This window comes from Sebastes fasciatus, chromosome 14 (genome assembly GCF_043250625.1).
Source record: "Sebastes fasciatus isolate fSebFas1 chromosome 14, fSebFas1.pri, whole genome shotgun sequence".
Lineage (NCBI taxonomy): Eukaryota > Metazoa > Chordata > Actinopteri > Perciformes > Sebastidae > Sebastes > Sebastes fasciatus.
This window is the reverse complement of record NC_133808.1, coordinates 4,200,120-4,272,208: the sequence shown is the minus strand read 5'-3', so window position 1 is coordinate 4,272,208 and position 72,089 is coordinate 4,200,120. Positions and strand designations below refer to the sequence as shown.

Genomic DNA, 72,089 nt, shown 5'->3' with positions numbered 1-72,089 from the left:
GGAATCTTTTTAATATGATGTGGAATTTCCTCAATTCTTTAAATTTCATAGAAAGGACATGGACTTTTATCACCTTCACCCACTCCTTACATCTTGTAAATTCCATATATTTATTTGGAATTACGTAAAAATAAAACGTTATAGCTAATAAAAGGCGAACCCCATCTATTCAAAATCTGTTTCCCTTGACATTTTCTGAAAGAGTCTTCTAATCTCTCTTCAAAGAAAACTGTAGATATCGCTCCTCACTCACTCATCCACTGAAAAGCTAAATAAATATTTGACTTGATCAATGATCAATGCTGCCCTTCACAATGCTGCAACTGTCTTGTATGTGTCTGGGGCTAACAGAGCATTGTGGACTGAGTCTCTGAGGTTGAACTGCCATTGTGCATCTGCGTCTTTAAAGTTGGCTGATCGATGACAGGAGCCAGACTGTAAATAACAACTGACCTGGAGTCAAGAAAGATTTTACGCACATTCTTATGTTAGTGCTTTGTGCTAAAATTGCTAAATATTCCATCCACTTAAAAAAAATCCATGCACTCCTACAATATTTTACAACTAGTTGTATCCAGAGAAAGAGAAGACTGGAACTATTACTGGAGGTTTTACTGGTGCCTAGCTGGTTCACCTCAGCGACCTGAGGCAGAGTATAGAACCAGCGCATCTGTTTCTCAGCTGAATCCTCCTCAGTGCTGGAATCTTCCTTTCCCATGGAGATTAGTTGCTTCTGTGGCTCCCTGATTTATGTTTGGTACAAAATGTGAAACCAGCTCAATAATCAAAAGATATGAGGGAGAGTGGGAGGAAGAGAGCAGGAGATAGAGACAGAGAAAGAGATTTCATGGTCAGTGTGGCAAACACACACACACACACACACACACACACACACACACATTGCATACTGACCCCTCTTACTGTAAATATAATACCTTGTCCCTTAAATTTTTATTACATTGTAAATATATTTGTATAGTTGTATAGCTGTTATTTGAGCACTGCCACTTTGCATTTCACTGCGCATCCTGTATAAAACTCTTCAATCTTCAATCTTCAATCTTCAATCTAAAAATGTATTCAGTTTCAGGGTCCTGGTACTGTTCATGCTGGCTCACTGTCACACTGTCATGGCTCACTGGGACACTTGAATAGAACAGAGCCATTGTTAATGTTATTAGTAACACCTGTGCTTTCCTTACTATGACAAGTCAAAATGTCTGGAGGGAAAAGTGCCTCTCAACAGCAGAATAAAGCAGGACTAACGCAGTGACCAACACATCCTCATACCTGCAGGTCGTTTACCGATGACTCCCAAAACCCTATATGACCGAGAGTACCAGCGACAGACGCACACTGTGAAACGGTCGCAGTTTTAAACACGTGGTTAAAGCTATGAATTGAAACAAAACTACTCGGTTAGGTTTAGGAAAAGATCATGGTTTGGGTTAAAATAAGGATGTTTGTTACGTAACTTAGGTTACTGCATAAGTTAAAATAAGTCAAAGTTGACTTGGTTTCACATTTGTGTTTGTTTGACCCTTCCATCCATCCCAACCCCGACCCTTTGTTTCCTTTACAGACATCCGAAAAAGTATTCCAATGCAATAATAAATATATATTTTATATAATAAAAACATTATATATAAAAAAAAATTATATATATATATTTATATGTAATGTTTTTATTATCATTATTATTAATAATAATAATATCGCTCTTCATAACACGGCGTTGTTCAATACTCGATTTTGATTGGTCAATAACGGCATTCTGCGGTCTGTTATTTCTTTATAGCAGACCGCTATGTATAGCAAACCGTTGCTATGTATAGCAGACCGTTGCTATGGGCGCAGTTCTGATGTCGGACTCTGGCGGACCATTTTTGTGTAAAATTTTTGATTTCTTCAGTAAGTAGCCGTGTAATAAGCAGGATAATGTACAGCTGGCGGGTCATTGTTGTGAAAGGAACCCCTTCAGGGCGATGCCACACCCCGGCTCGCTGTACATTATCCCTTACGTATACTACGTCACCTGACTAACTGGGTAGAAGTCACTAGTATATAATCCAACTTTTTATCCAGTACCAATATGTAACTGTGGACCATGGAATTACACTGTGGGTGTGTTTGATTGGGGTTACTTAGCTAAGCTTGCCATGGGGTGCATTAAAACAGTGTTATTTTTTTTATCTATGCTTTAAATACTCACGAAATATGCATCAGTCCGCACCAATGGGCTCGGGGCTGAGTGCCAAAGACAGAGCGGGGAAGTCAGAAAGCACTGGTTTTGGTCTTTTTATGGGATTTATTAACAATAATAAAAAGTAGATTAATGCCATCCTTTAACTTGAAGTGCTCCTGGGGGGCAGGTAATGAAATGTGTGTGAATAAAGACTAGATGTGACGTTTACACAATGACTTCATCACCTCCATATCAACTGTTTCTAACCGCTATACTTAACTCGTGCTGTCTGGCAAAATCAACCTCGTGATTTGTAAATATCCATTTTGAGCACGACAGAAACTGAACACATAGCAGCACTTGTTGGTGTGAAAAGTGTGTTTAAGCTAAAGCTGTCCATTATAGTTTTAGTGAGCGAAACAGCCCCAATAAAAGTCCACTACTGTTACTGGTTTATGGCTGAGCCTGGGGAGCTCTGCAGGCTGTAAAGTCACTACTGTTCACACACACACACACACACACACACACACACACACACACACACACGCACACACCCCTGTCTCCCCTGCTGTGTGTGTGTGTGTGCGTGTGTGTGTGTGTGTGTCACACCTGGTTTTGTTAGATCCACCTGGTTGCTCTCCTCCCCTTCACCTGTCGTTCACCCGGCCAGCTACAAAGTAAGAATACTTTCTTCAACCTATTGACATCACCATTGTATACACACACACACACACACACACACAGAGCCACACATTGACTTCCCACTCATACAGCTGCCCGGCCGGCTCTGACAGGGTTCAGTAAACTGGTGTAGTGTTTTTCTTATTCATGGACTGACTGAGGCAGAGCTGCAAACACTAACTGAGGCTGAACTGTTTGGACAGATGTGCTTCCCAGTTCTTCTTCCACTGGACACACGGAGCCTGAGCTACCAGCTGCCCCCCGCTCTGACCTCCCACCTTGACCCCGTGACCCCTCATGACAGCATGGTTTGCCTTTTCAGAGCAACATTTGAGTAATGTAACAAATGAAAAGTGCTATCTGTCTGTTTTTAAGCTCAGCGAAAGTGTCGCTTACATTCTGGTATCTACATCTTGTCAAGTGGGATTGTATCTTATCAGTGGATTTGGACAGGTTTCATTCTTATGAGTCCTTCATGAACCTTCAACACTTAAAACAAATCAAATACAATGATTTCCAATTCCTAGGATAATATTTGTATTTTATAAGCAACTAAACAACTAAATAGAATAGTGTTACATTTTGGGGAAAACACTTATTTGCTTTCGTGCTGAGAGTTAGAGAGGCTAATGCGAAACTACAGCCAGCAGCCGGTTAGCTTAAACAGCTAGCCTGGATCTGTCCAAAGGTAACAAAATCTGCCTACCAGCACCTCGAATGCTCACTGATTAACATGGTGTACCATGGTCCTTTAATCTGTACAGGTAACAAAGTCACTGCTCCCGGCCAAGAAATAATCTGACACATAATCCCTCGTAAAAGCACCACTTCTTTTTACTCTTACTTACGCTTTAGAGGCAGATTTTGTTACTGCCAGGCTAGCTGTTTCCACGTTTCCAGTCTTTAAGCTAAGCTAAACTAAACAGCTACTATCTGTAGCCACTAAAGAATGGTTTCAACCTCATCTATCTCTCAAGAAGAAAGCAGATAAGCGCATTTCCCAAAATGTTGAACTATTCCTTTAATGTTGAAACTTGAAAATACCACTGAATGGATAGCATTGAAACATTTTACTTGAAAACTATCAATCTGAATTCATGTGGTCTAAATTCCCCTCTCTGACAGTTTGCTATCTCAAAAACCTGTTTTTCTGTGGTAGAGCAGAACATAATGTGACGGGACAGAGCTGCTGTGATTAATTCCATTCACAATCTTTGGTAGCCTTGATGTCCAAGTTGGAATTGCATTTGGTGCATTTTTTGGACTTAAATGTTTTAATCAAGACAAGAACAGATGAAGTTGCTCAGTTTTTGAAAATGTCTTCCATGATTTTATCAGTTTGTGACAACCCAGTTATTATTATTGTTTCAAAGATGAATAGACTGATATTCACTACAATAAAGCTATTATAACCTTTTCACTATTGTCAGTTTGGCTCAACACATCCCCCGTACTGCTAAATTGCCTCTGTTCCCTCCTATTACCAGTTACCCATTATTCCCAGTTTCCTATACCGTCCCCAGTATCCTCTTCCTTCCCTGCAGGGATCAGGTGGGAATGATGTCTCTCCCTGCTCCCAGCTCCTTCCCACTGGGTCTGAGTAATGGGAACAGGCAACGAATGGCTGCTTTCTCATGGTTACACCATGTTTTAGGTCACCTGCTCCCACAGACACACACACAGGGATAGCAGAAGGAACGTCACTGAGAGAGAGAGAGGCTGAGAAAGTAGAGAGAACAGTGGAAACATCTTCCTGGGCTGTACCGCTGCCTTTTGTGAGTCAGGGTCACAGAATGTGAGTTTAATTTACAAACCTAAAAACACATGCACCTCCACAAAGACTTCCGGATTTACGTCAAAACACATACTGATGACAACTTAGTTCTAACAATCCACCAAATACCATTGGAATATTTTATGAGATATTCTGCCAAGTTACAAACACAGTTGGGACAACTTCATTGGCTATGGAGTCCGATCAGTCTCAATATTAATGAATGCACACAGAAGGATTTACAATGTATTTTGTGATATCTCAAAAAAAATCTTTTTCAATCACATAAAAATAGTTATCATTGTGTATATATTGTGTATATATATACCGATCAGCCATAACATTATGACCACCTGCCTAATATTGAGTAGGTGAGGTGAAACTGAAGGTATGCTTCGGTATCTGGCACCAAGCCGTCAGTAGCAGATCCTTTAAGTCCTGTAAATTGCGAGGTGGGGCCTCCGTGGATCGGACTTGTTTGTCCAGCACATCCTACAGATGCTCGCAAATCTGGAGAATTCGGAGGCCGAGTCAATACCTCCAACTCGTTGCCATCCACATGATGTAAAAGAAAATGTGATTCATCAGACCGGGCCACCTTCTTCCATTGCTCTGTGGTCCAGTTCTGATGCTCACGTGCCCATTGTAGGCGCTTTTGGCGGTGGCCACGGGTCAGCACGGGTCAGCCTGACCGGTCTGCGGCTACGCAGCCCCATACGCAACAAACCACGATGCACTGTGTCTTCTGACACCTTTCTATCGGAACCAGCATTAACTTTTTCAGCAGTTTGAGCTCCAGCAGCTCTTCTATTGGATCTGACAACACGGGCCAGCCTTCGCTCCCCACGTGCATCAATGAGCCTCGGGTCTGACCCTGTCACCGGTTCACCGGTTTTCCTTCCTTGGACCACTTTTGGTAGGTCCTGACCACTGCTGCATGAACTTCACTGCATTTGTGTGTGGGTTTTTTGAGACTCCCGTGAAGTCCACCGATCCACAAATGTATTTTTTTCAACAGGGAAATATCTGTGTCTGCCAATCAGATCAATGCTGCAAAAAGACATGACGGGAGCAGAGGCTAGTGTGTAAATGACTTCAGCACTCTTGTCAATTTGACAAAAAAAAAATCTCCAACTCCAGTAGATCTCTTTTAAGTTTGTGTGACCGTGCACAATGTTGAATTTCACCCAACCTTGTAACCTCCACAAATTCAGTTATTTCCGCGTTAAAACAGCCTTCTCCAGCCGGATGCTGAGTGATCTAATCCTTACATTATAGCCTACAGTGAGGCATTGTGGCAGCTCCACACTTTATACCCTTACCTTCGACTTACTTCTCTAGTTTTGAGAGAGAGTAGCTCATGTTCACAAATATTGATTTAACTTTCCTAGGCCATGGAAACAACATATTGGAATACATCATTTATTTGGTGTTCTCCTTTAATCTTCTCACAACTAACCTAATATTTATCTTTGGAGAGGCCCGACCCCCAGGTTGGGAACCACTGTATACTAAACTAGCTAACTGCAACTGCTACAACAAACTGATGCATCTGTATTAACAATCTAATAATGTCAAAGTAATATATCAGTCACAGGGGACATTTTACTGTCCAACCACTACTTTGATCCTTTTGACCCTACTTCAGTAGGATAGGACTTTAACTTAAAGTAATGGAGTATCTTTTGTGATATTGGTACTTTTACTTAAGATCTGAGTACTTCAGTAAGAAAGAGACATTAGCAAGAAAAGCTGTTGCAGTTTAAAGTCTTTGGCTCTGGTGAAGTTACCGCTTTATACAAATACAGTGAAATGATTCAAATGATTTCATTGGCATCGTCTATGCAGACAGAGAAACAACAGCATTCTGACTGGAATGTGCACAGGCAGACAGGAACGGTATGAAACCAAAAACAAAAAAATACATAAATGTTTCCCTTTTGGGTTGGCTTTTTCTCCAAGGGGTATTTCATTTTACAGAGCAGATATGTGTGCTGTTGAAAACACAGTCATAAGTCAATAAAGCCTCGGTTATGCTTTCCGCACCGACATGAGCTGACGAGAACACTTTTAGATCTTTCATACTGCAAGCGGCCAAACTGTAGGGGGCAGTGTATCGAAAACTGACGTGTACAACGTGGTCTCAGCATGGTCTCCGCCCATTCGTGTCTGCGTAGTTAGAAAATGTTGGATGTGCACTGGCGGGGAAAAACCCTCCGTGAAGGGATGTGTCTGATGGTGTAAAGCAACCGAGCACATCATACCATTTCTCTCATTCTTTACAGACAACACGGTCTAAAAGATAAAATGACAGAAAGTGTGATTTGCATGAGATTCATATTATCAGAGGACTTCAGTCGTCTCTTTACTCTTTCACTAAAGGCATTACATAATGTTCTTTTAGACCTGCTCAAACATGTGGAATTCAGGGCTTGACTCTCATAACATTAGCACTTCACCGTGTACGCAACTAAACTCATTCACCCTCACACTTTCCCTTCTCTCCACTATTAAAGTTGTCAATCAGTGGCCAACATCTGAGGGTGAGAGAGTTGACGCACTTTCAGTTCTCACAGGTCCATGTAGAGACACACACTTCCCTTTCAGGACCACTCCGGCTCTTTTTTACGATGGGACGTCCTGCTTCCAAAGAGGCCATCCATCTCACTATCTCAACCTCGGCACACAGCGCCACACACAGACCCTCAAGTGGCTGTTGGAACTAGAGGACAGCTTTGTTTGTACTGCACTGAGACTAAAAACACTCGCTGAAGAAGGTTTTTTCTTTTTTTTCTCTTTCTCGCTTTGTTAGGCTGGGGGGTGAAAGTTCATCCACAAAAGAAAGGGGGGGTCAGATGCATCGATTTGGCCTTGTGACATAGGACTGGGGAGAGGGGGGGGCTAGAAAGAGGGAGGGAGGGTCGGCCTTTGGTGGAGAATGACCTCTAGTCACTGTTGCAGTTTCGTTCTGGGACTGACTGACTCTGGCGGTGTTTACCCGAGCAGTGGGGGGACACGGGGGTATCAGCTTACCCCGGTGCTCAACTGGGAGCTAACCAGGCTTCCTATTCAGCCAGCACTGTCAGTCAATATCTTCCCTATTCATAAAAAGGTCAGCGGGCAGATCACAGGGCAAGGGAGGCTGGCTGGTACTGTCAACTGAGGTTGTTGCTGGGGTTTGTTTATGTGGTAGCCTCATTGTCCCGGGATAACGTGTATAGAAGTGGTAAAGTCCTTTTTAATCATTTAAGAGAGTGAGTAGCTTAAAGGATCCTTCTGGTTTGGAAATAAGAACCAAGGTGTGATGGACAAGGAATGAGGACATACGATCAGCGAAATAGTCTGAACTGTAACACCACCTTTGTGGTTTGTTTGCCTGTGTAATTGGATTTACAAAAGACAGCTAAAAGATAGACTCTCTGAGCGCAGTTATGTAATGAAAAGACAAAATCAGACTATGCAATGCAAAGACCGAAATCCTCCAGAGAGAGACTATTTGGATGTAAGAGTTTATCCATGCCTGAATGAAGAAATAGTTTTTAGTGTGAACTTTTTATTTCAGTTGTCTTCTCTGTTTGCTTTCTATGGTATGTTTTTTATTTTTATTTGATTCAATAACCACGTTTACTTTGTTTTGTGTTTTTGTTTTATTGTGTTTTGGAGTTGAAATCTCAGGGAAGTAATCTGAATGGCATGCACTCACGATCTCTCTATTGGGCTGCGGTCGGAAAGTCAAAACATTACGTCCTAATGTCTTTTCATAACCACTTTTCCTTGACCACGATGGAAAACGTCATGAGGTCAAGGAAAGATGAGTTCAGAAGGACTCAGGAAAAGACAACCGCGGTGTTCAGAGAGTCCGACCGCACTTTCACTATAGGCGCCGTAATTATGAAATATAAAATACAATGTTCTGAAGATGGACTACAAAAGGTGCTACTCCCCCCGTGCGTTCTTAAATAGGTCTTTCAATGACAGGCTGTTTCACCCGCGGTGTGTGAAAGACAGATACCACAGGTCCTCCTGCTGCTGGAACACTCTATCAACATAAATTATAATAAAGGATCATCTGACCTAACGTAGACAACTGGTGAAAAACATCACTTCATTACCAAGGTTGGAATTGAAATAAACAAAGGAATATATGATAAATATTGAGTTAATTATTCGAGTTATGGAGAAGGTGTAGGACCATGTACTTCTTCCAAATTCTTTTTGGACATGTAATATTTATTGATGTTGATTATTTGTTCATTGATTGTTTACTGTTCATGTTATTGTTTTTTTACAGAGGTATTTGTTACATGTTCAAAATAAATAATTAATTAAAAATAAAGTGAAACGAAATGGTTGTCACTGTCCACTCATATTTAACATGAATCCCAATTAGTGTATGAAAATATGAAAATAATATGCAAGATAAGCATCCATCCATCCATCTGCAACCGCTTATCCCGTTAGGGGTCGCGGGGGGGCTGGAGCCGATCCCAGCCGACATTGGGCGAAGGCAGGGTACACCCTGGACAGGTCGCCAGTCCATCGCAGGGCTGACATATAGAGACAGACAACCATTCACGCTCACATTCACACCTACGGGCAATTTTAGAGTCCACAATTAACCTAACCTGCATGTCTTTGGACTGTGGGAGGAAACCGGAGTACCCGGAGAAAACCCACGCTAACACGGGGAGAACATGCAAACTCCACACAGAAGGGTCCCAAGCCGGATTCGAACCTGCAACCCTCTAGCTGTGAGGCGCCAGTGCTAACCACTGCACCACCGAGCAGCGCAAGATAAGCATATCGTTTGTTGTTATGAACGGCCGAATGGTGCGTCGCTTTAAATGCTGCGGCCGCAAGGAATTGTGGGATGTTATTCTCTCGTTTCCTTTGATAAAGGATGGTCCAGTGTATCCTATGCTAAAGGAGATAACAAAGGAAGCATTGAAGCTCCTTTCCTCAGCATTTAGAGAATTCAAACAGCTCTTATCATGGCTGCTACTGAGGTACTTCTGGGTCATTTCACTCCGTTAGGAACCTTCCTAAGCAAAAAGGACTATTCGACCGCAGCCCAGGTGTTGTGTCTTCATATGAAACCCTGATGAGGACAGGCTAAGGTTGAAACCGGTCGTTTGTGGGGGATTTTAATTGTCATGAACCAGCCATATAACGACAAAACGCTTTTTATCAAAACTCCTCACATTCCTCCTCTATGAGTGCCTGAAGTGTGAAGGAGTCAGAGAGTAGAGCATGCGCCGATAAGTAAAGTCTGTCTGCGTTTGTGTGTGCATATCAATGTGTTTGCGTCCTGTGTGTGAGCGATTGTTATTTCACAGACGGCGACGGACACACAGCTGGCTGCGCTCTGATGTGGAACACATGCGTTTTGCATTTAATCTGATTGCAGTGTGTGTGTTAGTGTGACTATGACTCAAAGGAGAGACTTAGACCGGGACATAAAGGGTGACCCCGGCAGTGTGAAACACAACTTGACAGGACAACTGGGAGGGTATATTACCACAAAATCACAATGTGTGTGTGTGTGTGTGTGTGTGTGTGTGTGTGTGTGTGTAGGTGTGTGTGCGTGCGAGACTCCTAATACTGAGCTTCTGGTCACCGCAGGGCGTCGTTCTCAGTACAGCGGCCTTATCTGAGCAGCAGTCTCATACAAACAACACATCTGATTATTGAGCAGTTCATAACAGGACTTCAGAGCTGCTTCAAGCAGAGTGGGAAAGTACGAGCACAGGACTTCTCATCAGCAAGAGTCACCCCCCACACACACACGCGCACACACACCGGCAGACATAATAAATGATGAGAATAAGATGGTGAGTGTGTTTGGTGAATTATCTGGTAAAGGCTGCCCTCCAGTGGACAAAATTAGCATGTTTTTCTTAAGGTACCATTTCTCCTTTTTGAATTGCCAACCAGACATGCTTTACATTAACGTTATTCACTTTTCTTATTCTGGATAATGAACATCAATTGGCATATTTATGGTGTAAAATGTAGAATTTTTTTTGTTAATTTTAACTACAGTTGAGCTAGAGTGAAAAGGAAGTGAAATGTCATGTAACTCTGTTTGCCTTGGGACCCTTTAAAGTGAAGAAAAGTTCACTTGTGACCACTTGTCAAAGGTTACTTTATTTATTCCTTTGTAAATTTCTTTTTTTTTTACATTTTTTAAAAATATAATCAGAAACATAGAAAAACATGACAATATCGAAACTAAGACTGGTTTCCAGATCTTCAGCACAGCCCTGTCACATTCCCATATAACAAAGCTGCACTGTGAATTATGTTTCAAGGGAAATGTATTTTACATCCGTATATTACATTTGTTTTTGACATATCACAAATACGTTTCTAATGACAATCTTCGTAGACTAAACACAGGACTTTCAGGAAGCTGCTGTTCATGTGAAACCAAAAGTCAACATTCACTTATTTTAATATACTGTATGTCTGTAGCTTAATAACGTAACAACCGTAGTCGCTTTAAACTAAACCATGATGTTTTTTACTAAATCTAACCAAGTAGTTTTGTTGCCTAAACATAAATGTGTAATTTTGTTGCCTTTTGTTTTGTTCCGATTTCATAGTCATTTAAAGCCAGATGTGTTTTTATTAAGCCCACAGTAGTTTAGTTGCATTTTTGGTTTCAATTCACAACATTAACCACATATTTATAACTGTTTAAAACTGAGACTGTAATCCGTTTCCCTCTAAACGTAATTGAGAGTGCAGTTTAGTTGTATAAACATAATTTTGGAGGAGACATAGTTGCACAGAATAAAGTGTCATGTCAAATGAAAGATAAAGTATTTTATTTTATGAGCTGTAACTACTTCAAGCAAAGAGTGTCATTGTTTGCAGGCCTGACGAGGAGTAAGTATTCCAGTATTTCAGATACAGATACAGATAGCTTTATTTATCCCCGAAGGGCAATTCAGTTTCTACAGTCCACCGAGACTTATACACATTCATACTGCACAGTCATCAATGGCAGAGGGAACACATTAGGTGGCATATCGGGAGGTGCAAGATCAATAAAAGTACAAGAATAAAATATTTGAAATAAAAACAATAAATATAAGAATAAAAACAAGACGAGATAAAAGAATAAAGGAATAAATGGAATAAAGTGCCAAGAGTATTACACATTACAAATTACATTCCACAAATGTACCTAAATGCAAATATTATATGGTTAGTGCAAAATAACTTTACATTCAAAGTAAATACTTTTTTTTTTTTTTTTCATTCATTCAAGATAGTTACTCTGCGTTCAGCAGTTTAATGGCGGAAGGAATGAACGACTTGGAGTAGCGGTTTGTCTTTCTGTGAGGTGGCAGATAGCGCCGTCCTGAATGCATTAGTGTAAACTCACTGGACAGGATGTGGTCGTGATTCAAAATGTTTTTGGCCTTCTGGAGAACGCGTTTCTCCCAGAGAGAGTTTAAGTCGCTTTGCTGCTGCTCCGATGATTCTGGAGCAGACTTTCACAATATTGTTTAGGCAATTCCTGTCCTTCATAGACAAACCATCAAACCAGCGGATGAATGAAAAAGTTAACAGGCTCTCAATATAGGACAAGCAGACGGTACACAGAAGAGATCTACACACACCAAAGGAGTTGATTTTCCGCAGAAAATGGATTCTCTGTTGACTTCGCATAACAATGGACTCAGTGTTTAAATTGAACTTGAGATGAGAGTCAAACACTGTGCCCAGGTACTTATAAGAGAATTATACTAGGAGTGGGATTAACCTTGTTTTTCCTAAAATCAATCACAAGTTCCTGAGTTTTTGAAACGTTGAGATCAAGGACATTTTTGTCACACCACTCAACAAAGGCAGGAAGAGCGCAGACATGATCTGCAGTGTCGTCTGAAAATTTCACTTATAAGCTGCTCTCCTTAGAAGACCTGCAGCTATCAGTGTACAAAATAAAAAGCAGTGGCGAAAGGACGCAACCTTTTGGAGAACCTGTGTTTGAGACCCAGGTATTAGACATAATACCGTTAACTAAAACCTGTTGTGTTCTGTCTGTTAAAAAGTTTAAAACCAATGTTAAAAGCTGGTGAGGTAGGTTAAAATAAGAGGCAAGCCTCTCAATCAGAATGTGAGGTTGCATCTTATTAAAAGCTGAAGAAAAATCAGCGAATAAAAGTCTGACATGAGCTTTTGGTGTTTCCAGGTGTTTATGAACTTTGTCCAGGATAAAGAGTTTAGCGTCTTCCACTCCTTTACTAGTTTGATATGCAAACTGGAGTGAATCCAGTTTGCACTCCACCAGGGAAAGATCCTCTTCCTTTAAGATTTTCTCAAGGTTCTTCACTACTAGGGAAGTGAGTGCTACAGGTCTCAATTGGTTTAATTCCTTGGGGTTTTTAACTTTAAGAATGGGAATTATGGTGGAGGACTTCCACATTTTGGGCAACTGGCAGCTGTCAACACACATCTGAAAGAGCTTAATGAAAACCAAAGCCATTTACGTACTGATTTTCTATCTTTTCCTTGTACTTGGCTTTAGCCTTGGCTATTCCAACCTTAACCTCTTTGGAAACAACCTTCTTCTCCTGAGGGTTGCCAGTGAAAAATATATTTTTCTTCTTATTAATAGCAGATTTAAGATCTTTGGTTACCCATGGTTTGTTATTGGGAAAAATAACAACCTGTTTAGAGGGGATTACAGAATCAACACAAAAAGTAATGTATGATGAGACAGATTCTATAAGTTCATCATAAGTTTCATGGTACCATCATAATGTCAGTAGTATACATGTTTTAAGACATTTTAAACATTTGACTTTGGATTTTTTGTGTATTTATCTTCAAAGGTTTTCAACACAAGCAAATATCTGGGTTGGGACTATACCATGTTAATGGGACTATAGCCCCGTTTCCACCGCACAAACTTTCCCCCGGAACTAAGAACCTTTTGAGAAACTGCATTTCGACTGCAGGGACCAGGGTCTAAATTAAGTTTCGGGGACATTTTCCAGGACCTTTTTACCCCCCCCGCCTCCCCCTAAAAAAGGCCCTGTTCAGGGGGTAGTACTTTATGAAGGTACCGGAACTTTCAAGGTGGAGTTTGCTGGGATGGCCGTCCCTGACGCTGAGGAAGTACTCTAGTATCGATTTAGGACCATTTTAGGACGAGGGGAGAGCATTTCTCTTTGTTTGATAACATTAAAAGTAAAGTGTTCTTTTTAAGATTAAACCTGCTCCGGTAGCAAGCTGCACTGTGCATGTCAACACCAGACACCAGACAACATTACTACAAAAGAGCATGTCACAGTTTAGGAGGGTTAATGTACGCCTCCTCCTGAACTGTCTTGATGTGCGCCTTCGGCGACTCCAGTGCATCAATACATTGTTTTTCAGTCGCAGCTGCGCCTCATTTTCAAACTCTATCGTTTGCCTTGAGTGAAAAATTGCTACGAGGTAAAAAAAAGATGACCAGGACCAAGATCGGGCCGCGTAGTTGTCCCTCCATTGTTGCGTTCTTGAAGTCTGCTCTTCTTTGTTTACTTCCGGGAGTTTTCCCGCATGGACATTCTGACCAATTCGAGAGCAGTTTCTTTGCGCACCAATATTTTGGTCCGATTGTAAATGCTGCCGTGTGAACACAAACCAAACTCGAAGCAATATGCAGCATTGTAACAATTTGGTCCCTGATTCAGACCAGAGCAAACGAACTACAGGTGTGAAAACGCCTTTAACATTTAACACTAGAAGGCTGTTTTCATATTTATCTGTTGAAGGAGGAAGCTTCTCTCTGCTAAAAAGCAACTTCAACGACAAAAATGCAGGTTTCTTTCTTACGAGTTATTTATGGCCACACATACAAACCCATGACCAATTTGATCAGATGACATTTGACACTTCCCCCCACAGTTTATCAAAGTCCAGTCAGTCACTGCTCAGAGGACCTAATGATGCACACCTGTTTCCACTTTCACTAACGAATCTACACCAACATCACAGCCAGAGCAACACATCACACAACACAACACCACAGCAGAGATGAGTCTTTATTCTGTTATTTGTATAATTTGACTGAAAAGAAATGACAGAATAACTGAAACACTGGTCTGAAATTAATGATTTTAACACACACACTGTTCACCTGAGGGCGGGGCTCAACTCACTTTATTGTAAAAGGCTGGCAGCCTTCTAAAACAAGGGCTCTAGGTAACCATTAATTACGCTTCGTCCACACTGGGAACGTCAGGAGCATGTGGCGGCTGCGTGATTCAAGCGTTGGGTGTTCACACCAGCTGCGTGTCAGCAGCGTTTCTGCTGCTGCTCTCAGCCCTTTCTTTCTACATATAGTTTGCCTTTCATAATGGCCATTTCATTTCATTATAAATTTAATTTATATTTATTTTAGACAGAGAAAGGTTAAGAAACATGTGGTAATATGTAAATAATAGTAATAATCCACCATTAAAACCCCGTACTATATTCATTCATGGAGCTCTCCAAGTCACTGCATGTTCCACATCACTGTCCTGCACATATTTCGGAATAAAAGCCTTGTGGTAACAAATGAAGGAATTCTGTCCACAGAAAAAAAAATCTTAAGGGCTTTTATTTTGAAATGAAAGCAGGAAATGCTGATTTAAAAACAAGTCTTTACTTGTTTTCATCTGTGTAACATATTCTACAGATATAGACATTGAAACTGTAGTAATGTTGCTGATATGATGTAAATATACAGGCAATAGATCACCTTCACTGTCTGTGACATGAGAGACGCGCGTCTCACGCGGGAGGTGTGGCTGCTCTAACGGTACGTGTCTACAGGATCTGTCCTTTCCACGCTTCACTGTCTATGTAAGCAGCCGTGCAATGCATTCTGGTAGCTTGGCGGCGCGATTCGAGAAACGGAGTGTCAAGATTGCCGTTCCTCATTTGCATAAAGTTGAGGTCCAGGCTACTGTATGCAAATCACGGGCGTCCGACGCGACTCGCCGCCTCTCGAAACTCCCGAGAATCTTTTAAAATAAACGTTGTCGATCCAAAATAAAGACAGATTCAGCAACTGCGTGGCTTATTTCAAGCCTCAAATGTTTACAGAAACACATTCGGTGAACTATTTTCGTGAAATAAGAGAAGAAAGTTTCCAAACGAGCCTCCATATTGGTTTGAAAGCTGGGAGCAGCAGCCCACGGAGGGAAAGCATTCGTCCAATCAGGTGCTGAGCGTGTTGTGTCTAATGGCGAGCCCTTGCAATAAAAAACGCCCCGTCGGACACGTACCATAACCTGTTAACACGGACGCCGAAATAAAAAACAACAGATAACGCAGCCGCCACGCGCTCCTGACGTTCCCGGTGTGGCCGTTCAACAGTGTGTAAAGTTAATCTAATGGTTGTTGTAGCCTACACATTTGTCAAAAAGGTCTGGCACTAGTTAGTCTACATCTTAAGAAAATAAACTGAATTCATCAGCCCCTTACAAAAAACGTCATTGCATGTACATCTCTCCCGGCCCGCCGCCTTGTTCTTCTCTTAATTGGAAATCAGTAAAGCCCCCTTCATCCATACAATGGGTCAGAGAGATGTTGACCTCTCAGAAATTAGAAACAGTCAGGTGTTCAGTGTGTGGGTCCCGGAAAAAGTTTTATACTTGGTGCCCTATTTTGATTGTAGTTTGTAGAAACATTGTCTTTTGTTTGAATCAAACCCTTCCTTGCAATTCTACCAAAAATGTTACTAAATTAATGTATTCTTTATTCAAGGGATGGTGAAGGGTCTCTAAACATTGTTGTACTGGATAAATAAACTTGACAATCTCAAAATCTACATTTATTTTCCTCTTCACATTTATGCGTTTGACAGATTAATATCATCAGTAATCGTATCGGTAATCGGCCACAACAAACAGATAATTATCAGTTATAGGTATCGGTCCTGAAGTTCCATATAGGAGCATCTCTAGTGGTCTCCAGTAAAGACATGTAGTGACGAACATGAAACTGTAAAAGAGAGGAAGTTGTTTGTCTGTTTTCATATTCATGAGAAAATTGAACTTGTGGTTATGAAACCTATGGGCAGCTCAGTATCATATGTCCACCATTGTCATGGCCTCCGGTTACCACGCTATACAAACTCCACTCAGATAAGTCTCATGGAGTTACACTGTGCCTTCTGCATTGTCAATACAGTGACAGACAAAATACTGTATGAGGTTGTGTTGAACATCCCCCCGCGCATAAAATACAATATAGAGGTCATTGTATACACACACACACACACTCACACACACACACACAACTGCACGCAAAGTGTCTTTTTATGTGGTTGTATACGACTGGTGTAGTTTCCTTTATGTGTTTTCATACCTCTCATTTTATCAATCTCATCATATCACTGTCGCTGGTTTCTATTTTGAAAACACTGTAAATGAATGGATGGACTTGCATTTATATAGCGCTTTTCTAGTGTTCCACCACTCAAAGCGCTTTACACTACATTAGCACACACACATTCATACACTGATGGCAGTGGCTACTAAGGTGCCAACTTTGCTCATCAGGATCTAATCTAAATACTAATTCACACACCGATGGCTCAGCCTTCAGAAGATATTTGGGGTTAAGTGTCTTGCTCAAGGACACTTTGACATGTGGACCAGAGGAGCCGGGGATCGAACCGCCAACCTTTCGCCATTGCGTCCAGGAAGGGATTTGATAAATGTGGTGCAATACCTCCAAACAGGCGGTGGTGCTGATTCTCTCCATGGTACCAGTTGTGGGAACCAAACCATCTCAAGGACCTCTCCCTTTTGTGATTTTGGGTTTTATTTGTCAATGCACAAATTGTCAGTCTTAGTGATTCTAAAGCTGGGCATACATTGTATTTTAGAAATGTTGTTGTGTAATTCCTACTCCTATACTGTAAAGATAAAAATAAAGATTTGTTAGCATTGTCATGTTAGCTCTCAGATGACTGATGGCAATAACTAAAAGCTCACTGTTTTCAGAAAAAGTATTTCTGGGTGATGAAAGAGTGGAGTTGTTTTTAGCATTCATTTCTCAGAAAGGGACTTTAGAGAAGTGTGTGAATGGTTTCAATGATGTGTCCTTTCTGTTGTCCAGAGACAGGGAAAAAGGAAGAGAAACTTCAGATTTTCTTCAGCAGACTGGAGAGTCTGTGCAAGAGGAACCAACCCATACCCCGTGTGAAATGATGTGACTTCCTTCTTCTTCATTTTGTATTAAATTTAATTTGATTTACTGCTTTGTCTTCATGTTGGGATCGACCATATTCATGTCAAATGGCGAGATTTTGTTATGCAAAAGACAGAATTCCTTACCAACACGTGGTTCTGAAGATGTTAATGTTAAGGTATTAAAATATGTGTGTTTCAAGAGGTCAAAGAACTAAACTTGAGCTTTCTTATCAATGAACATACAAATCAATGTCATCAAAGGAAACACTAAAGCACCAGCGCCGCATCTTTAACACAAAGTTGAAAATAACTGTGGTTTTTCTGACGCACTTGTCATGGAAACATGTCTGTGGTAAAGGGGGTTGCTAAAACACCACTTCACAATAAATTATAGTCTGTCTCTGTAGAACAAGTGTGCTTTGTTTTGTCCTCCCGTCTCTTTGCGGGCAGGTCGCAGACCCCGTTTGTGGACCGACAGGAACACAGCTGATCAAAGCAGACTGTGGCCTGACCGCTGTCGGCCCCAGTGTTCAGCAGCGCCATTCTGTTTGGGATTATCACACCTGTGGTTCAGGGATTAATCCCAGCAGAGACATGGGAACCAGGGACAAGGGGGCTCCGAAGGTCCAGTGTAGAAAGGGAGGAGGGGCGTACTGTGTAGTGCATCCCAGGACTTAGCCCCCCATGAGCCCTATATGTGCCTTTTAACATTTGTGGGCCAACAGGTTGGAAAGGTGTTAAGCAGGGGCAGAGGAGGCTTCGTCACTTAAACCATACTGGCGCTTTGGTGATTGTTTTTTCACGTTACATGTCAGTTTTTTTCTGTTTTCCCACCAGAACTGAAATAAGACAGCCTCACATTGTGATATAGACTAATTAATCGATTACTAAATTAATAATAAAAGAGAGAGAAAGGCAGAATTACAGAGGCCTCTGTTGTCTAGATGAGTGAAAATGGTATTGACTGAGCAGGTAAGGTCTTTAATAATTCGTTATTTGCTAAAGGCTGACCCCTGACCCTCCAGTGTGACCCTAGCAGTGTCATATATCTGTGCTATATCGACTTTCTTCTTTTACTGACCATGCAGAAAATCCTCTCCTTGTGTATTTTACCCGTTCTTTTCCTCCTGAGCCAGTTTGTCTAACAGCTTAATGTCTCGAGGCTACTTTACCTTAAAGACCAAGAGCCATCCCTTCAAAGCTGCCGTCCATCGGACTCACACCCTCCCCCCATGACAAAATCCTCCAAGGTTTTTAGTTCCCATGTGTCCCAAAAGTGTGGTCCCTTACTCTGATGCTCTCTAAACCCATCCCACACACACACACACACACACATGCACATGCACACACACATTCACACACACACACACACACACACACACACACACGCACACACACACACACACACACACACATACACATGCACATACCCACACACACAGACACACAAACAGTTTCAAACATCATCAATAACTGCTTGCATCTTAAAATACCTATTTTCCCAGTTCAGTTAAATTAACACACAGTTATTTATCTTAAGCAGTTCCGCCAGGCAATGTAGAAAATGTACGTACAGTCGGGTCAACCCAGAGCAAGAGGATGAATTATCTTACTTGAAACAGTTTTTATAAAAATATCTTTTTAACTGTCTTGGCCAGATGTAGTATACATGACCCCATTTACACTTAGTCACTTAAAGTGTCTTGGGTGGATCGAATAGCTGTCCGATCTCAAAAAAGCTTAGTGTCAATGCATCCAAAAGCATTCAAGACGGATTGAAATCAAATTGCTCAAACCACCTCCTAAGGAGGTTTGAGACGCATTCTGGCCAGATGTTGAAAAGGTGTAAGTGCATCCATCTCTCTAAGATGCATACGTAGGGTTGGGCACCAAAATCGATACTTTTAAGGTACCGAACAAATTACGTCGGTACTACTGATTACCGATTCATGTTAAATCAATCGTGCCAAATGTAGGTACCTGAGTACTGAATGATATCCCACAGGCTCAGTCTGGTGCTACACATTTATTTAAGATGTTCTGCAAAATGTAAAAATAATGCTTTAGGTTGACAATCGCTACACAACATATTCTGCTTCTATCTTGTACAGCACACAGAGATTCTCATTATCTCACTTATTCACAATAAATAGTAATCACAAAATCACAAAAATCAAAGATTACACCACCTCTCAACTCTTTAGAGGGTAATATGTCTCAATACTTCCTGTACAGATAATCTTAGCTCAGCAGCATAACAACATATTTCTTAATAAACAGTAAACAACAACATAAAAAACAATAGTCATAGCGTTTAATTTTCTGTGCTTGGGATGCAAACCTCAACGTTGAACTATATAAGTGATATTGCTTAGCCACCAAACGTTGAATCTGGTTGTTGTTGGCTACGTCCAAATTCTTCAAACAGCACATACTATCAAAAATGTACTATAATATATCATATATATATATATACTGTCACTATGTGCTGATAATATATATATATATATTATCAGCACATAGTGACAGTAAAAACTATATTTATAAAATGGATGAGCTGGTGATCGCTCAAAATCGAAACTCTCACAATTCTTTACGTCACGTTACCATAGCAATAACCATATAAGAGGACATTTTATGAACAATATTATGGACAACAGGATGGATGGACAACATACTCTATATAGGCCAATTCAAATTCATATTTTAATAATTTTATGAATATACATATTTTAGCATTTTACCACGCATTCATGAGTTATCGGTGACGTGTTTCTCAGCAGTTGGATATGAAATGCTCTAAAATAGTCAATAAATAAGAACAACTCACATCTATGCAACCTCAGCTCAAGTTGAGAACAACAGCAGCCAATATCAGCACCGCGGTCCGGCCGGGGAGGCTCCTCTCTGCTTCACCTGTAGGCAGAGACGGACAGGAAGTATTTGCTGTGCTGCTTTCGCCTTCATACAAACATCTAAACTCTCTCTTGTTTTGTGACTCAGTCTGAATCATGTTGGAAACAAATGGTGTGATGAAACATGAAAAGTGCTTATATTAGACAGACTTTCACTGTTGAGCTGTCATAGTTTTCTCAGTCGAAGGATGTATTTTGAATAAGTCAACTAAACAAGCGATAGCGTATAGAATCCAGGAATCAATCAATGTTTACTGGCTATGGTTTGGTTGTACTGTAGTTAGTCAGAAATGAAAATTTATCATAAGTAGGGATGCACCGATACCGATACCAGTATCGGGTATCGGGTCCGATACTGTGCTCATGTACTCGTACTCGCAAAACCGCTCTGATACAACGGCACCGATACCACTTTACGGCAGCGTGACATTAACCTCTCGTCACCATCTTTCGGGTCTTATCGCACGCGCTTACACTCCACCTCCCCGACGGTGCAGGCGAGACGGGCGGATGGTGCGCCCGACCCCGCGGGGGCGGGATCCCACCTCAGCCGGCGCGCGCCAGCCCACACTTTCATTGCGCCACGGGGTTTCGCTTGCACCCTCTGACTCACGCGTGCATTAGACTCCTCGGTCCATGTTTTCAAGATGGGTCGAGTGGGTCGCAGACATTGCTGCAGACCCCTGGCGCCTTATACGTGGGCCGAGCCCCGCCCTGGGGGCACGACGCCGCTGGGGCGCACTAAGGACAGTCCGCCCAGGTGACACTTTGGCCAAGGCCCCGGGGAGCACCTTCGCCCCGAGCCTTTCCAAGCCGACCTAGAGCCGGTTACAGCGCACCGCCTCGTATGCAGCACTCCTCAGCCTGCCGTGTGTCGCTCACACCCTCCAGCTGGCTGTTAACGAGGGTCTTTTGGCACAGAGAAGTACTATCGGTACTCGGTATCGGTGAGTACCCAAATGGAAGTACTTGTACTTGTACACGGTCTGAAAAAAGTGGTATCGGTGCATCCCTAATCATAAGTAATCCTTCTTTTCTGTAGAATCAATATCTCTTCATATGTTACAGATTAGGCTCTGTTCCTTACAAGCGTCCCGTGAGAGTGACAGTGAGCCAGCATGCACAAGACCAGGACCCTGAAATCAGAGCAACTAAATGGAATTCAGCCATAAATAATTTCATTATTTACACCTGTGCTTTCCCTTTACTGTGCTGTCCAAATGTCCTCTGTGGAAAAAGGCCTGTTGCATTACACTGTTTGCCCAGCAGGTGTCAGCAGCACCACATGACTACAGTTGACATGGACGATAGGTTTATGTTCATTGGTCACTGTCTAACACAATGTAACTTCCTGTATAGGTTATGTTAGGTCAGACACTGAAGGCTCAGACATGCTTTCATTGTAATTATTGTATTTAATTGTGGAACATACATTTTCCTCACATTTCCTGCATTAATTTGGCTTTAGATTTTAAATACCAAAACTCTGGATTCTGCTGCTGAAGAAATTGACTTTCTGATTCAAAGAGAAACAATTTACAGAAATGTGTATTTTGAAATTACTAATTTAAGAGATTTTATGTTCTACAGATTTTGCTCTTTGGGACGATAAAATTATTTTAACCCCCTCTCGATGTGAATTACCTGCTCTTTAGGTCTTTTGAAGGATGTCCAGAGATATCACATGACTGGTTGTGTTGCCTTGCTGATTGGCTTCTCTGTTCCTCAGGTTCATTGTTTATTCTAGTTTGTGTTACTGTTTTGTATTACCCACTGGCATAAAGCATTAATTAATGATGATACACAGCTGGGTAAATGGCACCATAGCATATATATGAGGGTCAATTTTGCCCAAGTTTTAACACAGGAAATGATATAGGAGAAAAGACACTGCACGACCATGTATTCTTCTATTAACTTACCTTTGTTTAAAATGTGGGTGGTGTTCAGAGTCACATTTAGGGTAGGGTTGTGGATGAGGCAGGTTACGGATCGATATGGACCTCCAGAGATATCTACAGTGCTTCTGAGACTGTAGAGATGATCTTGAGGGTCCTGCACTGCGGTAGTGTGCACATCCCTCGCGTCTAAAAAGTGTTGGGGGTCAGAAAGGTTCTGAAGTCTCCACGTTAGCAAAGGCTTCGGGAATCCTCTGTGTGTGCAGACTGCAGTCCTCGTGTCTTCATTTACAGCCAGGTTGATTCTCTCGTAAGCAACTGTGAGTAAGAGTGTCATAATGGTCATTAACAAAAACATCATTTCTGTTATTACTATTAAAACAATAGACATTTTGGGAAATACTCTCTTTAGCTTCCTTGCTTAGAGGTAGATGAGAAGATTAACACCACCCTCATGTTGGCCTGCTAAATATGAAGCTACAGCTAGCAGCAGGTTAGCTTAGCTTAGCTTAAAGCTGCAGTAGGTAGTATATTTTTGGCATCATTGGGCAAAAAATTCTATAATAACCTTTCAGCATATTGTAATTCAAGTGTTCTGAGAGAAAACTAGACTTCTGCACCTCCTCATGGATCTGTTTTCAGGCTTTAGAGAATCTAGCTCGTGACGGGAGACTGTGACCAATCACAGGTCATTTCATTGAGAGAGCGTTCCTATTGGCTATGCTCCAGTCATGTGACCGGAACTTGGTGTTCCTTCACCAGATTTTACAATGGCGGCGGCATCACAAACTCTCATTTTACAGCTAAACCGTGATTCTGAAAACATTTGAGGAGAGAAATAGGCATTAACGTAACATAATATTGATTCATATTTGATCAGCTGTTTTGACCGTTTGGTCAGAGTTCGAGAGTGATTGACAGCCGGCTCTCATAGACGGCAGCTGGACAGCAGACCTCAGATCAGCTCTTACTGCTTGTTTTGCTCCGGTTTGTAAAATCTTGCAGATGCCGTTAGGAGCAAGAGGACACAAAGGCACATGACTTTTTTCAGGTTACCTGTCTCATGTACTACTGTCAGGATATACCGACCGTTTTGAAAAAAATAACTTTTTTTAATCATATTTGCTCCAATCTCGCCTACTTCAGCTTTAAATACTGGAAACAAGGGGAAATAGTTAGCTTGGCTCTGTCAAAAGGTGATGAAATCTGACCCCCAGCATCTCTAAATCTCACTACGTAACATCTTATCTCGTAGGTTACAGCCAGCATGTGGTTAGCTTAGCATAAAAATAGTAGAAATAGCATTAGAATGTGTCTCCAGTGACCACTTGTTATCGGATCTCACTTATCCGCTCTTTATGCAAATAAACGAGGCCATGTGCGGCCCAGACCGGCTCTGAATGTGGTCTGAGTGATCGGATCTCAACGCGTCTTGAGTGCGTTCACACCTGTACTTAGAGCTGTTCACGTGTGATCCGATCACTCGGATGCATTAATACCAGGTATGAACAGGGCCATAGTCCAGCACATAAACCCCCTAACCAGCTGCTGGCTGTAGCTTCATATTTAACATCTAGATGTGGTATTGATCTTCTCATCTATCTGACCATTTCTGTAAAAAAAAGTGAAATCTCCATCCTTACCTGCAACATGTAAAGTTATTTGGCAGATTTCTCTGAGTCGAAGAATGTATCCCCCCGTCCCTCCGCTATCAAGAACTGCTGCATAAGCCTGGAAAACCTTTTGGTTATCCTCAAGTGTTATGTTTTGAAGTGTGACTGAAATATTTCCTCCGATCATGTCCTGTGGGAAGGCTGTGACCCTGCCTCGATAAAGTCCATTTACATACTCTGGCCTCTCCATTCCTTTATTAAAAGAGTACAAAACGTACTTTCTTTCGTCTTGCCAGGAAAAGCGTAGATTCCTTAAGCCAATGGTAGCTGGGACTGCCAGGTTACATGGGAGTACCGTTGATTCGCCAACAGTGGTGTTGACATCGAGAACCACTGTTGCATCAGACACTGAAAAATCACAGGAAATAGATGGTTTTTCAATTATTTCCTGTGTGGAGCCTCACGCGGTGCCGTCATTACTGAGACGGAAAACTGAACGTCATACTCATGTTTTATGCTCATTTCAGATCCCAACCTAAACATTTCACAAATGTCATAGATGATAGATTCACAGGGATTAACACAGGAAACAGTGTACTAAAAATGTGACGTTCAAATGCAGCAAACTTACCTAACAGGAGAAAGTATGCCACTAACACAGAGAACATTCTTGCCACACACCAGAGAGGAAAAAGTGTTCCACCGCTGTCACTGAAGCACTACAAAGGGTCGGGTTATCAAGATCACAATAATGATGATGATAAAAAAGTTAAATAGTTTCCTTCTGAACAGGGTGTGGACAATAAATAGCAAGGCACGGGTGTTCACAAACTTGGGATGACTTCAAGTGGCAATTTCTTTTTTAAGTAGCGTCACTAATGACGCATGCTTGCTGGAAAGGGGGGGGTACAGATCCAACTACGTGATCTGGAAGTCATCTGAGGGCACGCTTCCCTAAAATACACATAATGTCACAGTTGAACAAAATGTAATTTATTTTTATCTGCCTTACATGTGGCCGATTAGGAGGAAAATAGACAATTGCAGAGTATACAGGAAAACTCATCACAAAATGTTGGACCTCTTTTAAAGACGTATTTATAACAGGATCGATTAATGCAGGCGTTGATAGTGTGAGCTTAATTTACCATATACCAGTTCTGCAGTGTTTCAGTATGTTACTATTACAGTGATTGAGTTTCAACACCATCTAGTGGTGGCATATATTTTTTGTTTAAAGCTGCAGTATGCAGTATAATTTTAGCATCATTGGGCAAAAAAAACATAATAACCTTTCAGCATATTGTAATTCAAGTGTTCTGAGAGATAACTAGACTTCTGCACCTCCTCATGGCTCTGTTTTCAGGCTTTAGAAAATCTACTACGACTTTGACCAATCACAGGTCATTTCATTGAGAGAGAGCGTTCCTATTGGCTGTTCTTGGCGTTCCTTCACCAGATTTCACAATGGCGGCGGCGTCACAAACTTTCTCATTTTACAGATAAACTGTGCACTACAAGATGATTCTGAAAACATCTGAGGAGAGAAATAGGCATTAACATAACATAATATTGGTTCATATTTGATCAGCACTGCCTAGTTTGACCGTTTGGTCGGAGTTCGCGAGTGATTGACAGCCAGCTCTCATAGACAGCAGCTGGACAGCAGACCTCAGGTCAGCTCTTACTGCCTGTTTTCCTCCAGTATGTGAAATCTTGCAGATGCCGTTAGGAGCACCAGAGGACACCGGACGACACAGAGGAACATGATTTTTTTCAGGTTACCTGTTTCATGTACTACTGTCACGATATAACAACATTTTATAAAAATAACTATATTTAATCATATTTGCTCTAATCTCGCCTACTTCAGCTTTAAAACCAACAGCTTCAGCTTTCTAACATGACCCAGACCCTGTGCTTATTGGACCATGAATGACTTCCAAACAAGTTGTGATGTCACAAAATCCCGCTCGCTGACTCAGATTTAAGGTGCAGCACAGAGAAACTTTCTTCCTTCACAAGATGAATGTGAAAACAGCCTTCTCGTGTCAACATCATTTCAAACAGGAGAGCCCGGCTTAAAGAGTAATTTCAAAGTTTGACAGCGATGAGATGATTGGCTCAGAGGTTAGACATGATCCCTTTTGTGCGTTCTCACCCTCCAGTCCTCATTTTATTCTGTCTGGACCAATTCTCTACCTGGAATTAAGGCAATCATTTCAGTCATGACAGTACGACAAAACAGAAAGAACAGCGTTAGACATTTTTATCTTATCTTTCAAAGGTATTGTATGATTTTTTTTTACCTTTATTTATTCAGGGGGAGGTTCACGCTCTCTTTTTCAGGAACGCCCTGATTACATTCACACAGTTACACATTCACACCTGGAAGCTGCCCAGTACAACCACAGTCTGATCTGCTGGCCACTGAGCAGCTCCACTGGAGCAGTTGGGGTTGAGTGACTTGCTCAAGGGCACTTTGTGGTGGTAATGAGGAAGGGGCAAGCGCTGCTTTTCACTTTCCCCACCCAGATTTATCCTGCCAGTCCAGAGGATTGAACCGGCGACCTTCCGGTCCCAAGCTCGCTTCTCTATCCTTTCATGCAGAAGATGTGCAGAATGTGCAGAATTCTCTATGAAAACCACAAAATATGCAATAGAGAATAAATGTACTCACATTTTCTGTACAACACAAGTAATGAAATGACAACATTGACTGCAATAAGTGCAGTTGCGACAATAACCACATAATGGTGCCGCTGCTGGTCCTCACCAAGGGGAAATAACAAAAAGTATCAAAGTATTTGACATGCTGCTTTACCCACAATTCCAACACCAAAAGAAATTATGCTTTAAACCTGCTCTAAACCATATTTTTAATGAATGGGTTAGATATCTAGTGTAATTTGAAATGGGTCAGATATCTAGTGTAATTTGAAATGGGTCAGTCAGCGTTTTAGCATCTTTTGGCTCATTGGTTTAGTTTTATGGCTTGCAGTTTTACTGTTTTGATTCACTCTCACCGCTCTCATCAATCTGGTCTCCCGCAGCAGCTCGGTCCACCACTTTGGTTGCATCTGAAATATCTCCACTATTTAATAGATTGCCATGAAATTGCCATTAAACACTAATGATACCCGGAGGATGAATCCTACTGACCATGGTGATCCCCTGACTTATCCTGTAGCGCCACCAGGCGTTTGACATTTTTGACTTTGAGTGACATATCTTGCCAACTGTAGGATGGAATGCCATGAAATTTGATTCAGACATCCCCATGTCCCTGTGCATTGTAATAACGTGGATGATGCCTCAACTTTTCATGTCCAATACTTTGGTTTATGATCAAACACCTGCAAAACTGATGACATTCCCATCAGCCTCAGCTGTACTTTGTGTTCAGTGCAAATTTGCAAATGTTAGCATGCTAATGTACTGAACTGTAATTGTAACTTGTAACTTGTAATTGTGAGCGTGTAAGCATGCTGATGTTAGCATGTAGCTCAAAGCAACGCTGTGCTTAAGTACCTTACAGAGCTGCTAATATGGCATGTTTTATGTGAATGAGCTACTGCACTCACGAGGAGCGTCAATCGTTTTCTTAATGCTCTCGTGGGAGTGAATGTTGTAGATGAGGCAGGTTACAGACTATAGCTCCTTCACACTGACAGAGAAGGTTTCCTCGGTTGGATCCTGCAGCAGGGACGTCTGAGCATCCTCCTCATCTTGACTAGCTCATCATGGAGGGGGTGGGAGGGGTTATCCAGGATAGCTTCCAGCTTCCTCCTCATCCTCCCCTCTGCCACCATCTCCAGATCGTCCAGCTCAGATCCAACCACAGAGCTAGCCCTCCTCACCAGCCTGTTCAGTCTGTTGGCATCCCTTGTGTTCATGTTAACCCCCCCCCCCCCCCCCCCCCAATATACCACAGCAGAGAAGAGTACACTGGCTACTACAGACTGGTAAAACATCTGCAGCAGCCTATTACACACATTAAAAGACCTGAGCCTCCTCAGGAAGAACAGTTTGCTCTGTCCCTTCCTGTAGAGGGCCTCGGTGTTGTCGGTCCAGTCCAGTTTATTGTTCATATGTACTCCCAGAAACTTGTAGGTGTCCACCACCTCCACCTCCTCCCCTCGGATGGTGATGGGAGTTGGGGGCCTCTTGCTCCGCCGGAAGTCCACCACCAGCTCCTTGGTCTTTCCAATGTTGAGCTGGAGGTGATTGTTATCACACCACCCTATGAAGTTCTCCACCAGGGCTCTGTACTCCTCCTCGTTGTCATCCGTGATGCAGCTGACGATGGAGGAGTCCACCTCAGGGTACCGCCAGCTGTCCATCTGTCGCCTGTTCCATCTGTAACAAACCCAGTCCCAGTTCATTACATTAGCAAGAAATTAGCAAACTAAATGAAATATAGTCTCATTTTATTATGTTTGGATAAACTGTTACATTATCAAACAGTTGCCACATGTCCAGCTGAGAAACTTTAGTAGGTCGACTATATGAAGCAAATCTTTGCTGGGATGGTGGAGTGAGTGAAATATACACTTCAGTCTTCAGAAGTTTCTAATCCTTTTGTAAATGTAGCCTATATTATCATATTAAATAGCACAATGTAGTCTAATATATGATAAATGGGTACTATAGATAGACAGAGGAAAAAAGGTTCATGAATAGATACTGAAAATCTGTACAGTATGTTGTCTGTGTGTTTTTGCATACATTACAGCTCTATAATTAGTGTAAGTAAATTGCAGGTGTTGATAGTGGATATAGCCCAGGGATGGGAGCTTAAGGGGTGGCGGTTTTCCAGATAGGGCCAATATGTTTTCAGGTGGAGATAGATATCCACAAACGCTCTCTGTCTGGTAGAAAACACCAGACTGTGTTTTCGTGTGTGGTGTTCAGACAGTGACACACACACACACACATGCAAACACACTCAGATAAATTCACCTTACTTCTTGTAAATGGAGAGGGGAGGAGCAACACTTAGCAGGTGATCCAAGTACATGAACAGGGAGGGAAGCCTGACTCTTAAAGTGTTCAATGACTCCATTTAGAGCCAACAAAGCAGTAGGGTGAAGACTGAAGACTGAAGCAGGGTGAGTGTTAATCCAACATTTTATTACTTTACCGTCAAAGTCTCTGAGTCAGTTTTGTCCCTGTGGACTGTAGAGGAGAGAAATATTAGAATGAACTCAACAGTTTGATTCATCTGTGAACACAATGTCATGACTGGCTGAATAATACTCATTAAACCTGCCGTAACCCAAGAAAACAAGCAGAGATTTAAAGAGAACTGACCAGGTGGAGTTCTGGGTGGTTTTATCATACCGTGTGTGGGTCTTACTTCCTGTTCTCTCAGTCTTGCCTGTGACTCTTGAACAAACTTGTTTCCTTTAAATGATCTGAAGTCACAGTCAGTGTTACTGTGTCACCTCTCAGACTGACTTCAGATCAGAAGATGAGTGATTCTGTGGAGGAAGAGGAGGACAGAGCAGAGCCTCTAGTCTCTGGCTGTTTGCATATGAAGGATGACGGGTCCAAAGATCATCCTCAATTCTTAAGTGATGAACCGGGACCCTCAGAGTCAAAGTAAGAGACTGTTTTTACTGTAAGCTGAGCTGGTGGAAAATTATGCACTGAGGATGAAGACGAAACTCTTATACTAATTTTTCAGCTATCTCCGTCAATGTTTTCTGTTGATTTTGTATGTTAAAGTTTTTACTGAAGTTTATTTGCTAACTAAAATTTAACAAACTTTTTGTGACACAGACAAAGTTAAATCATTTGTGCCATCTTCCTCTTAGTATCTGTGACAGCTGTCGGTCACCTAGAAAAGCTGTAATGTGATCAAATAGGACGGCTACAATCTTTTAAACCTCCTAATTATTGACAGTAGCAGTAGTTTGTGTATTTAGAGCTAATTAGATGGCTTTAACATCAGAGAATTTATCAAGGATTCATGTGATATGAGTTTGATTATCTTGATGTTTGCAGAGTTCAGTACAGACCAAAAGCAGAGTCTCCAGTACCCAGCTGTCTGTCTATGAAGAGTGACCGGTCCATAGATGCTGCTCTGGACTTCAGTAATGAACCTGGACCCTCAGAGTCAAAGTAAGAGACTGTTGATGCATTGAGGATGAAGACAAAACGTTCTGTTAAAATGTTTATATTCCTCAAAAGAAGGAAGATGTGCCATTTCTGGCCACCATCTGTTTGGATTATGAAAAAGAGTTGCAACTCAGGAAAATAGCTTAAATAACTTTTTATTATGCAACAGACAATAGTTGTTTCTTTCAGATGTTGAAGAAAAATGATTAAGAATCTTAGTCATATAGTTCTAAAAAAAAAACTGAATTATTACAGAAAACTCACATTAGTTTTTAACCAAATTGATTTAAACATAAAATGTCCTGTAAATGAATAACAGAGCAGAAGGATGGAAACTGAAGACTGAGGCAGGGTGGTAGCGGGGCAGCTGAGCTGAAAAATCGGAAACAATTGTGAATTTTGCAATAAAAGCAACATATTTGGCACAGATGTAGGTTTATATGTAATGAAAAGATGTAGATATCGGGGCACTGCAAATTTGGCCCGGCTGTTAAAACTAAAAATTTATATTGAGATATCGCTGGACAAAGGTCTGGGTCACCAGTAACTTCTAATCACAGTTAAAGCGATACTGAACTTTGGTAGAACTTTGGGTTGTATTGCTAACTAGCCGTGATATATGACCAACTAAAGGAGAAAATCATCATCGATTGCTCCCGTGAGCGGATTACAGTTTGTTATGCTTTTTTTCTCTCTCTATTTACTCCCTTGCTAGCGAAACAGGTCGCTAAGGTTGCTTTAACTCATAACCCGTTCTGTTCAGTTAAAACGAACTCAGGTCTGTTTGCCTGGTTAGTACAGTTTGTTTGGGCCGGTGTGAAAGCTCATTCAAACTCTGGTGAAGACCAAACAACCAAACTCTGGTCCACCTTAGAAGTTTGGTCTCCGTCCACTTCCAGGCGAACTCTGATGCGGTTCGTTTCTGGTGTGAAAGCAAGCGAACCAACCACCAGCAGATATGTGATTTTAGCATGATTTCAAAAGCCAAACTACTAATAAATCCATTTGCTGATGGTGAAATCTGTTCAGGAAGTGATCTTATTGATCTGTATTTAAGGTCATGTATAGAAGCACATCAGCTGTTAAAACTGCTGTGCTTGTATCCGACTCTGTGTACTTTTCTAGTTCATGAACTAAAAAGTGTGTGACACATTTCCAAAGTAATACGCCTCATGCACGTGCATTCCCCGACGTTCGCACTATGCATTCACGTCATCTGAAAGCGTGTAAAGGATCTTTTGTACAGTCCTGTCTCTACCATTATTCATCACAACATGTGGCTGATTTGCAGTCTAATAATACTAATAATGTTTATTATTAGTATTTATTAATCAAAGAACACAAATATACACATCAGAAGCATTAAAGTGCTGCATAAACGTCTGTCAGTCACCAGAATTATATTTCCCCTCGTGGGTCCTGATGATGCAGGATGACAATCAGTTACCTGTCATTATAACTTCATGTTTACTCCTCTGGTTTGTTTTTAAAAAGTCAGTGTGAACAGGAACCGGACCAGAACTAAACTACAACAATGTATCATTTGTTTCACTTGGTCTGGACCAAATGAACATGGTCCATTGGCGGAGATTGGCTATCTCCGCCAATGTTTTCTGTTGATTTTGTTTTGTATGTTAAAGTTTTTACTGAAGTTTATTTCCTAACTAAAATGTAACAAACTTTTTGTGACCCAGACTAAGCTAAATCATTTGTGCCATCTTCCTCTTAGTATCTGTGACAGCTGTCGGTCACCTAGAAAAGCTGTAATGTGATCAAATAAGACAGCTACAAACTTGTAAACCTCCTAATTATTGACAGTAACAGTAGTTTGTGTATTTAGAGCTAATTAGATGGCTTTAACATCAGAGTATTTATCAAGGATTCATGTGATATGAGTTCAATCATCTTGGTGTTTGCAGAGTTCAGTACAGACCGAGAGCAGAGTCTCCAGTACCGAGCTGTCTGTCTATGAAGAGTGACCGGTCCATAGATGCTGCTCTGGACTTCAGTAATGAACCTGGACCCTCAGAGTCAAAGTAAGAGACTGTTTTTACTGTAAGCTGACCTGGTGGACGATGATGCATTGAGGATGAGAACAAAACGTTCTGCTAAAAAGTTTATATTCCTCAAAATGCAGCTTCATGTTGTACTAATTGATCAAGAAGATGTATCATTTCTGGCTACCATCTATGTTTGGATTATGAAAAAGAGTTGCAACTCAGGAAAATGGATTTAATTATTTTTTTTATGATGCAACAGACAATAGTTTTTTCATTCAGATGTTGAGAAGGATCTTAGTCATATAAGTCTGAAAAAACAGACAGAAATATTACAGAAAAGGCACTTTAGTTTTTAACCAAATTGATTTAAACATAAAACTGAGATAGCACTTGACCAAAACTCATTTTAATTCAACCTGTTCAAGCCAAAAGAGATTTTCATGAACACACCGTGTTAAAAAGCTGATTTGTGTGAGTAACACACACACACACACACCCTCATAGATAAACTCAAAGGTCAAAGGTTTCCTGTAAATGGAGAGGGGAGGAGCCACACTGACCAGGTGATCCAGGTATTTGAGAAAAGGGAGGGAACTCTGAAAGTGCTCAGTCAGTCAGCTCAGACTGAGGCAGGGTGAGTGTTAATCCAACATTTTTATTTCTTTACTGCCAAAGTGTCTGAGTCAGTTTTCTCCCTGTGGACTGTAGAGGAGAGAAATGCGCCGCTGCCACCTTGTGGTTTCCCGGTGTGACCTTTCAATATGTGTGTCCATGAGCAGGTTACAGTTTTTTTTCCATCATGTTACATAACCTCCAGAATAATATCAATGTTTCAAAAGTAGCCGTTGTTCCCCTGTAATACACACTTTCTGCAGCTACTTCACAGTAAAAGTCCTCCATTAAAGAGAGCTGATTATGTCCTTTACTGATTCACAGTCACTTTGGGCAGTTTAGTTTGAGTTAGTTAGGTTTGAACTGGGGTTACAAGTGGTCTTAATATTGCGGTAGACCAGCAGTCTAAGACACACAGCATGTAACACTGGTGTCCTGATGTTCCTTGTTAGAATAGAATAATATCAATGTTTTAAAAATGTCCGTTGCTCCTCTTTAATAAACAAACTTCAGCCAGATTACTAAATGTTCAATAAGACAGTCAGATAGGAAAAGCAGTTAATTCTTGTTTATTAAAGCAGGAGAGTTCAAATAAAGGAACATTTTCATTACAGACTCGATGCTGAATTCAAACAGAGAAGTAACAACACTTTAACTCTTCTCTGTGACCATCTGAGCTTCAGTGTCGGCCAAATCTTGATATTCTTCAACAACAATCAACGATTTTAGTTATAAAGTAATGTCTCCACAGAGAGAAGAAGAGGAGTCATGCTTCTGTGGAGGAGCTGATGTCCAGATCCAGAAAAAGACCTCGCCTGCAGACAGCCAGTCAGACCAGCACTGCACAAAGTAAGACTGTAGATCGGTCTTCATGTCTGGAAACAGGACTTGTTGTTTTAATACACTGACAATTGTTGTGACAACTGTTTAAGATCTTCTCCACCATACATATGTGCTCTGTATCAGTTGTACTTTGTTCTCCTTTGAGAGAAAATCTGAACCCAAAAGAAATAATTTAATATTTTTATGTTTTGTTTTTATGATAGCACTCCATCCAATCAGAATGATGTTTGTTTTCCATCTGCATAGATGAAGATGGAGAACTATTAATCTCTGTAAAGCAACAACATCACTGTTCTATCATAGACAGACAGACACACTGATGAAAGGGGAGTTTTTCCTTGCCATTGTGGCATAACAATGCATGCTCATGGGGGATCTCTTGTTGGGTCTCTAAATTATAGAGTACGGTCTAGACCTGCTCTATATGAAAAGCATCTTAAGATAACTTCTGTTATGATTTGACGCTATATGAAAATAAATTGAATTGAATTGAACTGAACTGAACAGGAGCCACAGACTTTGAACAATATTAGTTTTCCTGCTACAGTCTCATTCTCTGACTTAGAAACATACGTCTTGTCTTGTAGAGCGACTTGTTGAAAAATTATTAAAAAATAAATATAAAAATCACCTTGACGTTAGTTTTGACTTCAAGAAGGGATGATGACTTTATAACCTTTACTTCTTTATATGTTCTTATATTGATTATTTTCATATTGGCAATGAAAATAATACGTTTCTTTGTTTTGTCTTAAACTTTTTTTTCTCTCTTTCAGTAGATAGTGGTCTGCAGGAGGTTTTAGATGAACATAAGATCAGAATCTGCTTCCCTCAGCTCTCGTCTGGATAACTTCCCGACCTGCAGCAGCCAATCAGATCCCTCTTGCATGTGTTGACAGGGTAACAGAAGTACGAGGCTTCACTGACGCCCAGAAGGAGGAGTACTTCAGGAGGAGAGTCAGTGATGAAGAGCTGTCCAGCAGAATCATCTCACACATCAAGACATCCAGGAGCCTCCACATCATGTGTCTAATCCCAGTCTTCTGCTGGATCACTGCTACAGTTCTGGACCACATGTTGACTACAGACCAGAGAGGAGAGCTGCCCAAGACCCTGACTGACATGTACTCACACTTCCTGTTGGTTCAGACAAAGAGGAAGAAGCAGAAGTATGGTGAGGGACATGAGACGAGTCCACAGGAGCTGACGGAGGCTGACAGGGAAGTTCTTCTGAAGCTGGGGAGGCTGGCATTTGAACATCTGGAGAAAGGAAACATCATGTTCTACCAAGAAGACGTGGAGCGGTGTTGTCTGGATGTCACAGAGGCCTCGGTGTACTCAGGAGTTTGTACACAGATCTTCAAAAGAGAGTGTGTGATCTTCCAGAAAACAGTCTACTGCTTTGTTCACCTGAGCATTCAGGAGTTTCTGGCTGCAGTCTACATTTTACACTGTTACACAAACAGCTACACAGGTACTGAAGGCCTTCCTGGGAAAAAAATATGTTCATTCAACCCTGGATGTCTTCCTGAAGAGAGCCATGGAGAAATCCCTTGAAAGTAAAAATGGCCACCTGGACCTGTTTATTCGCTTCCTTCATGGCCTCTCTCTGGAGTCCAACCAGAAGCTCTTAGGAGGTCTGCTGGGTCAGACAGACAACAGTCCAGAAATCATCCAGAGAGTCATCAACAACCTGAAGGAGATGAACAGAGATAATATCTCTCCTGACAGAAGCATCAACATCCTCCACTGTCTGACGGAGATGAACGACCACTCGGTACATCAGGAGATCCAAGAGTTCCTCAAGTCAGAGAACAGATCAGAGAACAAACTCTCTGAGATCCACTGCTCAGCCTTGGCCTACATGCTGCAGATATCAGAGGAGGTTCTGGATGAGTTGGACCTGAAGAAGTACAACACAACAATGGAGGGACGATGGAGACTGATTCCAGCTGTGAGGAACTGCAGAAAAGCTCTGTAAGTCCAGATGTGATTAACTTTATTGATCAGTGTAAATTAGTAGTTTAGTTCTTCAAATACACACACTATACAATTATTCTTAAAATATAATATTCTTATAAGTGTTCCACATGTTTATTACATAACAAAATCAACCCAACTCTAGCATTAGCCACCATAAACTACTGGTCATACGAGACAAAGCTTGTCGTTGTAAAACCCCTGAGTGTGTTGAATTGAGCAATGGTGCATTTTATTGCTAATGAATTCAAGTTGTGTTCAATAATCTTGTTTTTAAGTCTTTCCTTTTATTCTGTTACTCACAGAAGGAAACTCAGGTGTTTCTCTCTCTTGTTGGTGTAGAGAAGAGTAGTAACAGGAAATACACAGCTTCCACCAATAACAGCGGTCTGATGAATATATAACAGCAGAATGGTAGAATTCAGACTTTTTAAGAGATCTTATACACACCAAAGATCAATGTTGTGTCTTTAATGCTGATACACTTATTACATCTTTCTGATGACATTATGTTGAAAATAATGCAACCTTATTGGTTCGTTAATTGTGTTTGTGAGCTGAATATGTTTGATGCTCAGAAAAGAGTGTTAATGACAAAACGCCATGCAGTCATCAGAATATCTAATTATATGAATGTTTAATTATGTACAGGTCTAATATTATTATGCAATTTGTTTCATTTCTCTACCGTTTGGCAGCAGTCACTGACTTTTCCCATTTATGGACGTGAACCTGACAGCAGCAGGTAGCTAGCAAAGAGAGGTCATCTTTCTTAACTGTATTATGTAAGGGATAATGTACAGCGAGCTGGTCATCGTGTCGCGGTGCAGCATCGCCCTGTCGGGGATTCTTTCACAACAATGACCCGCTAGGTGTACATTATCCCACTTATTACATGGCTCCTTACTTAAAAAATGTATATTTTGACACAAAAACAGTCCGCCAGAGTCTGACATCAGAGCAGCGCCCATAGCAACGGTCTGTTATAGAGAAATTACAGACCGCAGAACGCCGTGATTGACCAATCAGAATCGAGTATTCAACACAGCCGTGTAATAATATTACGTATTCACTGAGTTTTAAAAATGCTTTTCTAATCAAGAAGGCTTCATACTAACTTTGTGGAGACAGGCCTGGGATCAGATCACACCGCCAGACTGGACATTAGGGAAGCCTCAATGTAACTACAGTTTCTCTCTCTTCATCTGCAAGATTTAAGACAAACTAAGATTAAAAGTCTGCAGGTTTGAGAGAGTGATGAGAATTATTGTTTCATGTCAAACAGTGAGATAAGATTAGCTGAACCACTGATGGGAAAAGCAAAATGTTAATCAAAGAAGTATATATGAAACTGTTTAGTCATCAAATGCATGAAGTAAATATAAACTGTCCTCTTTCATAATAACATCTTCTGACATTTTTTGTGTCATGACAGATTTTCTGACTGTCGGATCTCAGATACTCACTGTGAAGTTGTGGCCTCAGCTCTGAAGTCCAACCCCTCCCATCTGAGAGGGCTGGAACTGAGTAACAATTACCTGCAGGATTCAGGAGTGAAGTTGCTGTCTGCTGGACTGGAGAGTCCAAACTGTAGACTGGAGACTCTGAGGTCAGTTCACTGTAGTTTATGTAGTTTGTACACACACTCTCTATGTACTGGCTCTGCTCCAGATGGCTCTAGAGAGGGACTTTCGCGTTTTCGCGTCGGCCACTGAAGCTCTCCAACACGCTTGGCACACGGGAGAGGCTTCAGTTGGTTGCAATCTCATTGCGTCACTGCTAGATACCACCAGATCCTACCTAATGGACCTTTAACCACAGACCTTATTTCAGGCATCTAACTAAAAACCCATTGACTTCCAGATGAGGGAACAGGAAGTGCTAAAATGCTAACTCATTTCTGGGTTTTAGGACTCATTCCTGCAGCACTTTATTTGAACATGTCTAAAGGTGCAGCACTCTTCAACAAACACGTATTGCACTAACTTAAAGGTACATAAGTGATGATTATGAATGACACCATCAATTTAGAGGTTTCTATCGTTCTAAACTATTTCCACGTTCTTTTTTTTTTTTTTTAAAGTTCTTTTTTTGGGGGCATTTTCCATTTTATTGAGAGGACAGTGGATAGAGTCTTGGAAAGGGGGGAGAGAGAGAGAGTGGATGCGGAAAGGGCCGCAGGCCGGATTCGAACCCGGGCCGCCGCGGTCAGGACCAAGCCTTGATACATGGACGCCCGCTCTACCAACTCCGCAAAAGCTGGGGAACAATAGTGTGGGTGGGCGGGGGAAGAAGGTGGAAAAAGGGGGAGAAAGAGGGGAGAGGAAAAGAGGAGGAAAAGAGAGGAAAAGAAAGAAAAAGAGAGAAAGAGAGAAGAAAACACAATTCTGTAGCTCTTATTTTCACCCACATGGTGTTTTGAAGTCTTTATACACCATAGTATTTTTGTTAAAGAATAAAAACATTATTTTTTGTGCTTTTCGGGGGGAACAATACATGTCCACTTGAGAGGCAGTTCGAATCTCGTCTCCGGCAGGGTCGAAGTTTATAATATGCAGTAAAAAATAGTTTGTGTTGCTCGTGCAAACTTGAATTGACTCAAGATATAATTTTAATGCAAGACTTGTGCACTGCAACTAATACGTTAATATTGAAAATCGTTGAGGTTTCCTTATACAGTCATATAACTGGTAGATTACTACAGATAACAAATATACAAAACATTATCATCCATGATGATGTTTTGCATTATTATAATAATAATAATAATAATAATATATTAGATTTATATAGCGCTTTTTAGTAATCTCAAAGACGCTTAATATTATTGCATACATCCTCCTTATGACTGATTAATGAACTGTTAGGCAAGATAGGTCAAAATGTTAGTAGAATAAATCATAATGTACTGGAGAATAGTTGAGCAATATTGGGATGGACTTGCTGTGTAATTAATTAAAAAAATAACCATAGGAATACACATGAATTGAGACAGTAATGATATTAAAGCTTTAACTTTATTGTCTTTGGGCCTGGAACACGTGAAACAACAAGAACAAATAATTTGAAGAAGATAATACTATTCTTAATGTTTGTCATTGGGTCTGATTCCCTGCAACATCAGACAGAATGATTTACAGCACACAGATTCACCAGAAACTCCTTCAGCTCAGACTCCAGCGGGGCCTCCGGCAGTGACCAGCCCACTGTAGATTGCTGGGCCCTCTGTCAACGTCCAGCAGGTTTTGCTACAGGGCCACAATTGTGCTTCCCTTATAAAGAAACATGAAAAGAACAACAGAGACTGAATATTTATTCACACAACAGGCTTATGTGAGTAATTAATGAAATGAAAACAACAACATTGTCTTATTCTTTTTGGACTAAGCATGGTATTCCAAATTACAGATATTACTAACCTGCTGGTTGCTGAGAGTCATGGAGGTCTGTGTCCTCAGTTCTACCAGGTGCTCTGCAAGGCTGTCAACCCGATCCATACCTGGCACACCATGCCCGTCCCCTAAACATACAATTTGTCATCAGTAAGCAAATAAACAGGATAAACTGCTGTGAAATTACACTACATGTAACATATAGTGTCTTAATGTCCGTATGCTGTCTGTTGTATGTTAAATAGATTCGACCCAACTGTTACTATTGCTTTGTTGTGAGGTTTATGTAAACATTACTTACCAACTGTATTTCTGCCACCTGAGACACCAGGTGAGGATTCAGACTGGACTGCAGGCTGAGCTTCTGGGGCAGAGGATACAGGATGACTGACAGCCTGGAGAAGTCTAAACAGACATTGAAATAAAACTTATATGTAGAAACAATTTCACACATATGATAATTATGTTTCTTTTACCTTGAAAAACCTTACAAACTACAGTCATGTTTATATAACTTAAGTATGAACGTTTAATATAACGTTTATGATCATATAATCATGAATCATGAACATTAATATAACACAGCAGTTATCTGACAGTTACCTGTCTGAGCTAAAAACAGTGATTGTGATAGTAAACTTTGTTTCACAACGTTAAGAAGCTAATACAGCAGCAGTCATACTGTATATGTATCTATAGCTTTAGTATTAACATAACGTTTATGATCATATAATCATTAATATAACACCACAGTTATCTTACAGTTACCTGTCTGAGCTAAAAGAAGTGACTGTGGTAGTTTAACAACGCTGAGGAGCTCATACAGTAGGAGTAACGTTACCTCTATGTAACTGTAACTGTAACGTAGCCTCAGCATAATGATCAGAGCTCTGAACAGATGATAAAGTGATTGGTAACTTATTCACCAAGTCTAGCTAACATAATTAAAGCCAGGCTAGCTTAGACAGAGTAACATTACAAACCTATTCATTGATTTCACAGCGACTCTTAATCAGCCCACATTAAAAAACGCCAGAAAGCTAAAACACGTTTAATCCGTATTGTCTAAGAGAATCCAATATCACTGTTACGTAATGTTAATAATGACATTTACCTGTCTGTAGCTGAATATAATGTTAATAATGACATTTACCTGTCTGTAGCTGAATATAATGTTAATAATGACATTTACCTGTCTGTAGCTGAATATAATGTTAATAATGACATTTACCTGTCTGTAGCTGAATATAATGTTAATAATGACATTTACCTGTCTGTAGCTGAATAGGCGTTTCTGCGACGACGGCAGTGAATAGTTTAAAAGTCCCTCCTCCGCATCGCGTCCGCTGGGACGGCTGTGATTGGCTATTCAAAAATGGATGACGTGGCGGAGATCAGCCACACGATTCGTTGCCTGAAAATGAAATCCAGAGCTCCGATTGGCTGTATCCGCGGTGAAAATGGATGACGTCGGTATTGAAAATGGATGACGTCGGCAGTGAAAATGGAAAGCCGCCACATGATTTGTCTAGAGAAAATGGAAATCCTGGAAGCTGATTGGTCGGCAGACCCACTCTATCCCTCTCCCGCTGCCGCTAACCCAGGCGCCCTCCACGTTCTTTTTGACAGCAGATCTAACTGTGCTCTGTCTTCGTGTCAGCATTTCGATTGCATCAGAAACAAAATAAATATTCTGCATCAGAAACATCTTTGCAGGTTCATATTTTTTTCAAGTCTATCTCCATACATTACTCACATGTTCATATGTACATTCAAAGAGTTATTGATGTCTGTCACCATTCCTTCTGTCTGTGAAACAATCCCCGTATAACGTGTTACGAGATGAGGACAAAATCCACAGTCTTGTTCTGTTTAAAATGACCTGTAAAGTCGATCTTAAACTAATCGGAGGCTTCAGCAGTCTGATATGTATTAGGGCTGGGTGACTTGGAGAAAATCAAATATCACAATGTTTTTTGACCAAATGCTTTGATATCGATATTGTGACGATATTGTCGGATTCACCATTGGTGCTTTCACAAAATATGTACACAATGAGATCTTTGATAAATAATCATCAGTAATGTTGATCTCATGACTAAGTGTAAATGACAAATAATAGAACGGCTAGAACAGTCTGGTAAGTTCAGAAAATTACATCACTTTATCGAAATGTAGCCTTTAAAACCAGGAAAAGACAATACTTATGCCATATCACGATATTACAATATCCCAAATCTAAGATGATATCTCGTCTCATATAACGATATATCGATATATTTCCCAGCCTTAGTATGTATCGAGTAAGTATGTTGTGTTTGACAGTTTCCTTGTTGTTGAGCTGCAGGAGGATTAGTAACACAAAGAGGGAATTTGGTACTAAACAGTCTGTAACTTGTAAAATCTATTTGGTAATGCCAGAATCGATATATTTGCTCCATTTGAGTCTACGTGGAGGTAGAAGGAAGTTACCGCTTTTATTGTTGTAGTCTGAGTAACATGACGTCATACCCGTTCCAACCAAAACAAACCGCAGCGAGCTGAAACGAGAAAGTAGAAAACAGCGGTGGTAAACACTGCACATCCAGTAAAGTATGGAAACACTTTGGGTTTCACACATTGCAGGAAAAGCCGAGCTAGACACCATGGCTAAAGCTGCATGCTAACTCTTTCATGGACAGGAAACGTTATCGTATTGCGGTAACGTGCGGTCAAGCCGGCCGTCACTCTCATCTCCGTGGTCAAATCAGCCGATGCAACTTTAGGGCACCCATATACTGACATTTATGTTAAATGCATTCAAACGGCCCCGATGGAGTTGACCATGGATGTATAAGGAGAACGGAGCTGACGAGAGAGCTAGAGACCACCTTGGAGAAGTTAGAGGAAGTACAGTATACACGTGTGACTACGTCCGCTTTTCAAAATAAGGTGTTAACAAAGGGAACTGTATTTAAAAATACATATATGGAAATAAGATTGATTGGATTATATTCACCAGAAGTATAAAACATTACATGTCCCTAAAAAGAAAATACCACTAATTTGTGAGGGGAAATATCTTTATTCTTTGATTTTTGAGTTGCTGGAAAGAATGTAACAAATATCTTCCTGACAATGACTGATATATTTGACTTCAGGACATCTCTGACTACATACATGATAATTATTATTACATGATTTCCAAGTAAAAGTCCCTAGAAGTGTACGATTCAACTTTTTCCCATGGTATAGTGTTACAAAAGTTAACAAAAATCACAATAAATCACAAAATTGAATCCCTTGTAAATCGCAATCCTTAAAAATCACAATACATATCGAATTGTGAGATAGTTGAATCGTCCCAGCCCTGGTAAACACTCACTTGATTTGTCGGACTCAGATTGCTGAATCTTCATATTAGTTTCGGTTGAACTTATGAAGTAATTTCTTACTGTGTAGTTGTGTTATGAAGGGACCACTTCACAGGAAGAATGATTACTGTCACCAATAACTCTTTTGATGTACATATGACATGTGGCTGTTGTTTACAGACACCCTTGAACAAATGTGGACCTTTCCTGTAAATGACATAAACCTGCTAAGCTACCAGATACAGTGAGAAGAAGGCCATGTAATAAATTAAGTAATGAAGTCCAACAAGTCTGATTTAATATTGATCCTCTAATTCCAGACTTGCCTGAGATCAGCAGCATGTTATTGATGTGTGTTGACATGAACAGGTGTATGAATGTTGTGGTGACATTTGGATGATGTCTGTAGAATGCTGACATTATGATGATCCACAATAACACAATGACAAAGTCACTCTACTCATTTTAGGGAAACAATCATTGATTAGGACATAGTAATGTTGAGCTACATATTTAAAACCTAAACACATCTGATTGGATTATTAAGTGATTTTTATCTTCATCATTTATTCTTTATTCAGATCGTGGGACTGCAGGTTGTCAGAGATCAGCTGTGCTTCTCTGGCCTCAGCTCTGAAGTCCAACCCCTCCCATCTGAGAGAGCTGGATCTGAGTATCAACAAGCTGCGAGATTCAGGAGTGAAGCTATTGTGTGGTTTTCTGGAGAGTCCACACTGTAGACTGGAGACTCTGAGGTCAGACACCATTTTTTACTTCTGTACTGAGATTAATATAATGTGAAAGTTGGGGTGACACTAAACTGCAGACATAAGGCTGATATTATACTGATCCACACTGAGGGCCCTATCTTACACCCAGCGCAAAGCGATGCACATCAATGATGCAGTTGTCATTTTCATGCCCAGCACCCACGTTGTGTAAGTAGCAAATGTACTTTTGCTGATTTTTTTGTTGCCTGATTTTCAATATTAATGAGAGCTCTGTTTCACTTTTTGTATTTTACAGTTTGTTAACCTGCATCCTGTTGGCTTCAGGTGTTTGGAGTTTACATTTTCTAAGCCTCTACGTTCTAAACCTTCTTCAGCTCTGAACAGATTATTAAACATTGAATGATTTCAAGCAGGAACGTTGTCTTCTAAAGCTACATCATTTATTCTTTCTTCAGATTGTATGACTGCAGTTTGTCAGAGATCAGCTGTGCTTCTCTGGCCTCAGCTCTGAAGTCCAACCCCTTCCATCTGAGAGAGCTGCAGCTGGGTGGAAACACGCTGCAGGAATCAGGAGTGAAGCTATGGTGTGGTTTTCTGGAGAGTCCACACTGTAGACTGAAGACTCTGAGGTCAGACACCCTTTTTTACTTCTGTGCTCATTCAATTCATTCAAATCACTTTCTTTGTCCCTGAGGGGCAATTGTAGAGGCTCGTAGAGTAGTACAATTAACAACACAATAAAGGAAAAATTCTTGAAACATCTTGAAAGTTAAAAATAATGATACTAATATAGTACTAATGAATTATGATACTAGTAAGATACTTATAGTAGTGCAAAATAGTGCAGTATATGCAGTATACGGTACGTATGGAACACGAGCAACGTATACAATAAATAACAGACTGATAGATATAAAAGAAACTACTCTCCGAGCCGACTGGTCACCACACGAGCAGTGACCCGGAAGTAAAATACTGAGATTAATATGATGTTAAAGTTGAGGTGACACTAAACTGCAGACATAAGGCTGATATTATACTGATCCACACTGAGTATCTTAATGCTTAAGTACATTTTGTTCTTCATTGGTTTAGTCCATTGACTGTGGCAGAGCAATGATGAGCTACACATTTAAAACCTTAATATATCACAACATTCGACTTCCATCATGTATCTTTTTCAAAGAAATGATAATAAAAAATCTGTAAGGGATAATGTACAGCGAGCCGGTCATTGTTGTGAAAGAATCCCAGACAGGGCGATGCTGCAACCCGACGCGGAGCGGAAGGGTCTCTCATCGCCCTGTCTGGGATTCTTTCACAACAATGACCTGCTCGCTATACATTATTCCGCTTATTACATGGCTACTAACTCTTGACATTCATCATGTTTCTTTTTTCAAAGAAATGATAATAAAAAAATACATAAATATAAAGAATAAATAGATAATCTCTATTTCAGCTATCAGACAATAACAAATATATTCAGTATTTGTTTTTTCTAAAAAATGTATGAAGCTATATGATGCTTATACTGACTGAATAGTTTAAACCTAAGATGCATTGATTTTATGACTCAACTATTCCTAAAAAACACTGCTCAAAAACATTAAGGGAACACTTAAATCACACATCAGATCTTGATAAACGAATAATTAAAGTTGAAAGTCTTTACTGATGTTCATTGTATAATTTGTTGAGAACAAAATGATGTAATAACGGTCAATGGAAACCAAAATCATCAACCCATTGAGGGCTGGATTCAAAATCACTCTGAAAATCAAAGTACAAAATTTAAATCACAGGCTGATCCAACTTGCGTAAATTTCATCACGGCAACTTATAATGTGACTCAGTAGTGTATGGCCCCCGCGTGCCTGAATGTAATCCCGACGTCTGGGCATGCTCCTGATGAGTCAGCGGATGGCGTCCTGGGGGATCTCCTCCCAGACCTGGATCAGGGCATCAGTGAGCTCCTGGACAGTCTGTGGTGATGCACCGATACATAACATCCCATAGGTGCTCAATTGGATTTAGGTCAGGGGAACGTGAGGGCCAGTCAATGGCATCAATGCCTTTGTCATCCAGGAACTGCCTACACACTCTGGCCACATGAGGCCAGGCATTGTCCTGCACCAGGAGGAACCCAGGGCCCACTGCACCAGCGTAAGGTCTGACAATCGCTCTGAAGATTTCATCCCGGTACCTAACAGCAGTCAGGGTAGTGTTGGCTATGACAAGGAGGTCTATTTTTTTATTTTTTTATTTATTCTAAACCTTCTTCAGCTCTGAACAGATTATTAAACATTGAATGATTTCAAGCAGTAATATTGTCTTCTAAAGTTACATAATTTATTCTTTATTCAGATTGAGGAGCTGCAGTTTGTCAGAGTTCAGCTGTGCTTCTCTGGCCTCAGCTCGAAGTCCAACCCCTCCCATCTGAGACAGCTAAAGCTGGGTAACAATGAGCTGCAGGATTCAGGACTGAAGTTGCTGTGTGGTTTTCTGGAGAGTCCACACTGTAGACTTGAGACTCTGAGGTCAGACACCATTTTTTACTTCTGTACTGACATTAATATGATGTGAAAGTTGCGGTGACACTCAACTGCAGACATAAGGCTGATATTATACTGATCCACACTGAGTATCTTAATGCTTAAGTACATTTTCTTCTTCAGTGGTTTAGTCCATTGACTCTGGCAGAGTAATGTTGAGCTACACATTTAACAATTTAATATATCACAACATTTTACTTCCATCATGTTTCTTTTCTCAAAGATATGATAATAAAAAATCTGTGAAGGATAATGTACGGCGAGCCAGTCATTGTTGTGAAAGAATCCCAGACAGGGCGATGCTGCACCCCGACGCGCAGCAGAAGGGTCTCTCATCGCCCTGTCTGGGATTCTTTCACAACAATGACCCGCTCGCTGTACATTATTCCGCTTATTACATGCCTACTTACTTAAGAAATCAATAATTTGACACATAAACGGTCCACCAGAGTCCAACATCAGAACTGCGCCCATAGAAACGGTATGTTATACATAGCAACGGACTGTTATAAAGAAATAGCAGAACGCCGTGATTAACCAATCAGAATCTAGCATTCAACACAGCCATGTAATAAATAAATATAAAGAATAAATAAATAATCTCTATTTCAGCTCTGAACAGATTATTAAACATTGAATGATTTCAAGCAGGAACGTTGTCTTCTAAAGTTACATCATTTATTCTTTATTCAGATTGTGGGACTGCAGTTTGTCAGAGATCAGCTGTGCTTCTCTGGTCTCAGCTCTGAAGTCCAACCCCTCCCATCTGAGAGAGCTGAAGCTGAATGACAACAAGCTGCAGGATTCAGGAGTGAAGTTGCTGTGTGGTTTTCTGGAGAGTCCACACTGTAGACTGGAGACTCTGAGGTCAGTTCACTGACTCTCTGTTACTATTATAGATCTTATATGTTTAATTAACAATTTAACCTGATTTATTTACAAACATAACTTACGTTCATAAAGTTGTAAATTTCTTTTTCTTCATATTTTCATGTTTCTTGAACTAAATTAAGTCTGCAGTCACAAAATACTTGTTTCTTAAAGACACTGTAGAAAATGTTAGTTGTTTAAATAAATTAATGTTTATCATTGTTGCTAAATGGTCACATCTGGATACAGAAGATCCTCTGAACTAATATGTATTTGAAATTGATCAAGTTAATTGTTGAAGTAGAAATATTTCTCTGGTTTCTGTTCATTTCAATTTGTTTTCACTAATAATGTCTGTCATGATCATTGATATTGATCCTTCAGCACACACACATAGATGAACACAGAGATCAGCAGCATATTATTGATGTGTGTTGACATGAATGTTGTGGTGACATTTGGATGATGTCTGTAGAAGGCTGACATTATGATGATCCACAATAACACTGACACACAAAGTCACTCTACTCATTTTAGGGAAAATCTCATTGATTAGGACATAGTAATGTTGAGCTACACATTTAAAACCTGAAAACATCGGATTTTTATCTTCATCATTTATTCTTTATTCAGATTGACTTACTGCAGGTTGTCAGAGATCAGCTGTGCTTCTCTGGCCTCAGCTCTGAAGTCCAACCCCTCCCATCTGAGAGAGCTGCAGCTGGGTGGAAACAACCTGAAGGATTCACATGTGAAGCTGCTGTCTGATCTGGTGGAGAGTCCACACTGTAGACTGGAGACTCTGAGGTCAGTAGAGGGTCGGAGTTGGTCCATGCTGGTTTCAGCAGTATTGTTGTGATGTGTTTCCACCGTTAAGCTGTGAGAGGAGAACGGTGACATAGAGAGAGAGAGAGAACAGTCAGCCAATCAGATCAGCCAGAAGCTTGTTGTGATCATGTGTTAGAGTTGATGTGAAGAAGATATTGTTGTTGTGCTCATGTCTCCAGGAAATAAAGCTGGATTACAGCTGACAGCATCACAACATGTATAGAGACAGTGGTCCTCATCCATCAAATTGTCGTACCATCAAATCTGATCAGAAAGTCTTTGTTCTCTCATTGATCAGTTCATCTCTGTCACAGCTCTGAGATCAGTCTGACTGAAGCCTCAAATAACTGGCTCTTATTTCATAGAACCACGGTTACATTTAGTAACCATGATGTGGTCTGCCCAAAGAGCCATTAAAGGAGGGTAACGGGATGAGGGTTTGGAGTTTTAGCGTCTTTTGCAACTCGTTCCATTCACTAGGAGCAGCAAACTGGAATGGGTGACGACCAGAGGAGGTGCAGACTTTAGGAACGACCATACTAATGAATTTGCTAGAACATAAATTGCGGTTACTGTTGGAGATATTGAGTAGTGAGCGGAGATATGGAGGTTGTTGCTGCCAATGATAGTTTCATAAATGAACTGTGTGCTGCATCACTGACTGACTGCTGATGAAGAGAGTCTCTGTAAACTCTGATTCATGACTTCTGTTCTATTTTTCTGTCATCAGCTGGTGGTGATCTCTGTCAGAGTCTGAGTGATCAGAAACGAAGATGCGTTGAGAGGATCAGCCGTGTATTGATGTTTCACAGAGGTTCACCACCCGGACCTGGATCTTATTTTGTCTTTTTTTTTTATTCATTCATATATTATGAACCCCAAATGCTTCTGCAGAATAGTTCAGTTTATGGCAACATAACTGTTGATTTACACATTTAAATAGATCTTTCTGCTTTGCTTCGTGTCGCAGCCCCACCCTGTGGAACGATGGAGTTTTGCTGTTTATTTCCACATATTTCTAAATAACAGTGGAAGTTAATAAAGTTACCCTATTAAAACCAAGCCCTTAGGAAGAGTGCCGGGCTTTGATGCCCATTTTCATAGTGGCCAAACGGCGGTACTAAAACTTCCGTGTGCTTCACGTGATGCCATTGGGCCCAAAAATACTTTTTCCCATAGACTTACATTGGGAAAGAGACGTCTGTTACTCAGAATTCAGTCGAGGCTTCATTTAAGTTTCTCAACTGACTACAAAGAGATTATATCTGGATTTTGGTGTAAAGTCAGCACCTTAATATTTGATATAATGTTTGAGGCAAAATAGACAAACAGAACTGATTAACATGCATACTCTAGATTTTATATTTACTAATCATGTACATACAGGAAAATTCCAGTTTTATGTGTGACTTTGCTAGTTTTCACGTTACATGACTTAACACAGAACCCCGTGGAGCTTTTTCCCCTCAGAAATCCGTGTTGAAGCGGTCGTTATCACCACCGCTCATGTTCTGTTGTTCCTGCTGGAGCTGCTTTCTGCCAGCAGATGTCACCATTCCCTCTGTTTTACCACAAAGGTGGTTTATCTGAATGAATGCAGTGAACACTGAACTGATGATGTGAATGCTTTCTTTCTGACTGACTTGGTTGTGTAAAGGTTAAGTGTCATCATAATGTAGTTAAACTTGATTTAAAATGATGGAAACTGGATTCGAAATTAAACTCAGCACACAACTTGCACAAACGTCCACATGGACTCAAGTATGAACTGATTAGAGTTTGGTGGTCAAAGGTCACTGTGACCTCACAAAATAAATTTTTCGCCATAACTCAAGAATTTAAATGCTAATTATGACAATTTCACATGAATGTTTATTATAATAAAATGATGAAGTGATGACATTTTCAACAGACATGGATGTAAACTGCAACTTGACTGTTTGGGGGAGGCATACAACCGTGAGGCGGTAATTCTTGTTTTTTTCTTTTCGAAGAGAAAAACAAGTTTATTTATTTCATCAATGTTTAAGTATTTTGAGTTAACTCATTTTAAAATAAGTTAGCTAACTTTGCGATATTAACAAAGAAATGTAGTTAGTAGAAATGTGTTAACGGTCGCTTTCATTTTTTAAAACTTAGATATGTTTCTGTGGTTTTCTGTCCACATTTTAAGATGAACTAATATCTGTTACTGCGCTGAACAGTGAACTCATCATTGTAGTAAAGAAGACACTGCAGGTATTTCGTCATATTAGCATTCAGCAACTGGTTTTGACAGAACCTCTTTAACATCTCATACAATAAATAAAAGTTCACAGTGTTCCTCAGCAGGGAGAGAAAACTGCATGTTCACATAAGTGCAGGAGTATATTCTAGTATACTTTACAGACCCAGTAGCTACAGTTTGTGCCTCTCATGTCTTACCTTTATACTCAAGTCACAGAGCTAAGCAGACTAGTTTCTGACTATCTTTGAGAAATCCATAAAGTCCTTCATCAGCAACACTTAGAGCTGTTTTGAAGACACACTTCTGAACATCTGTTGCAAAATAAAAACTAAGTTTACCAAGTTGTGATTGTATTTCCAAATCCAGGTTGTTAGAAACTGCATGTCCTTGCTCTTTTTTGTAAAACATAGGCAAAACGTTCACACCTTTTGTACGATATTGGAATTGTATATTGGAAGAAACATCAATAAAAACAAATGTAACTCAAATGATAATATAATACATTTTTAAAATTGTGCCTCACATTGTACTAATTGAGCAATAAGATGTGTCATTTCTGGCTAACATCTGTGTTTGGATTATGAAAAAGAGTTGCACAGTTGCAATGCAGGAAAATGGCTGAAATAATTTTTTTGCTGCAACAGACAGAATAATTTTTCATCCGATATTCAGAAGAATTTTATTTGTATAAGTCAGTAAAAGAAAACAAAACAGGAAAAAACACTTAAGTTTTATACTAAATAGATTTATTAACATGATTTAAACATAAAGCTGAGATCTCTCCATTCCTACACCACCATGTTCTTGTTTGGTTGGCTTTGGCTATGTTACTAGATTAGGTTTTACACCCTTCATTCACCACACAACCACTCATCCATCTGCTGACACACTGATAACACTGATTAACACACCTCATCACCTCACTATGGTTTTTGGGTTATTGTATGATTAATAATAAACTTGTACGCACCGCTCATGAACCGGCTCATGACACTCATAAACACATCAAGTTAAAAAGCTGATCTGTGTGAGCACACACACGTGTTTATAGACAATATCAGGACTTTGAAAAAAAAAAAAACGTGACAAATGGGGACGTGCCTTTCCCAAGGTCCTAGAGACCTGGGAATCAAAATATTTCCGAGCCATGTTTCTACGAATACATCCATCTGTTGAGATTTTGTCTATGGCTATATTTTGGTCAGACCTGATTTTAATGCTACGGAGGCTCTAGAACACTGTGGTGAGCTCGGAAAAATGAGGACTTCAAAAATGTCCTCATTTTTTCGAGCGTCCTGATATTGAAGGTGTGTTATCATAGAATTGTCTTCATTTGTCATGAAAACAAGTACACACACACACACACACACACACACACACACACATGCACAGGTTACACTCACATAACAGCAAACTGTGAGAGGATGCTGTGCTTTTCATGTTGGGTTAATAATGAAACAAACAAACTGGTGGGGTTACCATGGCTACGGATAGGGGAGAGAAAAACAGAGGGTAAAAAGAGAGAGAGAGAGAGAGAGAGAGAGAGGAGAGCGGGTTACAGAAGAATAGAGAGGGGGAGAAGGTATTCAATTGCCAACTTGACCTAACTTGACTTAACTGACCCTGTGGAATTTCAGCTCAGCTCCTCAGAGGTTTGAAAGCTCCTCACGGGCAAAGATGAAGGAAGGTGAAGTCGTCCGGGTTGATTTTAGAGAGCAGGTACTTCTACAGTGAAAGAGAAAGCAGGAGGAAAAAGGAGGGAGAAAAGAAACACAGAGGTACGTTGAATTTTATGTTGACTTCTTCTAAGCTGGAATGGTGTTTTGATGCATGTGGCTTGTTCTCATCATCAGGTCACATATTCAGTTTGTCCAATGACTTTAGTTTATGACCAAATACCTGCAAGCCTCAACTGAACTGTGTATTTAGTGCTGATTATGAAATGTTCACATGCTAACACGATAAACTGAGATGATGAACATGGTCAACATTATACTAGCTTAGCATCAGCATGTTAGCATTGTCACTGTGAGCATATTAACATGCTGGCATTAGCATTTAGCTCCGCTGTGTCTAAATACAGCCTCACAGTGCTGCTAGTGTAACCCTCCGCTCACTTCTTCCTATCCAAGACTGTGGTAACGCGAGCCGCAGAGTGCAAAACCGTGGTAACGCCGTTGGTGTCGCTCAGAGGCCGTCCATACCATAATAACACTACTTTAGGAGCAACGGAAGTCAGCGGTAAGATGGCAGCTGGTGGTACCACGGTACATACATGAATGTGACCTCTGCATTTAACCCATCCTAAGCATTAGGCGCTTCTGCGTTGGCTTCATTTCTCAGCACTGGAGCTTTTGATAAAACCTAAAGGCCTTTAATACGTGCACGCATGGCGTCACTCCTAGTGAGAGAGCGCCCTGTAATGAGGTACATGCAGCCTCATAAAGAAGTAAAGACAATCTTCAAACACCTCTCCGTGCCAGGTTTCAACATCCTCCACCGCAGGGGATCGAAACAAAAGGGAAACTAACAAATAGGTGAAATGATGACACTGAATCCTTTCCTCTGCAGGATTATAAATGCTTACAATATCTGTTTCTTAAAGTTGCAAAACTATAAGTTAGCTGTTCGTTAATGTCTCGTCTTAATGTTACATTTCATTTTCACTTTACAAGCGTAGTTGTAGTAGTTCTAAGCCCAACCATGATCTCTTTTCCTAAAACTAAGTGGTTTTGTTGCCTAAACTTAAGCAAGCGTTTGTTTGAATTCACAATGTGAAGCACTTTACTGTTTACTGCGACCATAAAGTGACGCCGAGGGGTCCGACGAAGCGTCAGTTTGTGACAAGTTGGGATGAGAACGTGTCGCAGCCTCCGGCATGGAGGGAGAATGTTGATATTGGCAGTGGCAAAAGAAATACTCAGGTCTTTTACTTAGTAAAAGTATTAATAGCACAGTGTGATACAGACACAGTGTGAAAGCCCTGTATTCAAAAGTTTGACTCAAGTCAAATTGCAGAAGTATAATCAACAAAATGTACTTACATTTACTTAAAGTCTTTTCAAGGTGGAGATCCTTTTACGTATTTTATGATAATTGAATCTATTTGCATCTCATTTTACATGTTGATCACATATTTTATGTGTACAAGGTAACCTGTCACAAGCTGTCAGATAAATGTAGTAGAATAACAATGTTGTACAATATTGTACAATGTTAATTTCTCTGAAATAGAAAGGAGTGAGTCCCAACGAGTAGAAGTGGAGGAGATGTATTTAGTTGTATAGAGTGGAAATATTCAAACAGTACCTTACAACTGTAATTAAGCATAATACTTCCTTTTTGCCACCACTGGCAATAAAGAGGTTACTGTCATTACTACCATAAAAATTACTTCACACATCAATGGTCTCCTCATAGTTGTACTACAACACTTAGTTTGGAAAAATATGCTTTTGCATAATTTTGGTGGATTTTTAATGGGAAAAATATTCAATAACTTCACTTTTATAAGTGTAGTGCCATCAAATGTCTTAATTAGTTTTAAAAGTATAATCAGGAAGAGACCATTGATGTGTGAAGTAATTTATGGTTGTACTACACTACATAATACTGACGTTATTGAATATTTTTCCCATAACAAAATTTAAAAGAATTATGCAAAATAATATTTTTCCAAACTAAGTGTTGTAGTACAACTATGAGGAGATCATTGATGTGTGAAGTAATTTTGATGGTACTACACTGTACATTACTGAAGTTATTGAATATTTATCCATTACAAATTCACCAAAATGATGCAAAAGCGAACTCGAGGGAACGAGTTACTAACTTGAGGAAACAAGTTAATAAAAATGTTCTCCTAGGAGTTTTAGGGGGGCTCCGTAGTTGTCCTTTGGGTTATAGTAATGTTTTATTTACCTGGTAATTGATGAGATTTTGGAACATGGCAATGTTGGTAGTGTTGTGAAACAGGCCGAGAAACACAAGTGATATGACTATCAGACAGGTTTTCAAGCTTTATTGGAAAGCAAACAATAAAACCCTCTGTCTGTTGTCTGCAGATGACTTCCTGGTTCAACCACACGTCGGTTTCACAGAGTGTTTGTGGTTGGCATAAGAAATTCTGAGAAATAGAAGAACTACAATACAAAAGCTGTCTTTTCCAAGAATCACAGAAAGACGTCCACTTCCAAAGAACTTTGCATGACTGGAACCACAACGTGTTGGTGAGTGTGTGTCTGTGTGAGTGGCAACTTTCAGTGCCAGTGTATGCTGTTGGTGATGGAAACAGAAAATACCCTACTTTTCTTGTCATGACTATTGCTTACAATAATAAAAAAAAAAACAGCTAGATGAAGCTCTGGATCCTGCAAATAGATAGACTGATAGAGAAATAGTGGACTGGAGGGAGATGGATTGATGTTTGACGGTATGGTGAAATTTATTGTACCCCAGAGAAGTTAAATAAGGTTGCATCTACCGAGCACACAGATTTTTTTTTCCCCAGGTCCAATCTTTCTGCCAAGGCTATTCACATTCATGTTTGAAGTGACCCATATCTGATATCAGCGTGAAAGGATCTCTGCACTGAAACGCCTCACATGCAACCAATAACCTCACACACCTGGAAGACTGCCGTCTGACGGCCCGTTGGTCCGAAAATACACACTGGAGTAGTTGGAATCCAGTGACTGCCAGACTCCATTAACATATTGCTCAATTTAACAGATCTGGGTTCCCCCGTTACACAGATGATACTACTAAATCCTAATGTATGACTTTGTATGACTCTTAAAGAAAGACGTTTCATTTCAGCTGATATTAAACTTTAACAGCTCTTCTGTGAACTAAGTTAAATAAACTAAAGTAAGATGTGTGATGTTACTGTTTGACATCCCGAAACACCACCAGTCAACATGTCCATGCAATTTTTTTAGAACATTTTCTATAAATCAGAGTTCTGTTTTGTGAAACGAATTTATCAGAACAATTGAATAGTGAAAAGTCAGTTTATTAAGTTAATTTACATTTTAAATGAGTGACGAGGCAAAGAAAGTCTTCAACTGTTTCCTACTGTAGGAGGACAGTTTGCAGTTTATAACCCTATTGCCAATGTGTTTTATTTTGGTTGAAAAATGAAACGTTCAACCAAGTTAAGCTGGTTTACTGAAGGGATTTAGTTTAGTTTCTGCCAGAAAGGGTCTATTTTCACTCATAGGTGTGAATGTGAAAATTAATGGTTGTCTGTCTCTATGTGTCAGCCCTGTGATAGTCTGGCGACCTGTCCAGGGTGTACCCCGCCTTCGTCCAATGTCAGCTGAGATCGGCTCTAGCCCCCCCGCGACCCTAAATAGGATAAACGATTACAGATAATGGATGGATGGATGGATGATCATTTCCTAAATCTAGCCGAGTATTTTTGTTGCCTAAACCTAAGGAGATTTCTGGTAGAAAGCCCTGAAAGCTATCTCCTCCCATGTGCGGAAAAAAATCGAGAAGGTCTGATAACGTCATACTGCATAATAATTAGCCATTAGTGCTTCTGTTTGTTGTTTGTTCCAATGGGACATTTTTCAGACTATTGGGGTTTCTGAATAATGGGCTGTCGGAACAATTTCCATTGTATTTTGTGCTGTACTAGTAGTAGTATTTATGTAGTAGTAGTAGTAGTAGTATATTATTAAAGCTAAACACAGAGTATAAAAGAATAGACACAGACAATGGAATTAAACTGTTTTATGTGGTAACTGGATGTTGTGACCTGATCATTAGTTTGAGAAGAGGAACCTTACATTACATTTAAAATATATATTTAGGTAAATAAAGACAAGAAAAAGGAGATTATGTGAATATTTCAGTAAGTAACGCACCAGCTGCCCGCCGCGGCTCCACCCAGCATCATGGTTCTGGGAGTACTAGGTGTTCTGGTGTCTTTGTCTGTTCTCGCCAACACGGGAACCCAACAGGAAGTGATCTCACTGCCTTATAGAAACAAGAGCCAGTTTTTCCATCTGCTCTATTCCCTCTCTCTTACATTTTTTTGGTTCAGTTTCAGTTCCTACCAACAACAGCTGCCGTGGTGCAAATATGAACGGGTTGTACTGCATGACCTTAGCTCACACTCTCACCTTAACTCCAGTGTCCCAAACAGAACAGCCTGTTCTCTCAAAGATGGAACACACACACACATTCAAAGCTTTAAACTTTTCTGAAAGTGTTATGTGTTATGCCCTGGAACTCCTGTATTTATAGTCTTTTATCTTCTTTCTACAATATAATGTCTTCACAAGGCAAACCCCACCCATCTTGTACACTAAGTGGAGCACAAAGAAAAAGGCAGAAAAAGGTCAAAGTGGGACGAAAACAATATAAAAAAACCAAAAAAAAATACAAAAAACGGGAAACTGGAACAGGAAGTTAAATATAAATATAAAATTTGTTCTGTGACTCATTCTACAGATATGGACAATGAAACGGTAGTAATGTTGCTAGTATGATGTCAATATACTGTAAATAGAACATTTTCACTGTCTATTTTTGCTGTGAACTGGCATGGCGATTTTTCAAAGGGGTCCTTTGACCTCTGACCTCAAGATACGTGAATGAAAATGGGTTCTATGGGTACCCACAAGTCTTCCCCTTTACAGGCATGCCCACCTACTCACACAGGCCAAACTCACCGTCATTGTGACAACTGTCATTCGGTCTTCAAATACACACTCACAGCTCCACAGCTCCGTCACAGATACTGAAATTTGAAATTTGTTTTTTTGTCGCTGTGATAGTAACAGCAATCATCAGTAATAACATTTTGGGCCACTAGAGGACAGCATATACAGCCATTCTATGTGGAAAAAAATGGAAAATGAGAGGCGGGTCCCAAAATAGGAGGAGAGTCAGGCTGAGAAGTGAGGGAATGGGAAGAAAGATGAGAAGAAAGCAGGGGAAAACGGAGTGTTTGAGTCTGTCATGCTGTCACATCTGAAGCAAAAGGTATCCATCCAGTGTCCAGAAAGTAAGACCTCTCTCTGTTTTTCTCTCCCTCTTCCCTCTCTCTCCCTCCATTTTAACAATCTCTCTCTCTCTCTCTCTCTCTTCTGCTGTCAGACAGACAGATGAGGTTTTCCAGTCAACCTGCAGACAGATGTGGAAGCTGCAGCTGCTCTCACCGCATGAGGAAGCTGGATAGATCAGCCTGGAGCCAGACGGCAGCAGCATGCCACCTTAGCCAGCACTGAGCTGTCCACGTAAGTACGCTATATACACTCACGTGCACATGTGCTGTCATATGGTGGGCTTGTTTCATCAGTCGTTTTTCTGCTGCATACACAGAACACATGTGTGCTGCTTATGGCTCACACTTGGTACACATGTTGTTTGTGCTTTAATGTTCAATCTATAATTGGTGACCCCCACACTGACCTTCAATTGCAACTATATATTTGGTGTGGGAAATTATCCTGGTTGTATTTCTCTAATTAGGAACATATGGCCACTGAAATCACAGTGTCCATATCACAGACAGCTGAGTTGTGATGTAATCTGTCAGCCCAAACCGCACATTGTGCGTCTATTGCCTGAGAGGAAAATGATCTGTACTGGTAATCCACTGCCTATTTTTTTAAATTTAATATCTTTAAGGGTCAGTTCACCCAAATCACAAAAACAAACATACTTTACCTCTTAGCGGTTTGGGACGTTTTTCCAGAAAGTCATTCATGGTGATATTTAAACTACCACTGTTTTCATGATAGGACTATTTTAACCACATGGATAAAAATATAATCTAATAATGTAATGGTTTTTAACATGTTTCCCAAATTGCGACTATATTTACTAATCTGAACAAAGATGGTAGCCAGAAATTAAACTATTTGCTTGTATTGTGCTGTATACAAAACTAAATGTGTTATCGTGTATGGAAATATAAAATAATGAAAGGTATGAATCTAGACAAATATAACAGAAACTAGAATTGCACTTGGAGAGCGCAGACCTCCGTCAAGGTGCGTGACTTTAAAAAAAGATCACAGATCACAGCTCACAGCTGGCGGTACCGTGAGGTGGTCGGCTTGTTATTAACACGATGTGTTTCCGTGTAACGTATCGGCGAATGTCTCTCTCATTCAGCAGCCTTGTTATGTATGTATAACGTTACACTACGTTGTCTCTCATCCCGTCAGCTACCGCTTTTTTTCTTTCTCACCATGATTGGCCAGCCTCGCCACACATCCACACACGTATGCCTCTGCTCGAAGAAGGCGGGGTCATGCGTCATCAGTTACACTGTGCATTAAGACCTCAGGGTCTTAATGCTCAGGCTGATTGGAATCCTGGAAAAAATTCCTGAATCTGGATCATGATCCGGATCGCCACCAAAATCACTCCCCACACCTCCAAAAATGTCATTAGAATCCATTGCAAACTTTTCAAGTAATCCTGCTAACAGACAGACAGACAAACAAACAAACCAACGCCGGTGAAAACATAACCTCCTTGGCCCAAGGCCTTTGTCATGTCATGTTATTATGATGTATTTTTTGTGGTGGTGGCAACAATACCCTGCCGAACATTTGACCCAAATTGTATTAATAGCACGCCATTTTGACGTGACATTTTAGGCTTTTCGCGTGTCATTTAATGCCACATTGTTACCATTAAGCGCACACGGTTATGTTTAGGCAACAAAACCACTTAGTAAGGTTTATGAAAAACAACATGGTTGGGCTTAAAATAAGTAAGTCAAATATGTACGTAAACAACATAAGTACGGAAAACATGTCACAAATGTCACTAACGTCACTTTAAAATAACTCAACAACACTTTGGGACACGGACAGCGGTCTCCTAGTTGAAAGTTGTTGTTTCTTTGACAAATCCACCTCCCCTCTACCCCGACCATAAGCAGTCTTTCTCACTTTTTATTCTACGTCACTAGCTCTGAGCGTAGCACACGGATGCGTTTGCATTGCAGTCAGTAAAGACTACATGGTCTGAAACGACGCGCCAAAAGCAACAAAGGCGTTGTTATTGCACTTACAAATTACCGTGTCATTCATCACCATTTAGTGAGTCCGGGCTGTTTGACCATAACGCACGGTGGAAAGCATGATCAATTTAGTAAGTTGCCATGGACCTGAATTATTTTCAGACATGCCGTCATTCTGAGCACCTCCAGGATTTCTCATCTATGCGTGTGTTTTATAGCAATACCTGTGCCAAATGATTCCAATACATTACAGTAATCCAGTCTATTCTAAAGTAAGGGAGACTTGTTTGTGTCTATGTTCTGACTCAGACAGACACATGCAGGCTGTCATGTCAAGCTGCTATTCATTGAAATACTACTGCTGCTGCGCTGTGTCTTATACCCAAGAGAAATAGTTTAGGAAAATCAAGTTTTGCTCTGCATTCTATCCAACCAAACTAACAAGCGTGGTCTGGAGATTAGCAGTATTATGAGACTCTGGAGTTTTGCTTTACAGCCTGCTAACCTGATTCTACTGTACAACAGTCAATAAAAATAAACCGTCTGCAGTCCTAATGCAAGACAAATGCTTCAGCAGCTGCCACTGTATACAAAGATTTTTAGCTGATCCCTGCTGACATTGGGTGAAGGCGGGGTACACCCTGGACGCCAGACTATCACAGGGCTGACACATAGAGACAGACAACCATTCACGCCTACGGCCAATACATGTCTTTGGACTGTGGGAGGAAGCCAGAGAAAACCCACTCTAACACGGGGGGAACATGCAAAGCCTCCACACAGAAGGGCCCCAAGCCAGGTTTGAACCTGCGCTCCTCTTGATGTGAGGCGGCAGTGCTTACCACTGCACCACTGTGCAGCCCAGCTTTAGAGATGCAGTATGTTTAGTATTTGTGAACTTTGGAATGAGCCAGACTAACTGTTTCCCCTCCATTTCCAGTTTTTATACTAAGCTAAGTGCATCTAGGCTCTAGGCTCTAGGCTCTGGCTCTAGGCTCTAGGCTCTGGCTCTAGGCTCTGGCTCTAGGCTCTAGGCTCTGGCTCTAGGCTCTAGGCTCTGGCTCTAGGCTCTAGGCTCTAGGCTCTAGGCTCTAGGCTCTAGGCTCTGGCTCTAGGCTCTAGGCTCTGGCTCTAGGCTCTAGGCTCTAGGCTCTGGCTCTAGGCTCTAGGCTCTGGCTCTAGGCTCTGGCTCTAGGCTCTAGGCTCTAGGCTCTAGGCTCTAGGCTCTAGGCTCTGGCTCTAGGTTCTAGGCTCTAGGCTCTGATTTCAGTTGGAAGCAATGCACTTGGGGCTGAGTAGGGAAGTACTGAGAAATGTTGTGATTTTTTGTGACTAACAAATTGTTAATTTTGGACGAACTTGGCTCTGCATCATTAGATGTTTTAACATGGGAAGCAGGAAGAGACCACAAGATTTGTCAGAGCTCAGGGTTCAAATGAGTCACAGGGACACCCATGCTAAAACAATTTTATAAGCTTGTGCTGCTGTTTTATTCTAAATTGGTTTCTATTTTAAGTCAATTAAATGTGTCATATATAACATATTCATAGCAGAGTAATATAATAAGCTCTACATTTCAGGACATGGTGATATAGGGAAAACCTTTCGATGCATATTTGTCGTTTTTTGGAGTGAACCCCCATCATCAGTTCGTCTCTTTAGTCGTGTGGAGCTGCAGCTGCTGAGAGAGAGAGGGAGAGGAGCAAGAGACGTTGAGAAGAGATGGGTGACATAGAGGAAGAGAGGGACTGTAAGGAAGAGGTGTAGAGAGAGAGAGGAAGGGAGGATTAGGGTGGGTGCCTGCGGTGGAGCATGATGTCAGAGGAATGCGTTGAGCCTCTCCTTTAACAAGCTGGAGCCGTGTGGAGCGCCGGCCACCTCGCGCTCTTTCTCACACACAAACATCTCTCACCCTGTTTAACTCTCTTTCTGTCTGCCGCACGCGCACACACACACACACACACACACATACACACACACACACACACACACACACAGGATCAGAATCAGAAAGGCATAGCATAATGAACTTTTTATTCAATAGACACACTTCAAGCAAGTTTATGTGGTACATTTCTTCTCACATAAATGCTTTAGAATAAGATTCAAATACATACATATGGTATGAAATCATAATATAATTCATATATAATATCACATTGTCATAGCTAAGTATTGAGGAATGTGTTTTTATGTGGTAGATTTTCATCTTTGTTCAGCCCTCCCTCCCAGCATCCGGTCCTGCAGCTGGAGCTTGTTGCAGGGATTACAGAGATGGAGACGGAGGACAGGGAAGCAAAAGGGGGGAGAAAAAGGAGGAGTGGTGAAGAGAGCAAGGACAGACAGATGGTAAAAGAGAGAAAGTGACATGTATAACGTGTGGGAGAGCCAGACGCTGCTGGGAACAGCTGGAAAGACGATGACTAATATTAGCAGTGAGGTAAGACGGTGGAGGATGGAGAGGACCGGCTGTGTGTATGGAGGGCAGCTGCTACTGTAAACCAACCACAGTGAAGTCAAGTGTATTTATAGCAGCATAGTCATGACACCAGAAATGGGACTTTAATGCCAAATTTGTAGTTTAACCCCTTAACATCTACTTTCCCTGCTCTTTTTCCCCTCATTATGTACCTCTAAGGTTAAAATCTAATTATTACCCTCAGCATGTTGTGTATTAGGTGGAAGATTTAAAATCTCTAAATAAAAACAAATAAAAGAAGATAAAATATACAATGAAAAAAACCTGAGTGGAAACATTGCGAACAAGTTTTTCCACTTGGCTGAGGTGGAAAGTTGGTGTATCGATAAAAGCAAAATGAGAAGTGCAATGGAAACAGACTTAGTGACTAAATCATGTTGTACACACGTCATGCAGTTGCCTCTAACATTAGTGAAAAATTGCTTTAACTGGGTGGAAATGTCACCGTTATTTTGTATGTATAGCAGAAAAGGGGAACAACATCACACACAGTGAAGTACAAATTCTAACTCACACAGGCACCGACTCTGAACTCATGGGTAATACTCTCCTCCAATCATGCGCACGCATACACCCACTGAAAATTCACAAAAGTATAGCCGGCCAATCAGGACGCGCCTACCCGAATACGTGCGTACCCCCACAGTATATAAGGCAGCACACGCCGCTGTCCGTCATCCTTTTTCTCTTCATCGAACGGCCCGCTGACCGCTCATCTCCACGGATGAAGATGGAGATTCAAGAACCTCGTCAGTGCTCGTCATGTCCCGGCCTCATTGCTGGGACGGATCTTCATGACACCTGCTCATGTGCCCCGGTGCAGTCCACGGCGAGAGCGGCGTTCAGCAGTCACCAGCCTGCCAAGCACTGGCCAAGATTCAACGCAGCAGTGGTGGAATCACTTCAAGTGGAATCACGCTTCATTGTGATGACAGCAAGCCGGTGCTCAAGATCGATTCCTTTGAGGTTCCCGCCCCGGGCGCTAATGTTCCACTGCAGTTCACATCAGCAGATGATCATGATGATGACAATATCTCATTGGTGTCCTGTACATCAGCATCCCGTGGAAGTCTACCGCCAGCATCTCTCCATTGGGACTTCCCGCTATAGTGATGACCACTGCAGCAGAGCGTGTTGGGCTATAGCTGCCCCCGCCACTTTTCCACCCAAGACTGTGAGCCATCACTGCCGTGGCTTTTACGGCCCGGGTCGCTCAGTTCACGGGGTTCCTACGCAGTGTGAAACAAGTATGGAATTTGATTTTAGTAATTTCCAGGTCTGGATAAGAATGGAAAAAAGAAAAGAGAGTTTGGGAAAAAAACATTTCTGTTTCCAGACTGTTGCCCCTAGTCTGTTTTCTAAAATATAAAATTCAGAATTTATCAAAATAAATTGATCATACAAGCAGAGTGTTTTTCATGGTGTTTGGAGCAGCCAGTGCAGCCAAAATGTTTACTACTGTGTGAGTGTGTGCGGGCAAGGAGTAGGCTATGGCGTGCGACTTAAGGCACACTCCTACACAGAGCTGCCTCTATATGCCTGTATGTCACAGCCAGGGCTGGCGCGTCCGTATTGGTAAACTAGGCAGTTGCCTATAGTGTGACACATGGCAAGGGCCAACTATTCATTACAGGCAAAATAACATAATAATATAATAATAAAACATAACCAAAAGCTGCAGGCTGACAGCACGGAGCAGAACGCTGCCTGTCTGACTGGGACAATCTAATAGTTTACATATTGAGGGGGAATACGAGCGGCCCCTCCCAATTTGGACTGATCCTCATTTTGGTTGAAATTATGATGAATGATCAGCTCAGTCATTTTCATCCTGAATGTGACAAACTGAAGGTCTTCAGCATCACCAGATACTCTATATATCACAAAAGCTGTTAGTGTTAAAATTACTGCCCAATATTTTTCGGGCGTTCGCATAAAAAGCCTCTCCATCTCAAAGTCCCTGGATGGATTTCTCCCCCGGCCTTCCCCTCTTGTTAATAGATGGGCGGCATAATTGTTTTTCACCTAGAGCGGCATTACCCCAAGTGCAAGATGTTTGACAGTGGAACGTCAAACCAACTTTCTTCATAGCGCTGTGGACTGAACGGCCACAACGGGTAAATGCAGGTTTTCTGAGGGCTGGCTTGACGATCCCAAACACAAAGCCAGGTTGCTTAACAATTCCAAATGTGAAAAGAGAGCTGGATGCAAAACTTTGTGTAAAATCGTTTGACATCTCAGCTATGAGGGAGGCGCCAAAGCATTGTAGTCTTGTCACAGCATCCTCTGCTCCCCGAGTCACAAAGTTACAAAGTCAAACATGGTCTGAAAAATTTACCGAGAAGGCTGGAAATTTGAGAATGGAAACGATGGAATTTTTAAATGGAAAATGTGTAGGAACCTTTAGTTCAGGCGGCTTTCGTCTCGCCCCCTCTACCAGATATCTGGCAGGGTGTCGAGGTGTCCTGGCAGCAGCCACCTGCTTCCACAGACAGGAAGCCTCTACCGCCGCTGCTGCATGATATTATATTTATAATATTTCAACCGGGGGCACAGCTGGCTGCAGCTGGTAACAGTCTGGGTGTGCCACACCGTCTCAGACTGACATTTTGACCGCAGCATCGGCCGAATGATTAATCTGATTCAGAGTGTTTCGACAGCTGGGGGGCCGTGTGATGTCTCTGGCCACTGTAGGCTCTTGCTATGTGTGGCCGGGACTCACCACCCTCCAGAGGAAGGACCAGGATGATCTCCTAGGAGCCCCCAACGCCACATAAGGGCTCTTTGGATAGATTTCATTGCTTCATCACTCAGCGCTTTAAACGTCTGGATGAGGAGGAATCACAGCTCAGCCGTCGCCTGCTGCTCGCTCACCCTCAGATGAAACATGAGGCAAAGGTGAGGAGGAGAGCATCGGCGATGCAGAGCACCCACGCCTCCTGCCACCTCCACTTCTCAGGCTGCCTCGGCAGAGGCCTAAACGGTGCCTGAACCGATACTGTTTAAAATTAGACGGTCGACGACATTAAACAATGGCTTTTTTATTTATTGCTAAGGCTAATTTGAACTTGAAATTGATCAAGAGAGCACTAGCACTGCCGGGCTCTCAAATGTCACGCCAAAGAACGTCTTGTGTTCGCGCTGATAGGCCATTAATGCCTCATCAGTCTCCATCCGTTTAGCGCATTGTGATGGCTGTGTTTCCATAGCGCAGCAAGTACATCAGTCGATACGCAGCCTCCACACACACAGTTACAAACTTCATAAAACTGGTATACTCTTAGCAGTGTAAAATGTGCTATTTTCATATGATTTCTATTTTTAGAAAAACTATTTTCACGCTGCCTCCCGATGCAGTAATAGTCCATGGAGGAGCAAAAGTATGTTATGAATTTTGGAAATGGTTACATCCATCTTTTTTCAATACATTTTGACTTTTGGACTGAAGACTGAGACGATTACAGAGAGAGAGAGAGAGAGAGAAAGAGAGAAGGTGGACAGCACGCAATGTTTCTGTAAGTTATCAATAATAATAATTAGAACGTCAACGTTGTGAATGAAGCACTCAAACTATCCCTTTAAAGTGTGTGCAGCAACCATTTCTTCCTGCCAAGAGGGTTTTGGCGAAATACCGGTCTTTGGCCACTCACTCATGAAGTTGGTCTTGCAGAGTGTCAGGAGACAACGCCCGATGATGTGTGCCTCCTCCCCGCAGTGGGAACCGCCATTGGGGCTCGAGGCCTTGGTGAAGGGTTCCTTTGAGCCTCTGGAGCGTTCCTCTCTGAAGGAGTTGTCATTCAAGACAGCTTTGCTGCTTGCACTGACCTCAGCCAAGAGAGTGTGTGCACTAACCTTCCTGTCAGTGCAACCCAGTTATTTGATGCTTTGTGGTGACCGCAGCAGGCCCCATACCCTCAGAGCAAATCCCTCCTTTGTTCCCAAGAACTGAAGGAGTTAATTACTTATACACTTCATGTGTACGTAGGGGCAATCTGGACTGGCAGTAAGCAATACACAGACCATGAAGCACTGCAGACAGGAGCTTTTAGTCTTCTCCAAGCCAGTGCTTGTTAATTACTTATATCATAATATTTATATCCTATTCCTATCCTATATTACTCACTCGCATATCTCAATATGCGTATCTCACTTTCCTGACAATAATGGTGTGTTCACACCAAACGTGAAGCAAAGTTTGACATTTACGATACAATTACACACAAAGTCATTAATGCAAAGACGTGAATATTCACGATGGGCGACGCGATTAGACAGAATTCACATCATTTGCGTGAATTGAAATATTTCAATTTAAGCAAGAAATTTGCATGACGCTGTGCTCCGAAAGCCTATCAGCGTTGAGATTCTCTTCCTGACGTCAGTGACGTCCTGATGTCCTGACTTCCTGACGTTGTTGAATCAGAAATGTAGGAACAAAATATTGCAGCCGTCTGTGGGCACCCAGAGCTACGACAGTACATCATAGTAACGATGATGATCCATGGTCTGTCTATCGTATAAACAACGTTGCTGCTGTGTTTATGTCAAGATGACATTCTTTTGAGTGTTGTTGGAGCAGCTACAATGTTAGCATAGCCTAGCACTGATCTGAACTCTAAAAAAACAAGCATTTTAAAAGTTGTTTGCTTGTCTTCTTGCAGACAGACCTGACAAAACATGAATTCAGACTTTTGACACATCGGCATCATTATGTCAATATTTCAGCATCCTTTTAATCCCTCTATTGCAATTAAATCTCAGGAAAATCTGTTTATTTTGGATTCACAATGCTGTAGAAAACCTAATTAATTCAGTCAATTTGGCTGCTAAATACAGTGAATACAGCTTGGTGAAATTCACAGAGCGCCTCCGGATGATGTTATGAACCCAGAAATGACAGCGTTCTGTTTTCCGATGTATCTGGGACTTCCACAACATGTACAAAGCAGCAATAGTGGTTATTTAGTCCTTTTTACACAGCTTTGTTGAATACTTAATTCTGATTGGTCAATCACGGCGTTCTACGGTCTGTTATTTCTTTATAGAAGACCGTTGCTATGTATAACAGACTGTTGCTATGGGAGTAGTTCTGATTTCGGACTCTGGAGGACCATTTTTGTGTCAAATTATTGATTACTTAAGTAAGTAGCCGTGTAACAAGCAGGATTATGTACAACAAGCCGATCATTTTTGTGAACCCCTGTCAGGGTTTATTTCACAACAATGGCTCGCTGTACATTATCCCTTACATGGTACATGGGATGAAATGTTGTAGGTATCTACATGGAGGTAATACGCCCTCCTCTGTGGCGTGTCTAGTGCGAGTAACACAAGGCAAAACAAATTGCTTTGCTTTTGGTGTGAACACAGCATAAGATATTGCAAAAACACCAACAGTAACATTTATCAGTAATATACACAGTAAAACCGGACAATACACATCCACTTTTACTCCTGCAATAAATTTCATTAACATGTACACACATTCTTACTACACTTATTCATCCCTAGCTTACCACACCAATACAACCTTCCTAAAACTTTCACAGACGCCACACTGTCTCATACAATGTCAGCAGATGAACACTGTGGCAGCGACTGACTTCATAACTCTTCTTGTGCTACTGCTGCACTTCATCTTGGCGTTTATCATTATCCTATAATTGCAACTTGTGGGCACTACAGTTTAGCAAATGTTACATAGTCTTGCTTCAAGTAATATGAAAACTGTCAATATGCTTTTCATCAATGGCCCAGCACTTAGCAGAAGATTCTAAAGTAAAATATATTGTTCTAATGTTGGACTGTAAAATTGGATTTAAAACTGTTATCTGTACCTAAAAAGTTTGGACACTTTCAGTGTGCAATTTTGTGCTTTACGATGAATAGTGCACTAAACAATAAAAGTAAGGACAAGAGGTTAAAATTCTACAATTCTCTCAAAATTCTGCATACTCAGGGAATAAATAATGTCCCATGTGACGAGCAAACAGGCTGCAGAGAAAGGGGAAGTGCTTCCTGGGTACACAAAGTGTAGAGGCACCTCAGACAGATACAAATGTGCGTACCGTGTGCCTTTTTAAACCCGCTTATTATTTTTGTGGTTATGCCGACCATATGCAGTCCAGTTTTACATGAGTGAGGAAAAGGCTTATTGAGAAAGTGGTCAAGGCCAATGAGCCAAATCCCACACAGCATATAAATGCACACACAGTCACTGAGTGAATGTCTTAGGGTACATTACATGTTACATGCTACATCACACCCCAAACTCACTGTAGACATACATTGATTTCAGAATCAGGTTATTGCTATAGGTTTTCACGTACAATAAAAACTACTGAAAATATATTAAAAATATCATATGCAGATGGATGGAGGATGGAATGTGTAAATGTGCAAAAGTTGACAGTATAAAGAATATATGCTATGTACAGAGATAATAATTCAGAGTCAGAATCAGGGTCTGAAATTAGCCCTCGCCAAAGGGGGGTAAATTGTTGGCAGTGGCGGATAAATCGTCAGGCCATCAGTCACTTTGGCGGACAGGGAAAATGCTGGGGGTGGGAAGAGAGAACTGTAATTGTCCGATTCCTTGGCATCTCATGCCTCCGTGACTAGCGATTCTTCTTATTGATGTTTTCCAACAGTTACGGTGCACAATGACGCATACGCACACTGTATCATGTTTCACTTTGTTTGGGACACGGTGGAGAGAAAAAAAAAGTGGTCAAAAGCGTGGAGCCTCTAAACCTGAGGGGACGCACTTTATTTTCTCCCTGATAATGTGACACTGTGAACAACAAACCTGTGTTGAAATTAACAGGAGGAGAGTTAGTAACGTTACCTGTTAGTAGCTGGTGGGCAGCACAGTCCTGCTTGGCTAAATAATGGAGCTACTAAAGTTAACGGAGGTGCCATTGAGTTGTTATTACGAAGCGAAGCAAAGTGAAGTAAAGTACTGTTTACAGTAGCCTCACACCCCACAAAAATAGGGCTCCCCCGGAAGCTAGACAGATAGATAGATAGTCATTTTATTGATCCCGAGAGAATTCAAGTATTCAGCATTACAGTTCCATAGTGCAAACATATTAGTACAAAAAGGCAAAAGTAAGTAGTACACATATTAGTAAAAAGACACAAGTAAGTAATACACAGTATAAAAAATATACCAGATATAAAAATAACAGGAGATGAAGAAACTGTTAAGAATGAATATAGTGCATGGTAACAACTGAGATACAGGACTAATAAAAATGTGAATATAGTGCAGAAGAAACTGTTAAAAATTAATATAGTGCAGGGTAACAACTAAGATACAGGACTATTACAAACGTGAATATAGTGCAGAAAGTGATATAGTGCTGGATAGGAGATACGGAATATAATGTGGAATAAGAACTGAGGTAGAGAAGTTTTTTTTTTTTTAAATCGACTAAAGTGCAGAATAAAGCTGTACATTATTTGTAGAATACAGTAAAACCAGTCTATAAGGGTGCAGAGTAGAGCTGTTTGTAGTGTACAGAATTAAAAAGTAGCTCAGTCTATTAAAGTGCGCTGCATTAACTTTGTCCCCCTCCTCCCTAGAGAGGTGTTGTACAGTTTGATGGCTCGGGGGACAAAGGATTTCCTGAGTCAGTCTGTGTAATTCTGAGTCTGTCAGTGTAATTCGAACACTGGAATTTACCATGTATATAATGTTTTTATGTGAAATATATCGAACATTGAATGACTTCAGATCTAAAATGTTATTCCTTCACTTAGTGCAGAGATCTGAAAAGTGGCAGAACAAAAAAAGGTACAAAGGTAAAAAAAGGTCATTTCAGACCCTGGTCAGAAACAAAGCAAGACGAAACATTATGCACCAACACACCGAGGAAGCCTTCAGCGGCACCATCTTCTTTCTATCAATACTAACAAACAAAAGGGTGACTTTAATAACTTTAGTGAACACTAAGACATAATAAATGGAAGTCACACTAATAAACTGCAGTACTGACAGTCAGTAGGGTGGCGGTGTCAACTCATTCACTCACACCTACCGATAGCCCACTGAAAGTACATCCACATCTACACTACTTAGTAATGTTACATCAGCATTATAGCTTGCCTGTTTATAAATGTCAGCCTGCCTTTTTCCATGGTTTGTCCCAGCTGTTTTGTTGCTACTTCCTGTCTAATCCGCAGAAGGATTTTAGATCAATGTATTCCATAAATCTGTTACTTTCTTACTTTCCAGCATGAGTAATGTTGGCAAACAAAAATTGCAGTACTACTGTTTTTTACTTAAGTTTTAGTCTTGTTTTTATCACAGAAAAAAGGTTTTGAACGAATATATACTGTATATATATATATATATATATATATATATAACAATAACGATCTAAAATGTAAAAATGGTGTCTTTGGTACCAAATGCGTCACATGTATTTTGGACGGATGATGGATCAGGCCTGTTTTTCAACAATCAAGTAGACTTTGTCCAACCTTTACTGGAAAGTCCTCCTCCCTTTCAAAGAAAAAAAAAGTGTGGGGAAAAGTTGACTCTGGAAGTCAAGACTGCTTATTCAGTCCACTTTTCCACCGTCCCTGGATGGGGGAAATAAAGAGGCCAGTGTTTCATTTACTCCTGAACATTTAATGTGACTGTGCCGCTGCCTATTTCACCACATCGCAGCGTGGCGCAGGAACTTTTACAAGCAGCCGTACGCCATCCGCAGTAGCCTGGGGCCTGGAAGGACCTCTCCCCAGTAAAATCGGAGAGCAAGAAATAAGTGGCTCAATTATGTGTGTGCGTGTGTGTGTGTGTGTGTGTGAGAGAGAGAGAGAGAGAGAGAGAGAGAGAGAGAGGGCTGGACTGGACTGGAAATAAAGAGCTGAATTCAGTTGGTTGTTGGTCTTAAGCTGGCCTCCACATGTTGTAAAAATACAGTTTAGAAGCAGGTTACTATAGGGCACAGAGAGAGAGAGAGAGTTTCTTTGTGTGTCATGTGCTTTTAGTGAAGTACTGGAGTGAGTCATAGTGGGGTGAATAAATCTGGGATACTGCTGAGCTCTGGTCTTTGATGAGAGTTAGTGTCAACATCTAAATTCTCAGTCCTCTGTCTGTACACCATTCATTACTTGTACATGTGCATGCTAACTTTACTCTTTCTATCCGCTTACAGCTTCGCCCATGTCTCCACAATCCGGTCTCTCCACTTGGTGAAGATGTAGTCTCTTCTGATCTCCATGGAGATGTCTCCAAACACTGTCTCCTCTGTCTCGTTGCCATGGTCACTGTGGTTGCTGTTCTTCCTGACCCCCATCCCTCGGACGACGAGCTCTGCCCCCGACTCTGAAACTCCCCTGCCGGTCAACACCACGCTGTTGTTCGACAGCGGCTCCCCGCCGGGCCACAACCTGCGGAACTGCAGCTGCTCCGCGCCCGTCCGGGACTGTGACGAGGCTCTGGCCAACTCGCTGTGCAGATGCCATACTGTTTTGCGCTCCGCTCTGCCCCCCGCTGGGCTCAGAGAACCCAAACGACTCGCCGTGTGGGTGAAGGAGCTTTGGGTTCTGGAGGAGCTGCTGAACGGAAGCACGGTTTGCCATTTGCGGTTGTCTTTTTGTGGAATAAAACCGATGGACAGTCAGTACCTAGCTCTGCTAGGCCTACGGACCCTACGGATCCACAGCGCAGCACCAGAGGCTCCCTACCCCGACCAGGAAATTACTATCTCCCTTGCAGGAGGGGTTGCAGCGGAGCTAGACGCCTTGTCCTTTGACTTCTCCTCTTTCTTCCACATGACCTTTCTGGATGTAGCAGTTCTCAACGGGCTCTCGGCCCTAAAGGCGTACAGTGTGGTGGGACCACCTGCTCACAGCCTCTCCCAGCAGTTCCCCCACCTCGCCTTGCCCCTCGCTCTGCCATCTTCTGCTACTCCTGATGACCCTACGGACCCCAGCGAGCAGGCTGCAGAGACTCTGCAGAACCTGCTTATTACGTTTGTCTACTAACAACAATAAGTTCACAGTCATGGTCTGGTTTGCAGTATACAAGTGACAAATGATGCACAGGAATTACATGGGTTGTCTCCAATTCCTGTGCATCATTTGTCACTTGCTGGATGTTTTTTTGTTCTCCTTTTGCATAGAAAAAGTTGCACATGTAGAATATAATAACTTTTGGTATGACTGGCTGCTGTACAGTCAGTCTGGCCCAAAGGTGGCTTTGACGTTGTTCTCACCCTGATGCATTGCATTGACTTCAGAACTGTGCGTACGTGGGTACTACACTCCTCCTGCTGCTGCTTTTCCATCTCTGAAAGGAATTTTCTGAGAAATGTTCTGCCCGGACAAACACAAGCTTTTGGGAATGTTTACACCAGCTACAATTTCAAGTCTTACTACAGCATATTTTTGGTATCATCCCATAACATAAGTAGTGTTGATTTTGCTAACAGGAAGCTGTAACGACCCTGATTCTCACATCACAAATGATCTGCTCTGGTCAGACGCTTTACTTGTGCTCATTTTCTGGAACTGTGGCCCATATCAACACCACGGGGACATGGTGTGTTTACATGCATAACTATTATCTCATAGCCTTGTTATGGCTATATACAGGTGATCGTTTTACATTCTGTACAGATTCTGATTACAAATGTTAGCACCACTTAAAACTGAAGTAGGTGAGATTGGAGCATATATGATTAACAAAAGTTATTTTTATAAAACGGTCGCTATATCGTGACAGTAGTACATGAAACAGGTAACCTGAAAAAAATCATGTGTCTCTGTGTCCTCCGGTGCTCCCAACAGCATCTGCAAGATCTCACAGACCGGGGGAAAACAAGCAGTAAGAGCTGA

At 41.1% G+C, this 72,089-nt stretch overlaps 1 protein-coding gene, 1 long non-coding RNA gene and 1 pseudogene across 2 annotated transcripts; 1 reads left to right on the top strand and 2 right to left on the bottom strand.

Annotated features, from left to right (window-relative positions):
* Window positions 1–19,838: 19,838 nt before the first annotated feature.
* On the bottom strand, window positions 19,839–25,111 carry LOC141782159 (butyrophilin subfamily 2 member A1-like). Its single transcript, XM_074658216.1, has 4 exons — window positions 24,885–25,111; window positions 24,284–24,661; window positions 22,665–22,958; window positions 19,839–20,743 (listed from the first exon to the last, which is right to left on the bottom strand). The coding sequence occupies exons 1-4, from the start codon at window positions 24,919–24,921 to the stop codon at window positions 20,670–20,672; spliced, it is 783 nt and encodes a 260-aa protein (XP_074514317.1). The 5' UTR covers window positions 24,922–25,111; the 3' UTR covers window positions 19,839–20,669.
* A 4,678-nt stretch (window positions 25,112–29,789) lies between these two features.
* Window positions 29,790–70,418, top strand: LOC141782027 (protein NLRC3-like; annotated as a pseudogene).
* LOC141782147 (uncharacterized) lies at window positions 38,808–40,684 on the bottom strand. The gene is made up of 4 exons (XR_012597061.1): window positions 40,474–40,684; window positions 39,505–39,608; window positions 39,231–39,331; window positions 38,808–39,083 (listed from the first exon to the last, which is right to left on the bottom strand). It is a non-coding gene; the product is annotated as an uncharacterized LOC141782147 (long non-coding RNA).
* Window positions 70,419–72,089: the final 1,671 nt, after the last annotated feature.

Bases quoted from the DNA above. Each gene is read 5' to 3' on its own strand.
- LOC141782159 (XM_074658216.1), bottom strand. From the start codon at position 24,921: ATGTTCTCTGTGTTAGTGGCATACTTTCTCCTGTTAG. The intron at 22,959-24,283 runs GTAAGGATGGAG...TCTTACTCACAG, and splicing joins AATAACTTTACATGTTGCAG to TTGCTTACGAGAGAATCAAC. The intron at 20,744-22,664 runs GTAAGTTAATAG...CTCTGCCTACAG, and splicing joins CACCCACATTTTAAACAAAG to GTGAAGCAGAGAGGAGCCTC.